The sequence below is a fragment of the Myodes glareolus genome, chromosome 11 (assembly GCF_982192425.1).
Source record: "Myodes glareolus chromosome 11, mMyoGla1.1, whole genome shotgun sequence".
Taxonomy (NCBI): domain Eukaryota; kingdom Metazoa; phylum Chordata; class Mammalia; order Rodentia; family Cricetidae; genus Myodes; species Myodes glareolus.
This window is the reverse complement of record NC_142036.1, coordinates 15,634,373-15,706,200: the sequence shown is the minus strand read 5'-3', so window position 1 is coordinate 15,706,200 and position 71,828 is coordinate 15,634,373. Positions and strand designations below refer to the sequence as shown.

The window sequence follows — 71,828 nt, the reverse complement described above, 5'->3', positions numbered from 1 at the left end:
GCGCGGGGAGGACGGGAGGGCGGGGCGCGAGGCCGAGGGCGCGCGCACGTCCCCGTGGCGCCCTAGAGGAGAGACCCACCCGCCGTCCCGCCGCCGCCGAGGGTCACGGGTCTCGGTCCCGCGTGTTTCTTCGCCTCAGCCCCAGCTTCGCGGCTTCGCTCTCCACCACCGCACGCTGTCCCGGCTGCAGCCTGTCCCACCAGCCCCTCTTCCGGGCCTCTTTCCTCCCGTGGGTCCCCCGGAGCTTCCCAGCTCTGCTCGGCACCCCTCCCACTCCCCGACCGAAGACCGGCTGGGGCCCCTCAGTCAGTCCTAGGCTGACTATCCCGACGGGGAGCCCCTCCGTTGACAGACCAGAAGGTAACCTGATCCCTTCCTGGCCAACCCAAGAAAGACGCGGATTTCCGCAGCATTCCAGATGCAGACGTGCCCACTCAAGGTCACGCTGCTCCCCACCGCTGCCGCCCCCCTCCGCCCCAGCCTGGGAGGACCCCGTGCTCAAGGGCAGATGAAGGAGAAGCCTGTCAGAGAGGTTCTCAATTCCCTCTTGGGCGTTGTGATCGCTCACCCTGGTCTCTTCTGCCTGAACTCTGCACACTGTAAACCACACAGCCTCGCCCACTGAGCCCCTGGTGACGACTCCTCGCCTAGGCCTTAGACTGGAGGGACCCAGTAACTTGACATCCATACAAGTGTGTCACTCTGGGGAAATGAGAATTCGCCCAACAGCAAGCAGAACCTGGATAGCCCCAGGCAAAGCCCATCTCCACCTTCTGAGACCCGTGGCTACTCACTGGCTACTGAGGAACAAGGCTGGGTCAGCTCTGGCATTGCTTCCCTGAGTGAACTCCCTTCTGCCTCCCGCAACACAGCTGCCTTGGCTGTCTTGCATTCTGGGGAAATTGAAGTGGTCAGCCAGAGGAATGTGCTTTTCTATACACTGAGCGGGAACATCCTCCACATACAGTGATTTCCAAAAAAAAGAGAGGTCTTACAAGGCATTCTGGGACAGCAAACTAGGAAAAGTAGAAACTAACACAAAAAATAAGTAACTAAACATTCCCTGAGACATTCATGCTCCATCCAGGTTCGACAGCTTCCTGTAGATAACGTCTGAAGGAACGCAGAGCAATTTACAGTCTCAAATGTCACAAAGCAAGCAAAGAAACGCCAGACGGCACAGTCACCCCAAATCTGTGATGTTGGCATTATCCGTCACAAAATAATGACAGTTTTTGTCTTAAGAAATAAAAAAGAAAATGTAACAAGAATTTACAGGAGGCTAATTTGAGGAATAGTCTACCAGGAACACTGGAGAGTGAAAGCCAAGTTCTTGTTTTAGTGTGTGAACTGACAGGAATAATATGGTGATAGAAGAAAACCTAGCTGGGGCTCTTTGCCTCGGAGGGGTCTGGAAGCCACGGAACCGACGTTTGTGGGCTCACCACCATGATGAAAGGAGCACCCAGAAGGGCTCCCAGACTGATTCTCCAGTTTTCACCCTTGAGCGTCAGAGCCATCATCTCCAGCTGCCCCAGGGACCACTGACAAAGGTGCCTGCTGGTTCCAGCCACCCTCTCCTGCACCACTCAGCCCAATGTGTATAACCGCTCATGACCTTGTGGGCTTAGGAGGTGCTTGAGTCTATAGTGTGAAGGTTAACAGAAAATAGGGGGACCCCCATATACGCATCGATGGGGAAACTGCCATCCATGCTGGGGTGGCTTTAGGGTCATCCACACTCTAAGTAGCTCCTCACCTAGGTTCTGTAAGGAACCGAAGGAACCCGTATTGGTTCCCCAAGCTGAACTTTGAATTCTTTAGTTTGTTAGTGCCCTGTAAGGAAGGGGTAGACGGCAGCGTTCCTGAAACCCAACTGTAACTGAAGTGCATAAATAGACAAGTGGAAAGAACTTACAGTTGAGCTTCACCTGGTTCCCAAGAGGGGCCGAGCCCTTGAAGCTGCTAAGTGCAGGGCCCAGAGGGCTGTGTTGGAAGCAGCACTCCCCTTCATCCACATTTGGGCTTGCCTTCCAGCCTTGCCTGACTGGAGAAGGGCTGGTTGCTCAAGGACAATCTATGAACAGAAGGTTGGGTGTCCCCACCCCATGCTGAAGCTCAGGGTGGTCAGAGGGCTGGGGGCTGAGCCATGACAGCAGCCACTGACTTATTAATCAAGGCTGTGTAATAGGACATCCATAAACATCTTATCCAAAGGGGTTTGGAGAGCTTTGGGGCTGATGTAGGAAGGTAGATGGGACTGAATCCCCTGCACTAAGGACCCTCCCAGGTGTAACCCTGTGCACCTCCCCATTTGTTCATCTGTCTCCTCTGTGATAAGCAGGTAACTGCATGGGAAGTGCAGCCCCGAGTCACATGAGCCTTGAGAGTGTATTTATGGATGTGTGGGAGCTCGGGTTGACCACTCGTTCTGAACTGGAGGCAATGCTGTGGGACTGGGTTCCGTTTGTGAGGTCAGCAATCTCAGCATCCAGTGTCAGAATTAAATAACAGCTCTTGCCTCATCAGTGTATGGGGAGTTGGTGTGGAAACACCCAAACTTGGTGTCGGAAATGGTGTGAGCAGCATTTTTTTTAACGGGTTTTGCAGTCGCTTGAGCGAACTGAAGAGATAACACATCACTTGAAGTTATGGGTGATACTGGGGCTGGTTTCCGTCAGTAGCTGCCGCACACTGTGTGGAAGGAAGGGGAGACCCTTCCTGCAGCAGGAAGGCTTTCATGTGGCCATAGAATGTCTTGATTTGGCAGGTGTCTGGCTTAAGGGTTTGTTGTTTGTGGGTCTTTGAAAACCACTGATAAAAGCCAACCAGCCTCGGTCACTCTTATTACTATTGCTGTGGTGGTCATTTATTACTTATTACTGATGAAACTGGGACCCCCACGGTAAAGACACAGGCTTCACCCTGCAAACCATCTTAATCCACCTGGCACGCCAACTACACCTGTATAGAAGACCAAGGCTCACCCTCAGAGCCTTCCCTCAACACCAACAAAGTAGCCTTCACAGTGCAGCAGAGGCACGTGACAGGCTGTTCCTGGAACCCTGCCCTGCCCTTCTGCTCTCTAGAGGGCCTGGCCCTTCTAATCTGGGTTTCCTGAATCCACAGCATGGAGCCTGTGCTGGGTGCAAGTCATTGGTATTTAGAAGCAGGCTTGGGGACCAGGAATGGGGCTCTGAACAAGCCCGGGGGATGACACAGAGAGTCTAGTGCATGCTTGCATGCTGAGTTGGGCACTAGAGTAAAATGTACCTTAAAATTGTCCACTGTACACTCAGAAAAGGAGCACACTCACCTACAGCGTCCACGCACAGTCTACACTCGTGAAAGGAGCTGCAGAATGTCTGGACGGTGGCTGTAGAGAAACTGGGCTGGAGCACCCAGCCACACCTGCACAGGTGGCTGCTCCTAAAGGGCCCAAGAGTGTGCACAGCACATAAGTGGATAAAATGGCAGAGTCGCTGTTTGTGGTTTGAAAATACCCCATCGTTGGGGGCATGCGGAAACCTGTAGACAGTGATGCGTGCTGTGATGCCAGTTTGTTGAGACTTAGAAGCTCCTGGGAGCCGGGCAGTGGTGGTGCACACCTTTAATCCCAGCACTCACGAGGCAGAGGCAGGTGGATCTCTGTGAGTTTGAGGTCAGCCTGGTCTACAGAGCTTGTTCCAGGACAGGCTCCAAAACTACAGAGAACCCTATCTCATAAAAACAAGGGAAAAACAAAAGGGAAGAAAAGGAGGAGGAAGAGGGGGAGAAAAAGAAGCAGCAGCTCCTGGCACTCCTGGGCCTCTAGGCATGGTTACCATGGACTGGACTCCTGGACTGTATAGGAGGAGACAGCGACACCTCTCTATGCTTCCTGACTAAGAATGTGATGTGACCAGCTGCCCTAGGCTCCTGCTGCTGTGACTTCCCCAACACGACTGACTACTACAACACTCAGATACTATGAGTCAATAAGCCTCTTGTCCCCTGTGGTGTATTGTCAGGGCACTTGACAGTAACTATAGTGATATTTTATTTATGTTTTAATACATAAAGCTTGCCTGAAGTTCAGAGTGTGGAGCTAAACCACTAGAGGCCAGGGAGTGGTGGCGCGCCTTTACTCCCAGGACTCAAGGCCACCCTGGGCTGCAGATTGAATCTGTCTAAAAGGAAAAGTAGAACTCACACAAAGGTGATCCCAGCACTGGGGAGTCACGGGCCTTTAATTCCAGGACTAGGAAGGTGGTGACAGGAGTGATGTGGCTGGGTGGAGAGAGATCTGTAAAGCAGGAGACGGGAACTTAGGGCAGTCTGAGGTTTGATGGAGACAGACACCGTTGGGAGGTACAGTCTGAGGACAGAACTGCCCCTTCGGTCTGAGCATTGGTAGAGGTAAGAACTCTCTAGTGTCTGGCCTTCTGCTTCTCTGATCTTCAGCATTGACCCCTATAGGTGTGTGATGCCATGCCTGGTGCATATTTGTGTATTCTCAACCGTTTTAAGTTTTTTCTTGCCTGTAATGTGCAAAAAACTGTCTCACAGAGCCCTTCTGTGTGGAGAGGTTGGCCGTCTGGATGGGAGCCCACGTGAGGCCAGTTCGTGGCAGGCAAGTGAAGTCCCAAGTGAAGGGAACATGCCACAGGAATGCCAGCTTCTGTTCTGGGCCGGGCCTGCAAGCCATCAACATAGGCAGCCGCTACCAATGAGACATGCATTCTGTACCCACAGATGCAAAAAGAGTGAGACCCTGAACTCAAATCCCCAGTATCTGTAAGGACTGAGCGTGACTGTGTGTGTCTGGGACCCCAGTGCTGAGGGCAGAGGCAGCTGAATGCTGGGAACGGCCAGTCACCCAGCCTGACTAAATGAAGAGTTTCAGGGAGAGCCCGTATTTCAAGGCAGCAGGGTAGAGAACGATAAAGCAGGACCCTGGTGTATCGGAGACCAGCTTCGACAAAAACACCACTTACCAGGGTAGGAGTATGGGATTAGAAAAGTGAGTAGATAGCACGAAGGCGCGAGTGAAAACAAGGAAACAATAAACAGAGGTAGTACCAGGAGGGAGTTCCAGTGAGTACTGAAATTGCCCGCATTTAATTTCCAACTGCTTAAAATATCCCCGATCCCAAAAGGTAGGTGTTAATTTGGGAGCGTCACCCCAGACCCTGACATCCATCCCAGCCCACCCTGGCCTGGGAGTTGCAGTGGTCTGGACTCCCTCTGGCCTGGGAATTGCACTGGTCTGAACTCTAAATCCCAGCATGACCCCTCCCCGGGGGAGGGTCAGGACCACTTCCACAGGGTATTTAAGTGGGGGCCCAGAGAAGGAACACGTGGTCCCAGTTTTTGCATGTGCTCCCCTGTTTTCTGTCTTCCCTGCCATGCTCTCGGCCACCTGAGAGTGCTGCATTTAATAAAACATGGGCATTTTAATTCGGTTTGATTAGACCTAATTGGATTTCTTTGTGCCAGCGGAGCGGCCCATCTTAGGATTTTTTCCTAACAGTAGGAGTAAAATTAAAAAAAAAAACCCTGCATTAACATGATGCAAAGAAATGAACAGATCAGTCGAACATTGCAGGCTACCAGGCTACGTTCTTAGTTAAACGTTGTTACTAGAATAAGACAAGTCACACTCACATCCTAGACCAAAACATTCTGTAGGCAAACCACTCCCTGGGTGGGAGCTATTGTTATCTCCTTCTCCTTGAAGAACTTAGTTGGATCCTTAGACTTTTGTTTGGGGTAGAAATATATCTACTTCTTTATTCCTGAAGTATAAGGTCTAGATGTTAGCCACACCTGTAGACAATAACTTGAGAGAGCGGAATTCTCTAGTATAAATCTAGGTGGGACCTTTGAGGTCGGACCAGACAATAACCTTAAAGGAACAGAAGTAAGTTCCAACTCTCTAACCTTTGGTCAAGGTGGAGCTAGGCTCACATTTTTGGGCTCCACACTGACATCTTCATGTATCCGACAGATGCAGCAATGGACACAGCATAAGTACTGCCTTTGTCACAGATGACATTGGTGGCTGGAGTGGACTGGGCCAGGAGCCTTCCTCTTTCTAAGTCCCATATTTTGACTTTCTGCCCAGTGTAATGCAGTCTCCTCCTTGACACTCAGGGAAGTCTGTGTGCTTTATGCATATACCAGTGACAAACATCCCACCATATTCCAGGGGTGCCTTTCCCTGACTCCCTGGCTCATTAGATGTGGCTGTGCTAGGAGGCCTGGACTCCCCCTGGAAACTTTGGCCTAATGCCAGGGAACCTCTCTTCCTGCAGCGGGAACCTGGGAAAGAAGCAGCCACCTCCACGGTATCTGGTATCTGAGGCCAGCCATGTGCGCTGCTGGGATGCACACACAGGCCACACTACTGAACATGGGAAATATCGCGGCACCATGCAGGATTCTGACAACAGGCGTGCCAGGGTGGACAGCTGTGGGCATCACCTGCAGAACAAGTGAACACTGCCCTCCAGTCAATAGCGTAGCCTAGCTCACTTGAACGCTATCCTGAACCAGGAGAAGGAACAGGAGAGTGTGTGACAGGGTGTGGGGACAAGGCAGAGTGCTAAGCAGGTCCATGGAAGTGACTCCTGGTGTCCCTGCCCTCTACAGCAAAGAGAGTAATTTAAAAGAAAATACCTTAATCTGGGCAACAAGATGCCTCAGTGAGTAAAGACACTCGCCACCAAGCCTGACAGAGTTCAGTCTGGAAATCCACTGGCAGAAAGTGAGAACCAACTGCTACAAATTATCCTTTTACCCAAATGTGAGTACAATGGCACATGCACACTCGTGTGTGTGTGTACACACGTGTGCACACACACACACACGGTTTTTCAAAATAGAATATCTTATTAACCCAATATAACTGACACAGTCTAGGAGCACAGAATCCAAAGAAGGAATTTTAACAACTTTTGCAGTCAGGGTAACGGTGCCTGTCAATCAGCATAGTCTGGGAATGCGTTAAGAGACCCAGAGGGGATGTGGTGGTGCACCCCTTCAGTCCCTGAAGATGGACTGAAACAGATGGATCTCTGTGAGTTCAAGGACAGCCTGGACAGCCTGGTCTACATAGTAAGCTCCAGGTCACTTCAGTTGTGTAGTGAAACCCAGTCTCAGGGGAGCGGAGGTAAGCAGGCTGGGAGAATCAGAATTCTTCCATTCTTCCAATGGAGACAGCATCTCCTGCTTACCGAGAAGCCTAGGCAGTCCCTGTCTGCCGTATCAAAGCAAGGGAGCTTCAGTGGAACGTACACCCCAGAAAGTCTAGCCGTCATCCGGACATTAGGCCAGATGCCAGGCTTGTTTCCCAAAGGCTAAAGAAGCCTTGGGCATCTTGAGGCCTCGCATAAGTAGACTGGTGTTTACATTTCCCGTGGGAGGATGAAACTGCCCTCGCCAGGCTTGCTAGAAGGAATCCTGTAGCAGCAATTTCTTTAGGGATGTCTACTCTCCCCCAAGCAAACAACCAACCACCAGGCGTAAGTGCCTCTCTAGCTGGACACTGCCCCTCAGCCCTGGGAGGACCACCCTGTATTGTTTGGACACCAGGCTGCAGCAGTATGTCAAAGGTCCAGGGACAAGTCATCTATCCTTGACGATCCTGGAGTCCCACAGGGACTAGGCAGAGGAGAGGCATCCTCCTGGGACACGGCCCGCCTTAGCGACATTCCAAACCCATGCACAGCACCTCTGAGCCTACATCAAGTGGCCTCCCTCCTTTTTCCAGTCTATTCCCATTATTTTTCCTAACAATGGGTTTATCATGGTTCTATGCAGAGGCCATGACAAAGTCCCAGCATCTGATCTTCAGGGTTGGGAGAAGCAGTTACTCAGAATCCTAGGGATAAGAGGGAGGCATGGGGTCTGCAGGGGCCTGGTTTTGTTTTTGGTTTTGTGGTGTGTGTGTGTGTTTGTGTGTGTGTGTGTGTGTGTGTGTGTGTTAACACTTTGATTTTATTTTGCATGAGTTTTAAATTGGGTGCTTTCTAATTTTTTCTTAAAAGATGTGTGCCAGTTGGTGGTGGCACACAGCCAGGTGGTGGTGGCGCACGCCTTTAATCCCAGCACTCAGGAGGTAGAGGCAGGTGGATCTCTGTGAGTTCGAGGCCAGCCTGGTCTACAAGAGCTAGCTCCAGGACAGGCTCCAAAGTTACAGAGAAACTCTGTCTCAAAAAACCAAAAAAAAAAAAAAAAGAAAGAAAAGAAAAAGATGTGGGTATGACCTAGGCAGTAGTGGCACATGCCTTCATTCCCAGCACTCAAGAGGCAGAGACAGGTGGATCTCTGTGAGTCTGAGGCCAGTCTGGTCTACAGAGCTAGTTCCAGGGCAGCTAAGGCTGTTACACAGAAAATCCCTGCCTTAAAAAAAAAAGGAAAAAGAAGATGGGGGCATGAGTATTTATATACATGTGTGTATATACATGAGTATATACATGCGTGCATACATACATGTATATCTGTGTGTGTGAATATGTGTGTGTGTGTATGTACATGTGTGTAGGATGGTGCACATCTGTGGAGGTCAAAGGTGTCCTATTCTACCACACTTATTTCCTTGACAGGGGGTCTCAAGAAATCTAGAGCTAGCATGGTGCCCAGAAAAATCCTAACAATTCTGTGTGTGTGCGCGTCCATAAGTGCATGAAGCATGATTAATAAAAACTCAGAGATAGATATTGGGGTTCAACCTGATGAACAGAAAAGCAAAGCAGCCAACTCTTACCTCAACCTCAGTCTGAAGATGGTGATCCTGCATCGAGGAAACCTTAGAATGAGACTGAGAGCTGTCTCCTCTCATTTTATAATCCTCTCCAGTTCTGGGATTAAGGGTGTGGTGTATACCACTACCACCTGGGTTCTATGGCAAACTAGTGTGGCTACTGGGATTAAAGGTATATGTCATTGTGACTACTGGGATTAAAGGTGTGTGTCATTGCCTAGTTTGTAAGGCTGGCCAGTGTGGCTGTTTTACTTTTCTGATCTTCAGGCAAGTTTTATTTATTAAAATACAAAAGAAATGCCACTGTATTTCCCCCTTTTGTCTAAAATTTAAAAAGGTTATAATATAAGAAAACTATATGCAATAAGTTCAATGACGATATACAATATATACAGGCAACAAATACATCAACAATGTCTAGTCCATTTGCATTTAACAAATTTAGAAAAAAAATACTCCATCATCTACCTTATCTTGGTGAGTCCAAAGTCTTGTACCTAATTTACTTTCTATCATAACTTCCTTCTGTGTCAGGTAAACAAGGAAAACTATAACTATTTAGTCTTCAACTCCCTCAGAGACCTAAGAAGGAAATAATATTAACTGAGTAATCAGGAAGTACAGCAAGAGATTTCCCAAAGATGTAATGACAGTCACCCAAAGTTTCTCTGCACCGTTGGGGCATCCATCTTCAACCTACAAGCTTAGCATATCCAACAGACTTTTCTGTGAAGCATGATATTCTGAAGGGCTGTCCCTTCTTGTCTTGACAATGCTTGGTTGGTGCGGGAGAATAATCTGTATTCTGTCAATCATGCATTTTAGTAAAACGCTGATTGGCCAGGCAGGAAGTATAGGTGGGTCAACCAGACAGGAAGTAGAGGCAGGGCGATGAGAACAGGAATATTCTGGGAAGCAGGAAGCTCCTCCTCCATTCCTGCCCAGACCACCGAAGAAACAACATGTGAGCTGCCAAACTGAGAAAGGTACTGAGCTGTGCGGCTAACATAGATAATAATAATGAGTTAATATAAGTTACAAGTGTTAACAAGAAGCCTGAGCTAATGGGCCAATCAGTTTATAACCTAATGTAGACTCTGTGTTATTTTCTTTGGGAATTGCTGGTTGTGGGGTACCAGGCGGGACAGAAACCCCAACAAGCCAGCCCTCATGTTACACTTGGCAGTCACTTTCTTTTGTGCCCTCCTTGTCCAATTAGGACAGCACACTCTCAGCAGTCAAAACGGACATTTTCTTGCCCAGTGATTTACTTTTGCCACAAAGAAAATAAACTCCATGTAGAGTTTCTTCGATGCTCATTATCTTCTCTGAAGTAGATTGGTTCTGCCTGGATCAGACATGTCTCATTGTCATAAAGAACCTATGTTATTAAAACATCTTAAATGCCATTTTCTGTAGATATCTGAAGTATTTGAAGATGACCTGTCTAAACCAAAATATATCTTTGTTTGACCTTGAAAATAGACCTAATGTGACTACAAATTTGATTATAATTGGTGATTAATTACTAACCTGCATTTCCTTATTATCCTAAACAGTTTGTAACATTTTTCAAGGATTAGATATTTGCATTACATTGTTAAATGAACTGTATAGGTAAAGTACCTTGAAAAAGATTAGAAATGTATGTACAGTATGTTTAACAAAATTAATCTCAAATTTGTATCAATATACAAAATTTGTATATAATATACAAAAGTCCAATCCAATGTAAAGCATTTAAAACTAGTAGTTGTTCTTTAAAAGTAGATTCAATAATCTACTTTTTTATTTTATCATATCTATAGCCTCCCTTTTTCTTTTCAGTGTAGATTCAATAATCTACCCTTTTATCCTATCATATCTATAATATCCATACATTGAATGATCAAAAACTATCCACCCCACCTCTTGGAATGTGGGCATTGTATTCTTAAATTTATTTCATGCTATCTGGGGGCGATGGTATCTTTAGGTGATCCTGAAAGGAAAATTTGGGTTAATTGTCAAGTCCTGGGAGAGGCAGGTGTATATTTTGTTGTCCACTCTGTGCTTCATGGAAAAGTACAAGACTTGTCTCAAGTCCTGGCTAGAGCAGTCTGTGAGGCTGGATCATCTCAGCTAGCCACCTCATGTTCTGAGCAGTTCATAGTCCAAAGCCGATCTTTAAGTGATTCTATCAGCTGAATGGCATCATATGAACCAGGTGGAATCATTGTTGTGGGGCTCTATCTTCTTCCTAGAGACTTCAAAGATTACTAGGAAATTTAGGAAAATGTATCATTCACTGTGGAAAACTTAATTATTTATATCAAAATAGAAAGTTTAAATTTCAATAGACATATATTCAAAGAAAGGTACTATAAAGATGAAAAAAGGTATGGGGGAAAGTAGAATTTTTGAACACAGAGGTTTTTTTAATAACCTTAATCCCAAAATGTTTATTTTTCTTCTGTCCCACACCAGGTGGCTCTCCTGCTATGAGACAGAAACTCTGAGCTTTTAACAACATGCTTGGATTTAGAGAAGGATAGAGCCACAGTCCAACTCCAAAGCCAGCTTTGATTTTTAAGTCAGTTAGGAATGCCATTATATTGAGAAATATTGAGATTTTACCCTGCAAAGAATATTTATATCATAAATCAGATTTTTCTTTACTTGGTGATTCTTTATGGATAGTTATCTTTTTTCTTTAGGCATCGAGATGCCCAAGGTCTATTGACTTCTTAAAGATGGGTATTTTCTATTTTACTACAAAGACAAGAACAGAACCTTGCCCCAACCTTTGTGAGGTTTCTTTATAGCTTGTAGGATTGTCACCTCAGTGGATGAGTTGTCATTTCTTTCTCAAGAGGTTTCTTCTTTTCAAACCAAATCTTGATTAATTTTGATGGCATCCATAGCTTCTCTTCTCCTGTGGAAACAAGAGCGAAACCCCTTTCCCCATCATAGCACATCATCTCCTGGTTTCCATTCTGAGGTCAACATGTCCTGAATTACAATGGCTGATTTAATTTATAAGATTTTTCTATTATCTAATGTCTCTCTGTAGCTGTTGTTCCTTTCTCATTAGCATTTAGAAAATCCAAAGTTAATAAAACACTATGCAATCTATTTATGGGGGTCTTTTATCATCCCTTTCTGTTTGTTTAACATATTCTTCATAGTTTAATTTTATCTAGCTATAACTGTCTGACCTGTAGGATTGTGTGGTATACCTGTAATATGCTTTATATTGTAATAAGCAAAAAAATTGTTTCATTTTTTTCAGAGACATATGCTGGACCATTGTCTGCCTTTATTTGTGCAGATATACCCATGATGGCCATAACTTCTAGCAAATGTGCAATTACTGAATCAGCCTTTTTCAAACTCAAAGCAATTACCATTGAAAACCTGAATAGGTATCAATGGTGTGGTATACTGTTGGAGGAGAGCCTGCTTGTTCATCCCAGTTGCCCAGCTAGCTTAGACCCAATATAATCACATAGAAAGTCTATTATTTAAAACATTGCTTGGCCCATTAGCTCCAGCTTCTTATTCGCTAACTCTTACATCTTAACTTAACCCATCGTCATTAATCTGTGCATCACCATGAGGTCATGGCCTACCAGCAAAGTTTCAGCATATCTATCTCTGGCAGTGACTCCATGGTGTCTCTCTAACTCCACCTTCCTCCTCCCGTGTTATAGGTCAAGTCAGTTCTTTATTTATTAACCAATAAAAGCAACATCTAGACAGAAGGACCTCCCACACCAGTATACATATTTTAGTTTTTCAAATTCTACAAAATGGAATACATACATCAGCCAGATTTCATTCCTTTAGTGCCCTTTGTGTTACTTCCTACAGGTAGTGGTGTTTGGTTGTATAAAGAACAAGTAGGACATCTCTTTATAATCTCTTGTCTTGTTGCCATGTAATAGAAAAATCATTTTTTAAAACCTTTGCTATTGATATTTTTATGAAATGCTAAGACCTTTATCATTTTTCAAATTAATAATCAATTGATTTTTGCATTGCCCTGTGCTAGAGGACCTGGCAGGCCCATATGGGATCAGATGTGTGTGGTGTATATAGGATGATGCCTATTTCTGATTATATCTTGTGACTGAACAAGTAATAAAGTCAGTTCTGTATCATCTCATATAAATTCATTGGTTTCAATATGCAAAACAACTCTTTCTGCATGTTGTGAACTGGTAACTATGTACTAAGATTTTTTTTTTTAAAATCCCTTAGTACGATGAGAATAACATATAACTCTGTATTTTGGACAGAATCTTAAGGGCTTTGTTTCACTTTACTTAAATGTTCTGATTTGTAACTTGCCTTTCCTGATTTATTTGCCTCAGTATAGACTGTAGGGGATCCAGTTACTGGTGTGACCTATACAATGCAAGAGAGGATCCAATTAGTTCTCTATATAAGTTAAATTCTCTCACTTTTGGAGTAGTTGTTGTTAATCTCTCCCAAAGAAATTATTATAAGATCCTTGTCGGGGTTCACTTTCTTCCCATAATTTGTTAATTTCATCACTAGTAAAAGGTACTATAATTTCTGCTGGATCTATTCCTGCTAATTGGTGAAGTCTCAATTTTCCTTTTATAATTAATTGAGAGACATTTTACACATAAGATTTTTAATTTTTACTCAGTTTATGTGGTAAAAAGATCCACTCTAAGATAATATCTTCCTTCTGCATTAAAATTCCTATAGGGGAATGTTTAAAGGGTAATATGACCAGAATGCAGTTAAAATTTGGATCCACACAATCCACATTTGTCTTCTGTAATTTCTCTTCAATCAAAGTCAATTCTCTCTCAGTTTCAGCAAATAATCCTATGGGACTATCTAAGTCCTTATTACCATCTAAGGTTCTCTTTAAATTAATCAGTTGATAAGGCTTTATCACAATAGTGGACTGTAGATTGGAAATGACTCCTAGCAATCTTTGAAAGTCATTAAGAGTCTGCAATTGATCTCTCCTAATTTGTACCTTTTGTGGTCTAATTTTTTGTAAACCTATTTTATGGCCTAAATAATTAATAAAATCTCTTCTTGGTATTTTTTTTCAGGAGCAATTTGCAATCCCTAACAAGGCAAAATTTTCTTTACTTCTTCAAACAGTCTTTGAAGCCGCAGGGCGACTGGTAATGAAAAGTCCCCAGACTATCTTGATACAAAATATACAGCTTTAATAAACAGAAGTAAGACTTACAACAGCTTACACCAGAATCCAAACAATCCATCTGGATGCAGGAGCCAGGCGAAAAAGGGGCGAGCGGAGTGCACTTGCTAGGTTTATAGGCAGGCTTTAGCCTGAGGGCGGCACGCCCCAAAACCAGAATGTGATTTGCTGAACTCCCCTATCATCTCCCCTTTTTTTCTAAAATAAGACAGAACCAAACCAAATACAACTATATACAATAGAAGCAAATAATAAACATAAAGTTACAAACAACAAACAATGTTAAGCAAGAAACATATAACAAAAGTTCTGCTAAATAATGTAGATGGTAACTACAACTATCTAATCTTCAACTCCATCCAAGATCTGAGAAGGAAAATAATTTTACTCAAGCAGCCCGGAAGTACAAGCGGAAAACTTCTGAAATGTGCAATGAATGGAAGAGATAACTGAATACCTGGGCAATCACCCAAAGTCTCGTATGCAATGTTGAGTCAACCAACTTTGGTTAAGGCCTGATGTAACTGACATGCCATTTTTCAAAGGCAAGAAACCTTTTAGGACTCTCTCACCCTGTCTTTGCAAGATAAGACAATCCTGCTTTTATCCATTTATGGATATTCTGTAATTCTGTCAGTGGTTGAGGTATGGGCTTTTTCTTTGCCCAAAGGCCAGTTCTGCCAGGAAGAAGACAAGCTCCAGGTGGAGTGTCTTTGGTGCTCAACGTTCTCTCGGGAGTAGAGTGGTGATGCCAGGAGTGATTGTGTCTCACTACTATAGAACTATGAATTAGATTAAAGACCATTTTCCACAGCTCTTCGAAGAGGTTGAAGATTATACTATCTATACTAAGTATGATCTCAATGCACCTAAATAACCTGATTAGCCTAAATATAAATATAATAAACATATATGACTATTGGTTTCTATCTATCTAACTTGAAGACTAAGAGAATGAACAACTGTGCAATGAGTGAGGACAATGACCTCCAAATGTAAACAATGTACATAAATATCTTTATCAGAGGTAGGCATGTAAATATATGTATATATATATATTAATACAAATAAAGGTAGAATCATACTCACATACAATATTCAATATATCAATGTACAAAAATCAACACCAATACAATTTTCTAAAACCAATGATCACCAATCAATCCCCCCCTTTTTTATATAAACACCCCTGAGTTTAAAAAATACCTCCCCCATTCCCTCATCCCTATATCAATTATAACCAACCCCTAAATGATGTCCCTAAACCTGAGGGCAAATTCTACTGGAAGAGGGGACATCGTCCTCTAAAATTGCTTCCAGCTGTCACGAGGGCAACGTTTCTCTTAGGGGCGTCCTGTGAAAATAATTGATGGTAAAATTCCCATATAAACATTTGGTGTGAGAGAATTGTAAATAGTCTCTGAATAAGTTGAGGAGGTCTGGCCAGAGTGTTGTCAAATATTGTGCATCATCCAGAACTGTTTTGTGTAGCTGGTACCAAAAAACAGGTCTAAAAAATAGCATTATCAACATTATGATGTCATAGTAACCAGGTGGAGTTGGTGTTGTGGGGCCCCATCTTCATCCTAGAAGCTTTAAAGATTACTGCAGGAAAATTTATTGTTTGTTATGGGAAAGTTAAACATTATCTACAAAGACATATACAGACATATATATATATTAAAAAGATAGAAACAGATGTGGGGAAAGGCAAAGAAAATTTATCAATTATAGTTATTCTGTCCCGTATCTTGGCTCTTGACATGAGACAGAAACTCTGGGATATCTCTTATCAACAGGCTTGGAAATGAAGAGGGACTGAGCCATTGTCCAACTCCAAAACCAGCTCTACATATTTTTAAATAAATGCACATTAGTACATATTAAAAAAATTAGTAATACTTACCTAAACTATTTGGATTCATTGTTGATCCTCTTTTGGTCGTTGGTGGTATCTGTATTCAATTATCCAGGGTCCCTTGGATCCTTTGAAAATGAGTCTTCTCCTGTGGAAACAAGAAGAGAACCCTGCCCCCAATCTTTATATTTCTCTTACCTTTGGTGTGATTATTATCCTTGTAAGTGGATAATCCTTATCCTTGTAAGGCTTCTCCTCTTCAAACCGAACCTTTATTAATTTTGATGGTATCCACAATTTTTCCTCTCCTGTGGAAACAAGAGCAAAACCCCTTCCCCAACGCAGCACATCTCCTGGCTTCCACTGTGAGGTCAGCACATCCTTGAAATAAATTGGTTGATTTAGTTCAGCAGACTTTTCCAATATCCAATGTCTTTCTGCAGCGGTTGTCTCCTTCTCATTAGCGTTGAGAAAATTCAAGGTTAATAAAGCATTATGTAACCTATTCCTGGGGGTATTTTCCACCCCTTTCTGTTTGTTCAACATATCTTTTATAGTTCGATTTGATCTTTCTATAACTGCTTGACCTGTAGGATTGTATGGTATACCTGTAACATGCTTAATATTATAATAAGCAAAAAATCGTTTCATTTTCCTAGAAACATAAGCTGGACCATTATCTGTCTTTATCTGTGTAGGTATACCCACGATGGCCATTACTTCTAATAAATGAGTGATTACTGAATCAGCTTTTTCTGAGCTTAAAGCAGTTGCCCATTGGAAACCTGAGTATGTGTCAATGGTGTGATGTACATATTTTAATTTGTCAAATTCTGGAAAGTGAAACACATCCATCTGCCAAATTTCATTCCTTTTAATACCCTTTGGATTAGTCCCTGCAGGCAATGGTGTTTGGTTATAAAAGGAGCAAGTAGGGCATTTCTTTACAATCTCCTTAGCTTGTTGCCATGTAATAAAAAACTCTTATTTCAAGCCTTTGCTATTGACATGAAGTTTTTATGAAATTCAGATGCCTGCAGCACACTACCAATCAATAAGTGATCAATATCTGCATTACCTTGTGCTAGAGGACCTGGCAGACCCATATGGGATCGGATGTGTGTTATATACATAGGGCAAACTATATATATAGTAACTGATCATGTCTTGTACCTGGATAAACAATGAGGTCAGTTCTGTATCATCAGGTATAAATTCAGCAGTTTCAATATGCAAGATAACTCTTTCTGCATATTGTGAGTCAGTAATTCTATTAAAAGGTTCTTTAAAAATCCCTAAGCACCATAAAAATGACATATAATTCTGCCTTCTGGACAGAATCATAAGGACTTTGTTCCACTTTACTCAATTCTTCTGATTTGTAACCTGCTTTCCCTGATTTATTAGCATCAATATAAAATGTACGGGCTCCGGTTATTGGAGTGTCCCGCACTACCGTCTCACCAGCAAGAACGACGCAGCACACTTAGGCTCCTTCTGCAGAAAAGCTTTAATGCGTCTTGAGAGAGAGAGAGCATAAGCTTACAAAGCAGAGACCTAGAATGAGGGGAACCCATCCCTTATATAGGAAACAGTCCTCGCTTCGGACGTGTCACTCTTGGATTGGTCCGCTGCCCATCAACCCAGATGACGCCTTGGGAGTAGGCAGGGACGCAGCAGTGGAAAGTTACCAAGCACATGCGCATTATCTTGTTCACCAGGCGGTGAGGCCGGATGCCAGCGCCATCTTGTAATGGAGAATGTGGTTGTGACCCTCCACATCTCCCCCTTTTTTACTTCTTTGCAGAAAGGCAACTCCCTCAGAAGGCAAAGATAGAGGTCGCACTTCCCAGAGTAGAAACATTATAATGGGCTTGCACGGAATCTGCCCCTAGGTTCATGACACCTGGAACTTATCCGGCCTGCCCTCTGCCATTTTTCTGGGAAAGGGAAAATACGGCAGGAAACCCTTATGCAGGGCGACATATCTCTCAGAGAGGGCCATTCTCTGTGCGATGCTCTTCAGCTCAACAACCTTCAGGGCTAGCTAAGCCAAGCACTCCACCCTGTGCCATGGACCACTGTCCTAGGGGTGCAGGAGCTGGTTGGCATAAACCTTACTGCTTCAGCATAGATAACCACACATCAGTAGAGGCCCCCTCTTCCAGGGCAGCCAGCGCTTGTGCAATAACCACTTTGTCCCTACGGCTTTGGGATTTGAGTCGGCAGACCATCCAGAGGAGAAACATTCACAGCATAGGGCTGCTCCAAACATTCCCACCCCCACCCATTCTTTGAAGTAGGAGATGAAGGACACAATCCAGGACTGGAATCCTTCAGCCAAGCTTATGTCCACTCACGTGGAGTTGATTGTCACGATGGACCGTCTCAAGGAGGACAGCAAATCATCAAAATTCTCGGTCCAATTTCCTGCAAGATACAAAGACAATTCTCGGGACAGGTTAGCCGCTTTTGTGAAGTTCTCATATGGTACACTGGTCACACATAAGGCTAGAGTTTTTCATTCACAGCCCAATTGGGCAAGCTGCCATAAGATATCCACCTGTTCTTGCACTAGGTCAATTTTTTGATTAAGAACCATTATTCCACCTCTAATAGATGGATCTATGGTAGCCTGATGATCCAGGGCCGTAGCCACTGTGGTAGATAATTGATTGAGGGTCTCTGTTTTCCATGGTATGGGCCATGCTGCCCCAGTGGCGCCTAGGAAAAACCCAGGCTCTGTTTGTTGATATTAGGTTTAGGATTTATTGGTTCCTGTATTCCTTGCTTGGAGTGACCCAAGCCCTTTCCTGGCCTATGGCCCATTCTTATCATTATATCTTGGGCCTGAGATGAATATTCATTAGATAAGGTCAATCCCATACCCTGCATCACGTCTCTTCCACATAAGTTAACTGGCAGGGGGAGGACATATGGTGTAAAATATCCTGACTGCCCTTCGTCTGTTTTCCAGGTTAATCTGGTGGAGCTAATGGTGGGGCTTGCACTGTAGCCCAAGCCCTGTAGGGCATGAGACGACTCGGTAATGGGCCAGGACTGTGGCCACCAGCGCGATGATATAATACTTTTGTCTGCGCCGGTGTCCAAAATGCCTTCAAAGCATTTACCATTGACCCAAAGGGGCAGTTTGGGTCGATCTTGAAGGCTAACAACCAAGTAGGCCGAATCCTGTCCTGTTGACCCCATTAATTTATTCTCCGGCCTCTGGTGGATGTCTGCTGGGAGAAGCAGTAACTGAGCTATCCTGTCTCCTTTACTGATGGAAAAAACTCCATTAGGGCAAGAGCATAGGGCTCGTATTTCAGCAGTGTGCTGACTATCAACAAGGCCTGGGTGGACAATCAGTCCCTGTAGGGTAAGCGAGCCATGCCCTAAAAGCAGGCCCATGCTTCCAGGGGGTAGGGGCTCAGGCAGCTGCACAGGGATGGGCTGTACCCCCATTTGGGGCATCAATAGGAAGTCGGTGGAGGCACGCAAGTCCATTCTTGTTCTGCCTCTGAGGGTCCCTCGGTCGTTGCCCTGACGAACTTGTTCCCATATTTTTGGGGGCCCTGGGACCGAGGGCCCATCATCCTGTTTTTTGGACCATCAGTCTGTGGGTTTCCTAATGGTGGGAGGATCTTGCCATGGACATCCCTAACGGAGCGGCAGAGCTCAGCCCTATGATAACCTTTACCACAGCGCGAGCAAAGGGTAGGAGGCGCTCTCTCCTTTTCTGATGACCTACAATCCTTTTTTAAATGTCCTGGCTTCCCACATTTAAAGCAAACTCTTTTGTCTGGCCCTTTAAAAGGGCGTTTTTGTGACTGCATGATGGCTGCAGCCAAACCTGCATTCGTCAGGGGTCCTCCTAGTTCTCTACAGACCCTGAGCTAGTCCTGTAACCCTTTATTTTTCCTAGGGGCTATGGCAGCACGGCACTCCTGTGTGGCTTGCTCAAAAATGAGCTGCTCAATGAGTGGCGTGGCCATATCAGTATCGCCAAAAATGCATCCTGCTGCCTCAGTCATTCTTGCCACGAAATCTGAAAAAGGCTCCTGAGTCCCTCGTATAATCTTGGTGAGCGGAGTGCTCCCTTCTCCCTTTTTTGACAAGGCTTTCCGTGCTCTTATAGCTGTATCGGCTACCTGATGGTAAGCACCATAAGGATAGTTTGTCTGGGCAGCGGCGAAGCGCCCTTGCCCGGTCAGGAGGTCAAAAGTCCATTGTTGTTGTTCTGGAGTTAAGGCCTGAGCTTTAGCTCTGGCCTGTTCCTGGGCCGCCTCATGCCACAGGGCTTTCCACTCCAAATATTGACCCATGCTGACGAGCGACGCTTTTATAACTGTCTCCCAGTCAGCTGGAGTCATGGCAGTCAAGGCCAATCTGTCCAATTGGGCTAAGGTAAAATTAGCAGTCACTCCATACTTCCTGACAGACTCTGCTAACTCTTTTATTTGGTTGTACTCCACAGGTGCATGCACCCGCCTGTTCTCCCCTTCGTAAACGGGGAAGGCCAGGCGCAACTTTCTCTTGACCTTGTCAGGGATAAATGAAAAAGTCTTTGGCCCAAGGCGTTCCTTATAAGGAGGCTCCGGAGGGGCGGTTGGGGGAGGGCGCAGCTCATAAGGAGGCGGATGGGCTGTTTGGGATAACCTTCTCATGGCCCTACCGCTGGAAGACTGTGCCCCATTATGGGGATATCTTTCCCTCTCATATCTAGCTGCTGCTTCTTCTAATTCTGCCTCCTCCTCTGTATCTAGTTCTTCTACCTCTTCTCCCGAGCCAGAACTTTCGTGCTCACTTTCATGGTCACTTTCAATTTGCAGAGCTTCGAGTTCCGGCAGAGGATATAAACTGCTGTTCTTTCCTTTTTTCTTGTTGTTGGTATCAGAAAGCTTTTGACCTTGTAGGTCAGTCTTCTCCCCCGTTTTTATTTTCTTAGAACCACCGGGGAGTCCTTTTTTCTTATCTGGGATTGTCCTTTTCTTGCGCGCGCCCAACCTCTCACTGCGCTCAGTTTCTGACATGCTATCCTGGACTTCCTCCAATACACTTCATCCTTCTGCAACAACCGCCTGGCAGGATTCATCTTCTAAGCAATTCCAAAGTGATCCCAAAAGAAAAAATAAGAGAACTGCTAAAAGAAGTACCAAGGCCTCTACAAAACCTTCCCAAGGCTGAGACAAGTCAAGCCCAAAATCAAAAAGTCCAGGAATAATCATACCTCTCTGAGCATACAGACCTGCAGTTCTGAATCCTCCTTGTGTCCAAGGGGTCTCCGGTGGTGCGAGCAGTGGTCAGGGTCCCCCGGCATCTCGGGTTTTCGGCACCAGATATCCCGTACTACCGTCTAGCCAGCAAGAACGACGCAGCACACTTAGGATCCTTCTGCAGAAAAACTTTAATGCGTCTTGAGAGAGAGAACATAAGCTTACAAAGCAGAGACCTAGAATGAGGGGAACCCATCCCTTATATAGGAAACAGTCCTCGCTTCGAACGTGTCACTCTTGGATTGGTCCGCTGCCCATCAACCCAGATGATGCCTTGGGAGTAGGGAGGGACACAGCAGTGGAAAGTTACCAAGCACATGCGCATTATCTTGTTCACCTGGCAGTGAGGCCAGATGCCAGCGCCATCTTGTAATGGAGAATGTGGTTGTGGCCCTCCACATTGGAGCATCACGGACAATTCGAGGAAGGATCCAAGAAGTTCTCTTTATAAAATTAAGTCTCTTGCTTTTTGGGTAATTGTTATTGATTTCTCCAAAAAAAATTAGCACAAGCTCTTTGCCATGGTTCATTGTCTTCCCACAACTTTTTTCATCTCATCAGCAGTGAAAGGCACTATAATTTCTGCTGGGTCTATACCTGCTAATTGACGAAGTCTCAATTTTCCTTTTATACTCAATTCAGAGACTTTTTCCACATAAGTTTTTAATTTTTTACTTGGTTTGTGTGGCCAAAAGATCCATTTCAAGATAATATCGTCTCTTTGCATCAAAATTCCTGTAGGAGAAATTCTGGAAGGCAATATAACAAGAATACAACTAAGCTTTGGATTTACCCTGTCCACATGAGCCTCCTGTAATTTTTCTTCAACCATTGTCAGTTCTTCTTCTGCTTCAGCTGTTAATTCTCTGGGACTGTTTAAGTCTTTATCACCATCAAAGGTTTTGTTTAAATGAATTATTAGATCAGGTGTTATCCCAACAGCCGGTCGTAGGCTGGAGATGTCTCCTAATAATCTTTGAAAGTCATTAAGAGTTCGTAACCGGTCTCTCCTGATTTGTGCCTTTTGTGTCTTAATTCTTTGTAAACGTATTTTATAACCTAAATAATTAACAGAATCTCCTCTCTGAATTTTTTCAGGAGCAATTTGCAATCCCCATTTAGGTAACACTATTTTTACTTCTTCAAACAGCCTTTCTAAGGTATCTTTGTTTTGATCAGAGATCAGGATATCATCCATATAGTGGAATATTATGGACTTAGGAAATTGTTTGCGTATAATTTTTAATGGTTGGCTTACAAAATATTGGCACAGGGTGGGAGAGTTTAACATTCCCTGTGGGAGGACGGTCCACTGGTACCTCCTTGCAGGCTGAGAGTTATTATAAGTAGGCACTGTGAAGACAAACTTTTCTCTATCTTTTTCTTGTAAAGGTATAGTGAAGAAACAATCTTTCAGATCAATAACTATAAGAGGCCATCCCTTTGGTAACAGGGAGGGAAGAGGAATTCCAGATTGCAGAGGGCCCATTGGTTGAATAACCTTGTTGATAGCTCTAAGATCTGTCACCATTCTCCATCTACCAGATTTTTTTCTTAACAACAAATACAGGAGAATTCCAAGGGCTGGTAGATTCTTCTATATGTCCAGCATCTAATTGCTCTTGTACCAGCTGTTCTAAAGCCTGTAACTTTTCCTCAGCTAAAGGCCATTGTTTAGTCCATATTGGTTTCTCAGTCAACCATTTTAGAGGCATGGCTGTTGGTACCTCTGAAGGGCCATCAATTGTGTTGTGTTCTTGTATAGTTCTAATGGCTGGTTTACGCCATCTGTAATATCTTGTAATATTTTCCTCAGGAATATAGGATCTAGAAGCAGCAGGAATGTTAATTTGGGTATTCCATTGCTGCAATAGGTCACGGCCCCATAAATTCACTGTGATATTGGCTACATATGGCCTTAGTTTTCCTATTTGTCCATCTGGACCTATACAATTGACTCATCTCGTGCTTTGTCTTACTCGAGATAGAGTCCCAATTCCTAGGAACTGAATATCTACCTCCTGAAGAGGCCAATGCAGATGCCAAGATTCTGGAGTAATGATACTTACATCCGCACCTGTGTCCAGTAAGCCAGTAATAAATTTGCCATTTACACATACTCTTAGCTTTGGTCTTTGTTCATTTATAGAAGTCTGCCAGAATATTCATTTACTTTGTCCTCTTAGATTTCTTGATTCATTCACCACATTTATCTCATCCTTCAGAGCCGTTATTGCTTTTAACAGCAGGCATGGGGCATTCTAATTTCCCTGAAGAGGCATGTTCTCTGCAGTGATCGGAAATGACTGGACCACATTTGCCATGGGAGCCTTCGAGAGGCCCCCTATTGAGTTTCCCGATGGCAACAGGTTGCCCTGTTTATCTCTTGTTGACCTACACTCATTCATCCAATGCCTGCCCTTTCCACATCTCCTACATAAACCTGAAGGCTGAGTCCTCCTATTCCTGTTATTCCTAGAAGAGGCATTATTCCTGGAATTCTATTGTCTGCAGTCCCTTTTCATGTGTCCCATTTTGCCACAATGAAAGCATTTTGTAATCTGATGTCTCCTTTTACCTTTGGAAATTGCTTCTTGCACCCATGTTTCATTGCCATAATCAAATGTATCAACATTCATTGTATGTAATACCCATTCATCCAAAGGTGCTGATCTGATCTTTAAAGGCCCCAGGATCCTTTTGCATTCTACGTTGGCATTCTCATAAGCCAAAGACTCAATTACTATATTTCTTGCTTCTGGATCAGGTATCCCTATTTGTACAGCCTTAGTTAGTCTTTGTAAAAAGTCACTAAAGGGTTCTCTCTGACCCTGTTTTACCCTGATAAATGATTTTACTCTCTGACCTGAGTCTTGAACCCTGTCCCAGGCCCTTAGAGCTGCTGTGGCACATATGGATAAAATGTTTTCATCATAAAGAGCTTGTTCCTGAGGATCAGAGTAAAGTCCTTCACCTAGAATTTGATCTAGAGAAACCTCAATTCCTTTCGCTTATTCTTGTTGTTGTAAAAGTCTGGCCTCTTGCTTGAATAGGCATTTGAAATGCCATAAAGGTCCGTTCTCTAGGGCAGCTGAGGTCAGCTGATTCCAATCTTGAGGGGTTACCCTGTTGCTGAGAGCCCAGGATTTTAACATCTCTCTAACAAAGGATGAATGTAGTCCATAATTCACAATTGCTTGTTTAAATTCTTTCAGATCGTTCATACGTATAGGCTCCCATGTATGTTCTTTAATGACCTTAGGGTTTTTAGAGCCAGTTATCTTTTCTGATGTTATTACTGGAAAGGCAGGTATAACTCTGTGTAGACTCAGAGTTTTCGGAGGTAAATGTTGCCTTTCTACCTTTTGCTCCTGTTCATCAGAGTCTGTGATTTCCTCAATCTTATTAAATCTGCTCACCATTGCCTTCTGTAAATCCTGAATCTCCTGTCCAGTATTATGCTCTAAAGCCTTCATTAACGATTCTAAGGCATGGAGCTTGTCCGTCAGAGACACCATTTCCTCCCTGGACACTATCACCTTCATTGATAATTCTAAGGCGTGGAGCTTGTCCATTAGAGATACCATTTCCTCCTTGGACATAATCCTCATGGCATGTACTGTGCCTTCTTGTATGGAAATCCTGTCAATTAATCTATCATACCCTTTTGATAACGTCCAATTTTCACATTCAATAGTTTTAATCCTCTCAGCTAATGTTTCAGCACTTACAGTCATGGACTGGAGGTTATGAGTCATTTTGGTTGTCCCCTCCTCCAGAGCAGTGAAGTTCCCTTCTAAAGAAGCAATATCAGACTGTACCTTCTTTATATTTTGGTCAGTCGACCGAGTCGTATCAGACAAAGATCTAGTCTCCTCTTTGAAATCTCCAAACTCTTTTTTGAGGATGTTGGTGTCAGTCTGAATTGTCCTTAAGGTTTTAATCTCTGCCCTCAGCATTGTATAATCAATCTGTAAGGACTGAATCATCCTTATAAAATATCCAAACACCAGAAAAGCAACAAGTCCCAGAAATAACCAAGTAAGAGGAATATCAGAAACCTCAAGGAGGATATCCTCCATGGCTCAATTAAAAAGGCCATTGAATTTTTGGATAGTAATATTTTCTGACATGTTCAATCAAAAGAAATTGTATTTATTTATTTGTTTTCAACTGAAAAGAAAAATCTTACCTGTAATGACGCTTGCCTGCCAGTAAGTGGCGGGGGCGCACCTGAATCCACATGGCAATGGCGCCGACCCGGAAAGATTCTGAAATATATATAAACTCAAATCCAGAGGTTACTTTCAGGCTAGCAGCGCAAGCCAAACTCAGCCGGGGCTGCAGGGAATACACCGCCCGAGTGGGGGTAGAGCTGCCGCTTGCCCGAGTTCCGCAGCTTTTGCAGAAGCCAGAAAGTCCCCGGCCCGATTCTATTGAACGGAGCTGGGATCCAGTGCAGGCTTTACTGTAAAGGCCGCCAGGTGCTGTGTGCGCTCAGGCTACTAGGCCCGCGCCACGAGGTGGGAAAAAGGGCCCACGTTCGGGCGCCAAATGAAGCCACAGGGCGACTGGTAATGAAAAGTCCCCAGACTATCTTGATACAAAATATACAGCTTTAATAAACAGAAGTAAGACTTACAACAGCTTACACCAGAATCCAAACGATCCGTCCGGACGCAGAAGCCAGGCAAAAAAGGGGCTAGCGGAGCGCGCTTGCTAGGTTAATAGGCAGGCTTTAGCCTGAGGGTGGCACACCCCAAAACCAGAATGTGATTGGCTGAACTCCCCTATCAAGTCTTTCTAAAATATCTACATTTGAATCATATAGTAAAATGTCATTCATGTAATGGTAAACTATAGATTTGGAAAATTGCTTATGTATCATTTCCAATGGCTGACTTACAAATTATTGACATAGGATGGGGCTAGTTAACATTTCCTGTGGGAGAATCTTCCATTGATATCTTTTTAGCAGACTGGGAATTATTTTAAGTAGGTACTGTGAAGGCAAATTTTTCTCTGTCTTTTTCTTATAAAGGTATAGTGAAGAAATGTTCTTTTAAATCAATAACTGTAAGAGGCCATCCTTTAGGCAATAGAGAAGGCAAAGGAATGCCAGACTGTAGAGAGCCCATTGGCTGAATCACCTTATTAACAGCTCTTAGATCTATTACCATTCTCCATTTTCTGGATTTCTTTTTCTTTTTCTTTTTTTAGAAAAACTATCAAATATAGGAGAATTCCAAGAGCTGGTTGATTCTTCAATATGTTGAGCATCTAGTTGTTTCTGTACCAGCTGTTCTAAAGCCTGCAGTTTCTCTTTTGATAAAGACCATTGCTTAACCCATATAGGTTTCTTTGTTAACCATTTTAAAGATAGGCTCGTTAGTACGTCTGAGTGTTTGTCAGTTGTTGTCCTGTGTTTTTGTACAACCAGAATGGTCAGTGTCTGCTTTTATAACATTCTTTCCAGAAAGATGAGTTGGCTTATAGTCTGTTTTTGAGACTGTAGGAATGTTTATCTGGGTATTCTATTGTTTTAACAGATTACAACCCTATAGATTCACTGCCATGTTAGCCACATGTAGTCTTAGCCTCCCTCTCTGTCCTTCTGGCCCTATGCATTCAACCCATCTCATGCTTTGTTTTACCTGAAATAAGGTTTCAGTTCCTAAGAATTGAACATCTGCCTCCTGAGGAAGCCAATTTTGATACCATGATTCTGCAGTAATAGTCACATCTGCCCCTGTGACTAATAATCCTTCCATTATTATGTTATTTATGCTTACTCTCTGCTTTGGTGTTTTGATCATTTACAGAAGTTTGCCATTTTCTGTTGGAATTTTTGATTCATCCTTTGTGGTTATTCTATCATTTAGAGTACTACAGATTTTTATAACAGACATGGGATTTTTTAAATTTTCTTGGGAAGGCATGTCCTCCACAGTTACTGGAAATGACTGGGCCATATTTGACCTAGGGGCCTGTGAGAGGCCTCAAGGAATTCTCGATGATATCAAGTTACCTTGTCTTTTTGCTCTGTACTCATTGGTCCAGTGCTGGCTTTTGCCACACCTTCTGTATAACCCGGAAGGTTGGGAATCTTCTATTTGGGTGATTCCCAGAAGAAACATTATTTCTAGGGATGCCCTGTCTACAGTCCCTTCTCAGATGACCTATTCTACCACAATTAAAGCATTTGATATTTTTATGTTTCTTCATACCTTTAGAAATCACATCTCCTACCCAAGCCTCAGTGTTATAGCCAAAGGACTCAGTATTGGCTGTGTATAGAATCCATTTGTCCATTGTTGCTGATCTTACCTTTAAGGGCCCAAGTATCTTTTTGCATTCTAAATTAGCATTTTCAAAAGCAAGAGACTCAATGAGTACTTGTCTAGCACTGGGTTTGCAACCCCTATTTGTACAGCTCTAGTTAATCTTTGCAAAAACTCATTAAAGGATTCTCTTGGGCCTTGTATAATGTTAGTATATGATTCAATTTTTTTTCCTAGTCTTGAATCTTGTCCCAAGAACTCAAGACTGCTATACAGTATAGGGACAATATGTGTTCATTGTATATAGCTTGACTATCCAGATCAACATAATGGCCCTCACCAAGAATTTGATCTTGGGAGACCTCAAAACCTCTGACTCTACCTTGATGTTCAAGGGCCTTAGCTTCCTCTCTACACTAACTCTTCCACTGAAGGTATGGACCATGGTATAGTACAGCTGAGACTAGTTGAAGCCAATCATGTGGAATGACCAAATTTCTTGAAGCCCATGTCTTTCATAACCACCTCACATGTGGTGAATACATGCCATAAGATACTACTGCCTCCTTGATATCTTTTAGATTTTTTATACATATAGGCTCCCATTTACATTCTGTATATCCTTTGGGTATGTAATATTTACTGGCTTTTCCAAAGTAGTAATAGGATAAATAGTTAAAACTCAGATTTCTAAGTTATCTGTGACTCTGAGGGGTACTGGCGATGCTAAGTCTTTACTGTTATCTTTTGTCTGTACCTCATCTCCTTGCTTACCAGTTCTGACAAATTATTCAATAGTTTCACATCTTTTTATCACTGTCTTTTGTGGAGTCTGAATTTCTTGACCTGTGAATATTTCTAATGATTTCATCAAATCAATTGCTCTCTGGTTCTCATCAGGTACATATGATTCCAAGTTTTTAATTTTCTCCATTAATGATATCTCTCACCCTTAGAGATTATTTGGATAGCATGTAGATAGCCTTCCAGGATTGATGTTTTACCTGCTAGCTTTCCATAACTTTTTAAGAGATTTTGATTGTCAGTTTCAACAGTGTGAATCCTTTCAGGTAATATCTCAGTACCATTCTATAATGTTTCATAACCCATTGACATGGAGTGACTTTTGCCTATCAAATTATGGTTATTATTTTCAATGGTATGAATCCTATCAAACCATTTCTTTAAAAATATAATAATTATCAAACTCATAGCAGCTATGGCTAAGAACTGTGCACTGTAAGACTTCTGTCTCTGCATATATTCACCTGGAAATGGAAAAAGCAGCAGCAGGAGATTGAAACTGACAGGGGTTCTACTGATTTTGCAACTTCCTTTGTTGATGCTCATAAAAACAATGGATCAGTGTGGCTGGAGAGATGGCTCACTGGTTAAGAGCATTTGCTGCTCTTTCAGAGGACCTGGGTTCAGTTACCAGGACCCATATGGCAGCTCACAACCATCTATAATTGCAGTTCCAGAAGTTTCATTTCCTTAGGCATCAAGCAGGCATATGATGCACGTGCGCACGTGTGTGCAAGCGCGCGCGCACACACACGTACGTGTAATGGCATTTCATTTGTATTTTAATAAAAAGCTTGCCTGAAGATCAGAAAAGTAAAACAGTCACATTGTCCAGCCTTACAGACCGGGCAGCAAAGACACACACCTATAATCCCAGTAGCCACACTAGTTTGTCATAGAAACCAGATGGTAGTGGTGCACGGCCTTAATCCCAGAACTAGAGAGGATTATAAAACAGGAGGAGACATCTCTGTAACATGAAGGGCCTGCTTGTTGGTGTATCTGTCTGCCTGACACCCCACAACCGGCATACCCCAAAGAAAATCAATCACACAGAGGTCTCTATAAGTTATAAAGCTAATTGACCCAATAGGTCAGGCTATTTATTAGTTCTTATGACTTATCTTAACCCATTATTCTGATCTATGTTAGTCACATGGCTTGATACCTTTTTCAGCTGCCATCTCACATGTTGCCTCTTCGGTGGTCTGGGCAGGAATGGCAGAGGAAGCTTCCTGCTTCCCAGAATTCTCCTGTTCTCATTGCATCACCTTTACTTCCTGTCTGGTATTCCCGCCTATACTTCCTGCCTAGTCTAATCAGCGCTTTATTAAAATACATGATTGACAGAATACAGATAATTCTCCCACACCATTTCCCTCTTTTTTTTTAACAAAGGAAAATACCCATAGTCCATTTGTTGGGAATGTGGGCGTAGTATTTCAGGCTACTTCCTGCTCATTGGGGGCGCTGATAATCTTATGGGGAACTAAAGAAAATTATCATCAAGTCCTGACTGGAATATCCTGTGAGTCTTGATCACTGCAGGCAGCAATCCTGAATCTGTTTTGGATGTAGAACTCTGTATCCAGGCCATCTGTTCCTACCAGAGATTTCTCAGGTGGTCTTCCTTGACTGAATCTGATTTTTCTTAATTCAGAATGAATCCACAGCCTCTCATTTCCTGTGGAAACAAAAGCACAATCTCTTCTCCAAAGTAGCATACCTTTTGACTTCAATTTTGAAGCCAAGGTATTTTCAAAATATCTTGGATTAATTCAGCAGCATTTATAAGCAAATATCTTTTAGCAGCTGTTGCTCCTTCCTCAGCATTCAAACAATTCAAAGAGAGCATAATAGCATACAGTATCAAGATTCTCTGTGTATTTCCATCTTTATGCAACTTTATTTTAACCTCTATTTCTTTTATTTTTACTTTTACTTTTTGAGACAGGTTCTCTGTATATCTTTGACCTGGAATAACTCTGTAGACCAGGCTGTCCTTGAACTCACAGAGATTCCTCTGTCTCTGCCTCCTCAGTGCTGGGATTAAAGGCATGTGCTACAGTACCTTGAACTCACAGAGACCAGTCTGTCTCTGCCTCCCAGGCATTGGGTTTAAAGGTGTGTGCTACCACACCTTAAAGTCACAGAGGTCAATCTACCTCTGCCTCCCAAGTGTTGGGATTAAAGGTGTGTACCACCACACCCAACTACTTTCTTTCTTCCTTTTTTACTTTTAAGAACTTTAACCTTTAGCCTGCATATATTTTTAACACCCTGTAAACCATTTAGAGGTTTTCTTCATCTTTGAATCTCTCTTTACTGTATATTTTTCTTTATCTAATCACATGAGTCTTTAAGGAGAGGATTAAAGCCGTGGCTTTGACGGCTAGATCCAGTCCATTCCTTAGCTTTCCAGCCTCATGGCAGAGGTACCACCAGAGCCATTTTTATCGTCACAACTCTACAGTGTTTCAAGGTCCCTGCCAGCAAGCAAGTTGCAGCATTCTGCTCACAGACAACACTCAATCAGACTGCCTGCCTGAAAGAGTCAGAGTTAACCCTGACAGGATGGCCCAGAAAGCCGGCATTTTAAAATGGCACAGCTTTTTCCTGCTACGGCTGACAACCGAAAAGCATGCATTCAGCTTTTCGTCAACACCATTTAAGTGTTTCATGGCAGGACCTCTTAAAAGAGCTGCAAGGTTTTGCCGCTAAAGCTGAGTCAGGAAGCCTCTCTTAGATGAGAGAGCTTGCTTGCCTCTAGCAAGCAGAGTAGACCCAAGAAATTGCTGCTACCAACAAAACATGCTTTACTCTATTCTTTCCCAAGCTTTCTCAGGCTTTGTGTGGATGCAGTTATCCACGTGGGTGCCATCTGTAGCATGAGGGCCAGCTGTGGCATAAGTCATAAGAACTAATAAATAGCCTGACCTATTGGGTCAATCAGCTTTATAACTTATAGAGATCTCTGTGTGATTGATTTTCTCTGGGACTTACTGGCTGTGGGGTACCGAGCAAGACAGAAACCCCAACAAGCTGGCCCTCGTATTACACATCTCTCAGTCTCATTCTGAGGTTTCCTGGAGGCAGAATCACCGTTTTCAGACTGAGGTTGAGGTAAGAGCCAGTGGCTGGCTGCTTTGCTTTTCTGGTCTTCAGGTTGAACCCCAATATCTGTCATGCTTAATTTGGCACCCCATGTTTCAAATTCACAGAAAAGTTGTTTGCTTGAGGCTTTTTAGCCACCAGCTCAGGCCAGATATGGAGGGGCATGCCTTCATCCTGCACTCAGGAGGAAAAGGCAGGGGAATGTCTAAATTCAAGGCTAGCCTGATCTGCAGACAGAGTTCCTGAACAGTCTGTGTCAAAAAAACAAACAAAACCTGCCTTGGCTTCTTAAATGCTGGGATTATTAATGGGCTCCACCAAATCTGGCTGGGCTCTGTTTTCTATTTGTCTGTCTATTGAGATAATGATCCCTTTCTATATATGGCCCTGGCTGGTCTGAAACTCCTTGTGTAGACCAGGCTGGCCTTGAACTTGTGGCAGTTCTCCTGCCTCACCTTCCCACATACTGGAGTACAGACATGTACTATTTTGCTCAACTTCTTTCTACACTAGGTTTCAACAGGTAATGAGATTTGGCCATAGAAACAGAACACCATGAGGCAGACAGTTGAGTCTGGATGGTTCTTCTGGGACTGTGGGGCTAGAACTGGTAATCAGACCCACTGGAAGCATTTGCAATGCTGTTAAATGGTTTTAAATTGCTTATTCAAACAGCTGGATCTATGGCCTGAGTTAAAAGGACAACTCCGTAAAGACACCCTAGCAGTTATTTCTTTTTAATCACTGTTACCAAAAGGCATGATAGGAAAGAATGTTTATTTTAGATCACAGATTGAAGAATTTCAGTCCACCACTGTGGGGGAGGCATGGTGGAGCTCACGGTACCGAAGGCTGGCAGAGGCTCTGAGCATTTCATCAGAGCAGGAAGTATTGGGCCAGAGGCTTCAAAGCTCAGCTCTCGGTGACCCAATTCTGCCAGCCAGGCTTGCAAACATCAAGAGGAAACTGTTCTAATAAGTCACAGCATCCATGACGGTTCCCCTACAGCCACTCCACGCAATGGAGTGTGTCCCCAACAGCTAAGGTGACCTGTAGAAGTCTGTGGGCTGAGTGATCCACTCCAAGCAAGTTACAGTGATGACCTGTGACGCATTATGGTCTACAGTGACCCCTTTTAGAAATACTCATAAGAAAGTGAATAGAAGCTTTGGGGAAAAGACAAGAAGGAAGGCTCAACTTTTCATTCTATACTTCTCTCAACTTTTGAACTCTGCCATGTGAATTACTTTCCGTTCAGTGCCAATATGTTGCACTATGAAAGACTAGATCATTTAGGTTTCTTTGTACTTCATTTGTTTGGTTTAAGAAAGGAAAGAAGGAAGAAAGGAAAAGAAAGAAATAAACCTAGGTGTGGTGGCACATCACAATCCCAGCACTCAGGAGGTAGAGGCAGGAGGTCAGGAGTTCAAGGTCATCCTCAGCTATACAGAAAATTTGAAGCTAGCCTGGACTATATGAGACCCTATTTAAAAGAAAAACGGGCTAGAGAGATGGCTCAGTGGTTAAGAGCACTGACTGCTCTTCCAGAGGTTCTGAGTTCAGTTCCCAGCAACTACATGCTGACTCCCAGCCATCTATAATGGGATCTGATGCCCTCTTCTGGCATATAGGTGTACATGAAGACAGAACACTCATACACAAAATAAATAAATAAAATTTAAAAAAATCAAAAACCTGAATGATCATTTGCATGGCTTATTTAAGCACACTGAGTTCTGCTTGGTCTTTCTCTACACTCAGTCCTTTTGCGAAGGATGCTCTTGTAGGGATAGTTTGTTTATGTTTTAACAAATAAAGCTTGTCTGAATATCAGAGTGCAGAGCTATAAGCCACTAGAGGCCAGGGAATGCTGGCTCACACCTTTAATCCCAGTGCTCAGGAGACAGAGGCAGAGGGATCTCTGTTTAAGGCCATCCTGTGATACACAAGCTTGAATCTGTCTAAAAGAGATTTATGAAACAGCTCATCCAAAGGTGATCCCCCCACTTGGGATCACCACACCATTAATCTCAGCACTAGGGAGGTGGAGACAGGAGTGATATGGCTGGGCAGAGAGAGGGATAAAAAGCAGAAGGAAACAGGAGCTCAGGGCAGTCTGAGGTTTGGAGACAGACATAATTGGGAGATGAAGTCTGAGGACAGAATCACCCCTTTGGGCTGAGCACTGGTAGAGGTAAAAGAGCTCTCTAGTGTCTGACCTTCTGCTTCTCTGATCTTCAACAGTAACCCCTATATCTGACTCTGGGTTTTTATTATTATTAACAATTACAATTTGTGCTGCACACTCTCCCCATGAGCCCTCAGACCCAGGAACTTCTCCTTGCCTGACTTTCACAAAGTGCCACCAGAGCTGCTTTGCCGGGCCTCAACGGACACCCTCCTTTCTCTACAGAACATCCTTGCTTCCCCACATGGGATGAAGGGAAACCTTCTCCTCTGTGCTCACACTCTGGAACAGTGAGAGGCTTCTGTGTGCTCAGACTTGGTAGGAGTTCTCAGAGGCAGGTAACAGAAGCAGCTTTTCGGAAGATGCTTTGTTGGTAGGAGGAAGAGTTAACAGAGTCTCCACTTTGTGGGGCTACTTCCTGTCTCCATTACCACCCATAATTCACATGGCAATCACCGTGGCCACCAGACAGTCCTCCAGGACCCGTGCTTCCCAACGAAGTTCAGTGTAGTCATCTCAAGGACAGGGGTGAGGCAGACCTGTGATTCCCAACCTGGTTACCCGGACAGTCACAACAAGGCCTGGTACCCTGCTGTACTTAGTAATAGTGGCATAGGGGGATGGAGAGATGGCTCAATAGTTAAGAGCACTGGCTGTTCTTCCAGAGGTCCTGAGTTCAATTCCCAGCAACCACATGGTGGCTCACAGTCATCTGTAATGAGATCTGGTGCCCTCTTCTGGCCTGCAGGCACACATACAGACAGAACACTGTATACATAATAAATAAATTTTTTTTAAAAAAAGAAAAGAAAGTAGTGTCCTTTCCCTGTAGTCCCCATTTGGGCCACAAATCATGGGTCACTCCAAGTCGGATCACAATAGCACACTCTAGTTGCAGTGGGTGTAGTGAGGAGAGCACCCAGAATGTTCAGTTCTTTTTGCAAAGGCCTCCCCCGTAAGCCTCACCACGGGTTGCATCGCTGGGGGTCAAAATCAACCAAAGCTCCTGAAACCCATTCCATCAAGCAACTATCCAAACTAACACGTGGTGGGCCCCAGTGCCAGCGTCCCCCAGTTTGCACCCCATGTCACAAGAATGCAACATCAAATTCACCGGAGGAACTACCCTGGTGGAATTCATGCCCCGTCCCCACACTCCAGCCCAGAAGGGCTTCTTTACTGCTACCCACAGAATAGGGATGATAAGGGACATGCCTCTTTTGAAAGAGAATCGCAGGGAAGCGCCCTCTCCCGGCAGCTGCCCTTCAGCAAGCAGGGTTAGCTACAATTCAAACACTCCAGAGATCGCAGCCAGGTCTCGCCACCTAGTGGTCATAGATTGAGGTGTCTGTGTTTGACTCACCACTGTCTTACCTGGTTAGGACTTTGCTCAGAGAAACTCAGAAAACAGAGCTTGGAAGGGAGGAAGAGAAACGGGACAATTTCTAAAAATAGGACAGTGACTACTAAAAGGCTCATAATTCTTTCCAGAAAGACTTTGTGGAAAGGAACAAAGACGGGAGTAGCAATTCTTGGCATTCCCGGGCACTGTGACCTGTCAGGTACATGATGCCGTGGTCTCACAGGTACCCTCAACCAACTAGGACAGTGGTTTCTGACTGTTTACTCCAACACTTAGCAAAATACACATTTATCCTGTGATTCAATACACACTCACAAATGTGAGACTCCTACACCAGTGGACCCTCTGCAGGTTTTTAAGTGTGTATTCTGCCCAACGGCTATAGTTTTACTCCATTAAAAAATACCTCCTGAGCAGGGCTTTGGTGATGCATGCCCTTAATCCCAGCACTGGGGAGACAGAGACAGGCAGAGCTCTGTGAGTTCGAGGCCAGCCTGGTCTACAAAGAGTTCCAGGACAGCCTGGGCTACACAGAGACACTCTGTCTCAAACAAACAAACAAGAACTTGCTGCTCACACCCCTGTAAACCCAACATCACAGCCCTAGTCCAAGAACACCATCTTAGATGACTGTACTGTGAGCATGCCCCTCCCTGGGGAATCAGAACAGTAAGACTACCCAGATCCACCCCGGACCCACACTCGTCCCTGCTTAGCCCCTCTCTCCACCACTCCACACCAACAGCACGGCCAAGCTGTGGTGGGACATTCGGGAGTGACTTTTGTGCACATAAGTGTCTACTTAGTTTTTAAATGTATATACGTGACACATTAAAGTTTTGGTTTTCTTGAGACAAGGTTTCTCTTTGTAGACCTGGCTATTCTACCACCTCACTCTGTAGAAAAGGCTGGACCTCTAACTCACAGAGTCGCCTGCCTCTACTTCCCAAGTGCTGGGATTAAAGGCGTGGACCACCACTGCCCGGCTGACACAGTCAAGTTTTACAGGTAGTATTTCCTCAAGCATTTGAAGTTCCACTTTAAAAACTCATGAAGGGCCATGAGTGGTGAGTCCCAGCACTGGGAGGCAGAAACAGAAAGACCTCTGAGGTGGAGGCCAGCCTGGTCTAGTGAGTTCCAGGACAGCCAGAGCTGTGTAAGGAGAACCTGTCTCAAAAACACAATTTATAAAGAGGCTCCGAGAGGCAAATCAATATTTAGGAGTGCTTGCTGAACAATCATGAAGACAAGAATTCAGATCCCATCACCCACATGATAAGTTAGGTGTCCCCCTTCATGCCAGTGACCCCAGCTATGATGAGTGGAGGTAGGAGGATTGGTGGATCTTGATGACATCCAGTCTACCAAAGAAAACCCAGGGGCTGGAGAGATGACTCAGTGGTTAAGAGCACTGGTTGCTCTTCCAGAGGTCCTGAGCTCAATTCCCAGCAACCACATGGTGGTTCACAACCATCTGTAATGAGATCTGGTGCCCTCTTCTGGTGTGCGGCCATACATGGAGGCAGAATGTTATATACATAATAAAAAAATAAATAAATCTTTAAAAAAAAAGAAAGAAAAAAACCCAAACCCCAAGTTCAGGGAGAGACTTTGCACAAGAATAAGTTAAGATGCTAAAGGAGGACATCAAACCTCCATTGTAGACACTGTGAGAATACACACAGCCTCCCACACGTGTGAATACGCCATACACACATACACACAACTAATTTATGCAGATGGGGTAGTACAAACACAAGTGCTCAGAAGCTGAAGCAGGAGGATTTCATGTTTTGACCTCCTGTCTTTAAAAAAACCACACTTTTTATTCTGTTTATAAGTTCAATTGATTTTAATAATAGTTTAAAGGGGCCCAGTCTCATTCACCAGCTGATCTAAATAAAACTCTTAAATCTTTCTGTTCGTGCATTTGCTTTAAACACAATTGAACAGCTGACAAAACATTCCCTAACATATAGGGTAGGTCTCTTTGTAAGATTTATTTTTAACCAGGTGGGAGGCAGAGGCAGGGAGGTCTCTGAGTTTGAGGCCAGCCTGGTCTGCAGAGTAAGTACCAGAACAGTCAGGCTACAAGGAAAAACCCTATCTCAAAAAAAAAATATTGTTATGGCTGGACAGTTGGCTCAGAGGTTAAGATCACTCACTAACTGCTCTTCTATAGGACTTGGGTTCGATTCCCATCACCCACACGGTAGTTCACACCATCTGCAGCTCCAGTCCGAGGGAGCTCCTACCCTCTTCTGGCCTCTGTGGGCACTTGCCTGCACATGGCATACAAACACACATGCAGTAAAAACACTCATACACATAAAAATGAGAGAAAAATAAATTTTTAAGGTTTATTTCTGCTATTTTAATGTGTGTATGTTGGAGAGGGTATGTGCACATGAATGCAGGTACCCACAGAGACCAAAGGTGTCAGATCCTCCTGGAGCTGGAGTTATGGATGGTTGCATACCAGATCGGTTCTGAATATCAAACTCAGGTCTTCTGCAAGAACAGTAGACACTCTAAGCTTCTGAGACACCCCTCTAGGCCTAGAGATAGGCCTTACATCCTAAAACACTGGGCAAATTCTCCTGTCTCCCTCAAATCGCAAACCATGAGACCCAATTAAAACCTGCATTTTACTTCTACCTTCTGGGCGTGGGGCTAACCTTGGCTAACCAGGAGGCCAAGGTTTCATTCCAGTGGTGTTGGTCTCTTGTCAATCACAGCCCCAGCTGACCAGAAACCGCAGATTCTTAATTCAAATACATCACAAGAACAGCTCAATAAGGTATTCAGACTTCCCTCTGAAACTCCACGAGCCGGAATCTGCACTGTTCTCAGCATGCTTAGCTTCCAGGCCTCCACAGAACTGCAGAGGCAGGCCCGTCACAGCCATACCCCAGCTAATATGGAGGGGTGGGGGGGCGCGGGTACCAGTTCTGTTCTAGTTTCCTTCTGTGATAAACAACCAGAAGCAACTTTGGGGAGGGGAAGGGCTTGTTTCATCTTACATCTTACTGACCATCACAAAGGGAATCAGGGCAGAAACTTGAAATAGTCACACAGAAACTGTATTAATTACAATACTGTCTGGCCAATAGCTTAAACGTATTTCTAGCTAGCTTTTATATCTTAAATTAACACATTTCTATTAATCTGTGCATCACTACAAGGTTGTGGCCTACAGGCAAAGTTTCAGCAGGCTCCGGTGGAAGCATCTGTCTCCTGCAGGTGGCTACGTGGCTTCTACCTGACTCTGCCTACTTTCTCCCAGCATTCAGTTTAATTTTCCCACCTAGTTCTATTCTGTTAAGCCTACTCTCTATATAACCTCTTTATCCTGGCTTTACTTTGTTAAGTCATTGGCCAAAAGCAATTTCTTTATTAACCAATGGCAATAAAACAAATTCACAGCATACAGAGAGGAATCCCTCATCACCTCTCCTTTTCTGCCTAAATAAAAGAAAGGTTTTAATTTTAACAAAGTAAACTTACATACAACAAAATAGGTATCAAACAAGAATTTCAGTTACAATTTTATATCTACTTTATCTTTTATATAACTAAGGAAAACTGTAACTGTAACTGTTCTTCAACTGCATCAAAGACTCCAGACGGATATATTACCTAAATAAACAGAAAGTGCATTGTAAGCAACTTCCAAAACTCTAGAATTGACAGAGACATCTCCCTGCCTGGACAGTCACCCAAAGTTCTTCTGTAACATCGGAGCACCTGTCTTTACCCTACAGGCCCATAGTATCCAGAAGACTTTTCCATGAAGCTGGAAATTTCAAAGACAGTTCCACCTATATTGGCAGTTTGTCAGTCACTTTTTTCTGTGTCCTGCACAGAAGAGTCTGGCAGACTCTTTCATGAAGCAGGAACCCTGAAGGACCGTCTCACCTTCAGGCAGCTTCGGCAGTCATTTTTCTGTGGGTCCTGCATGACCATTTTATACAACATAACATCAAGCAGTCCAGGCAAGAGCAGTTTCTTGCCCAAATGGCTAACCAGCTCCATAAGGAGCCTCTTCGATGCCCATCATCCTGAAGTAGATTGGTGCTGACAGGAGCAGATGTGTCTCATTGTCAAGAAAAGTCCTAAGTTCTTAAAACATTTTAAATGTCATATTTTGTAAGTCTTTGAAAGTGTTGATGATTATCTATCTAACTGAAATATATCTCTATATATCTAGAAAACCTAACTAACATGACTACAAGTTTGACTATTATAGGTGATTATATATTAACCTATATTTCTTAATTATACATTTTTAAATATTTATTTACTTATTACATATACAGTGTTCTGCCTGCATGTATGTCTGCATGCCAGAAGAGGGCACCAGATCTTATTACAGATGGTTGTGAGCCACCATGTGGGTGCCGGGAATTGAACTCAGGACCTCTGGAAGAGCAGCCAGTGCTCTTAACCTCTAAGCCACCTCTCCAGCCCTAATTATACATTTTTAAATGAGATGCACAAACACAATACCTTAATCAAGAGCAGAAATATATTATATAGCAAAATATGATTTTAAATTTGTATCCAAGCTCCATACCAATGCAAAGTATTTATCTCTATATCACATTCCCCTTTAAATGTAAACAAACATTTATAAACAATAATTTAGGGAATTTGGACCTAGTTATCTCCAAACTTCTTCCTGCTTTTTGTTGGGCGAAGTAATTTTTAGGGGTATTAACAGAGACCTTTCAGTGGGTCTTGGTCCATCAAACCACATTAGTCTGGAAGAAATCCATAGGTTCTTATCCTCTGTGGAAACAAAAAAGAATCTTTTTTCCAAAGCAGCACATCCTTAGACCCAAATTTTGAGGTCATGATACCTTTAAAATGTATGTGTTACTAATTTTCAACTGCTTAAATATATATTTATTTAATATTATATATATAGTTAATAAATATGTTTATTGTTAAGCCATATTGTTAAGAGCCCATACAATGAAATGTTTCTCTCTACTTAGCTCATTCACGTCAAAAAAATTCAAAGAAAACAATAATAATATACATTATCCAGACTCTCTGTGTATATTCCATCTTTATGGGGCTTATTTTTCTTTACTCCTTTAATCTATGACTGTCTTTACTCTGTCTCTTTAAAGACTTTATTTTTTTAAACTATTTCCATTTATAACTCTCTATACTCTTTTTCTTCTCTCTCCCAAACATACATACATTTATCCAACACTGTGACCCATTTAGTGGTCTTTTTTATCTGAATCTGTCTTTATTGTGTATCTGTAATCCTTTTCTGACCAAGATCACTTCTTAAAATACTAAGCAGCATGGCTAGAATTAAGACTGCATTTCCTTTTGGCTCCACCCAGTCCAACATGGCAGAGGTCCATTCAGTGCCTGCTTTGTGAGTCATGGTCACAGCTCCATTTCCAGGCGCACAGCAGGTCTATGATGCCATTAAGCTGCTTGTAGCACTCTGCCCACAAACTCCATTTAAATATTCTGTAGCCAGATCTCCCAAAAGAGCCAGAGCCATTTGTGCTGGTGAACCACGAAGCCGTGTCTTTTAAAGAAGTCATGCAGTTTTTACTGGACCTCCCTTGCAAACCGGGCCTATCTGAACTGTTAACAAGAAGCTTCACTTGGCACCCATTTTTGTGGGTCTAGAAGCCAAAAAAAAAGAGCTTCCTTAGACTTTACGTGGAAATTCTTGCCCCATGCTGGTGCACCAATCTGTTATCAGAGGCTGTTTGTTCATTCCCTCCCGGTTACCCTGACCCAAAATATTCACACAGAAATTGTATTAATTGCTTAAGCGTATTTCTAGCTAATGCTTATATCTTAAATTAATACATTTCTATTAATCTGTAGATCACCACGAGGTCATGGCCTGCCAGCAAAGTTGTGGCAGGTTCCAGCAAACGCATCTATCTCCTGTAGCTTCTCCCTGCTTCTCCCTGACTCTGCCTACTTCCCCCAGCATTCAGTTTAGTTTTCCTGCCTAGATCTATTCTGTTAAGCAATTGGCCAAAAGCAGCTTCTTTATTAGCCAATGGTAATAAAACAAATTCACAGCATTCAGAGGGGAATCCCACATCATAGAGGTCCTCCAAAGCTCGATGACAAGCCAGGCCAAGTGAAGGTGACTACTGCAACTAAAGGACTCACTCAGTGAGTCTGCTTTGCTCTTGTGAATGGCCAACAATTTCATAATAAAGTTTTCTTTGAAAAATACATAGGAGTTTGGGGAGACAGCTGTGCAAGCATGAAGACCTGAGTTTGGATTCCCAGCACCCACATAAAGAGCCACACATGGCAACGGACACGTGTCCTCCCAGAGCTGCTAGGTGGAGACTGAGGATCCGGGGGACTTGCTGGCTGGAGAATCTCACCAAAGCAGAAAGCTCCTGGTTTAATGAAAGAAAAACATGGTGAGAGCAATGGAACCCAATATCAACCTCCAACGCACAAAGCAAACAAGAGACTGCACCAGCACTGACAAGTTACAGCACACACCTAGGAATGTGAAGTGAACAACATGTGGGGGTCCCTCCACCCCACCCTGCACAGAGTGAGTTTACATCCTCTTATCAGCCCTGGTCCCTCCCGACAGCCTTTACTGCCTCCCTCCAGGAGAAAGTACCCAGTGATGCACCAGAGGGGCTAAGCTTTTCCCGCTGGGAGTCCTTCCTTGACTTCAGCCTCAGGAGTGGAGAGCATATTCCAGGGTCCTGAAATCAAAACTAGAGCCTAAGGCAGCAGTGCAGCCAGGAGCTGGCATTGCTTCTGTCTTTAGGTGAACTTGAGGCTAACTCTGGAGCAGTGTGCTGAGATCTGCCTTGAGGCTCAATAAATCCTCTACCTCTGGACCTCATGGGACCAGATTTTGGGGTCCCTTCTGGAATGACTACCTAGCTCTGGGTCCAGCTAGGATTAATGTGTCCAATAAGCAAGGAGCAATGAACCCAAGTGATTCTTTTCACTTGAGAAGTTATCTGTCTGAAGACAAATATGGCTGTGTCCACACATCTCACCGTAGTACACAAGATGGCGCCCAAGGCTCTAAAGCGTTCTCAAACTCTCGACTGTGACCCACTGCAAGCTGCTGTAGAATATTATTTTAAGGTGTGTTACTTTTGTTTAACTCTGTGAAGCTGTGAGTCTTTGCCTGTCTAAAACATCTGATGGTCTAATAAAGAGCTGGATGGCAAATAACAAGGCAGGAGAGAGGATAGGCAGGGCTGGCCGGCGGAGGACATAAATAGAAAGAGAGATCTGGGAATGAGAGAGGAAGGAGGACAACTTCAGAAGCCAGCCACCCAGCTACACAGCCAGACATGGAGTAAGAAGGAAAGAATGTATACAGGAACAGAGAAAGAGAAAAGTCCCAAGGCCAAAGACAGATGGGATAATTTAAGAAAAGCTGGCAAGAAACAAAGCAAGCTAAGGATGGGCACTCATAACTAAGAATAAGCCTCTGTGTGTGATTTATTTGGGAGCTGGGTGGTAGGGCCCCAAAAAGTCAAAAAAGTAATAGAGCAAAAACTTCACACAGGAGACGTGCATTTTACAGTGTTGCTCAATAATCGCAATACACACTCTCAGGTCTGAAAACACTGAGAGCCTGAGAACAGCAGCAAAAGACAAGGATCTCAGGTCACATAACTGGACCTCTCATCAGAGGCCAACACCACAATAACATCCTGTCTATGAATAGGGATCAATTTCTGGAAGGAAGACATTGGTGCCCAAGCAACCTCCCCCTTTGATGAGGAGCCCCCTCTCCCTGGTCAGTTGGAAATGTGGAAGTCCAGAACCCATGCTCAGCCTCTATGCCTTCTCCAGGAAACATCAGACTGAAGAACCTTCTGCAGGGGGATGGAGGCCTTGGCTCATGAGTGAGTTTAAGTGGGTGCAGGAAGAGCACAGAGCTGTGCATGCTGGCCAGATAACCTGTGCTACATGTAACTATCACAGGAGAAGCCCTCCCACATGCCACACCTTTCTGACTTTTCTTTCTGTGCCTATGTCAGTGGCAAAGCTTAGAACATGCCATTCTAAGAGTTCAGATAACATGACAGAAAACAAACATCAAGCCTCATGTGGTGGTGCACAGCTAAGAACCCAACGCTTGGGACATGAGGTTCAAGAGTTCAAGGCCTACCTGGGTGGCCTTTAATCCCAGCACTTGGATGCAGAGGCAGGCAGATCACTGTGAGTTTGAGGCCAGTCTGGTCTACAGAATGAGTACCAGGACTGTTAGAGAAACCCTGTCTCAGGAAGAAGAAGGAGGAGGAAGAAGAAAGAAAGAAAGAAAGAAAGAAAGAAAGAAAGAGAGAGAGAGAGAGAGAGAGGGAGGGAGGGAGGGAGGGAGGGAGGGAGGGAGGGAGGGAGGGAGGGAGGAAGGAAGGAAGGAAGGAAGGAAGAAAGAAAGAAAGAAAGAAAGAAAGAAAGAAAGAAAGAAAGAAAGAAAAAGAGTTCAAGGCTAGCCTGGGCAATATAGTGTAGCAACCACGTGTCAGAAAGCCAAGAGTTGAGGTTGAAATTCAGTGGTTAGGGTGATTGCCTTTCATTGTTCAAAGCTCTGTGTTCTACCTTTGGCATTTCTGGGTAAAATGCTGTTTGCTATAATCTCAGCACTCAGGAGCAAAGGCAACAGAATCACCATGAGTTCAAGGCCAACCTGGGCTACATAGAAAGACCCTGTCTTAGGCCCCCCCACCAAGAAAAAATGGGCTGAGAATCTAGCTTAGTTGATAGTGTTAGCCTAGCCTGTACAAGTCCTGAGTTTATCTCTAGTTTCATATAAACTGGGCATGGCTGCACCATGTGTAATCCCAACACCTGAGAGAGAAGTAGGAAGATCAGAGGTTCAAAGTCATTCTCAGCTAATAGTGAGTTGGAGGCCAGTCTGGGCTACATGAGACTCTATCTCAAAAACAAAAACTTAAATAAACAATATAACTCAACAAAAAACAAAACCCTTCTCCAGGCCCACCTCTCCCCGGCAACAACCACTGCCCCCCTACAACCCTGCTCAGATATCACCTGCTGCCTGTGCCTGCCTGTCTGTGAATGCCTTTAAGGAAACAGCAAAGTTATGAACAGCTGACCCAGATTCCCAAAGTGACCGAGGACGTCTCCTGGCAGTTGAGGAAGTGCTGGGATGAATTTAAATGTTACTCTCTGAAGCAGAAAAATGGCAAGGTCAGGCAGCTTTGACCCAAGGTGGGGGCTGGGTGAGGGTGTTGGTGCCAGCATTCTCCGAAGGCCACAGCCCCAGGCAGGCAGGATGCAGCCAGTTCTTGGCTTCTCCTTCAAGCTTCAGGCCATTCCCTACAATGTCTGCAGAAGCATGTATGCTTTAAACCTTTAATTACCCTGTATTTTATCCCGACCTCATGACCTGATTTTTTCTATCCTTGGAGACCTACAAAGTAGCAATAGAATTGTCTGTTTCAATCCTAACACTCAAATGAGGGCATGATCCTCAAGGAAAAAACAGGAACATCTGGAAGCAGGAAGGAAGCTGCGACAGACATATCATCAGCCAGGGCCAGTGTTCCCCTTGTCCCTTCATCTGCCACGGTAGAAATGGGGAAAGGGGACAGGCCAGTCACACACAAGAGTGTGTATTGGCATGAGACTCACCTCCCTCCTCCCAAACTCCAGGGGATATAAATGATTCAGGAAATTCCCATTTCCCACAGGCTGCTCCAAACCAGTGACCTCGTATGGGAAGATTACTAAGGCTGGCAGCTGTGAGGCGTCTGGTCGGTCAACTATGGCTTCATAATTCACTGATGACTATGCCGAGGGTGCTTGACCCCTGAGGACACTGCCAACTTTTCCTGCTTGCCTTGGAGCCTGACCTAGTCTCCCTAGCGAAATCTGACCTTGACTTGCAGAGATACTCTGTGTCTGCAGGGATAGGTGTCCCAGCCCAGCGCACACGGCCTAACAGAGTAGCCGAGTCCAGCCCACACAGGGCAGGACTACAGGGACGGACTGCATTACGCGTTCTACAGGCCTAGAGCACCAGAGACGACGGATGAAGGAAGATGTTAACAGCACACAAAGAACAACAGGAAAGAAGCGCAGTACAGAACAAGCAGAAAGCCCAGCCGTGGAAGGCGTGGCCGGAAGTTCAGGTTACGATAAATAGAGTAAGGGCAGCCTGGACACAGCCGAGGCGCAAACCAGTAGACGGAAGATCTCACAGAAGAAGCTTCCGAGAAGGAAGTGGAGTAAGACAGAAATAGAAAATGAAAATGCCAAGTGATGGGGAGAAAAGGGAAGGGCCAACCAGGCGTGGTGACTCAGGAGTCACGGTCATCCTCCTTTACACAATGTGATAGTTGAGCTGGATGTCAGCTTGGCCTACGTAAGACACAGTCTCAAAACAACAGCGAAAAGGAAGGAATGCCAAGAAAGGGTAGAGAAGAAACAAGTTCCAGGCAGGGGTGATGTGTGCATCTGTAATCCCAGCATTTGAGGAGGAAGCAGGATGACCAGATGTTCCAAGCCAACTTAGCTACATCAGGACATTGTTTTGAATAGAATTTTTCTCCCAATTCTTTTTCAGATTCATTTATCTCTCTCTCTCTCTCTCTCTCTCTCTCTCTGTGTGTGTGTGTGTGTGTGTGTGTGTGTGTGTGTGTGTGTAAGAGAGAGAGAGAGAGAGAGAGAATGCTACGCATGTGCAGGTTCCACTGAAGCCAGAAGAGGGCATTGGATCCCTTGGAGCTGGAGTTATAGGCTGTTGAAAGCCATCTACAGTGGTTACTGGGATGAAGTCAGTCCTCTAGAAGAACAACTGCTTAACCACTGAGCGATCGCTCCAACCCCTCTCCCAATCTTTAGTGTAAAGATTTTTATGCTGTAATATTTTTTTGAGACAGGGTCTCCCAGTGTAACCCAGGTTGTCCTGAAATTCACCGAGATTCACCTGTCCCTGCCTCCGGAGCACTAGGATGAAGGGTGTGTGCCACCACATCAAGCTATGCAAAAGCTTTTAAAGCCACACGATTGAATGTTAAACTGAGGCCAGCCTGGGCTAGACAAGACCTATTCTCAAAATAAACAAATAATGGACTTACTAGATTGACTGAAGAGACCAGTGACTGCCTGAGCTATGGAGAGGCAGAGAACTGAGATGCTTCTCAGCCTCAAAGCTGGAAGCCTCAGCACTCCCACTGAGGTGCTGAAAAGTCTAGAAGCTCCCTGGTGGGAATGAACAGTCTGGAATCAGCAAGCAGCAAGTGCTAACCAAAGGAAGCAATGCCAGCTCAAAGACCTTGACAGAGAGACAAAGGAACAGAGCCATGTCACTGAATAACCAAAGGCTCACTTCACCAAGATGATAAAGTAATTTAAAATCAGTATGTAACCAATGATATAGCCTCAAAAATACAGGAATATTTAGAGGAACAGAAGGATACAACCATCAGCTTAATGGGAGACTGCTGTTTTGCTTGGCTGGTTGTTTTCTGATGCTGGTCTTGCTACAGAGTTCTGGCTGGCTTGGAAGTCATTATGTGGCCACAGACTGGCCCTCAAAATGTTAGAATTATAGGTGTGAGCCACCGTAGCCAGCTTTAGGAGATTTCAACACTTCATACTGCACGGGTTTCATTATTTTGATTGTACAAAACTCACTGGTTTGTATGTGCTAAGTAAATACTCTACCACTAAGCTATAACCTCTATATATCAGTCATCCAAATACTACCAAAATGAAAGCGACAATCAAGGGATGACAGACTGAGCGTGATGGCAACACCTTTAATCCCAGCTCTCGGGAAGCAGAGAAAGAGGAGCTCGCTGAGTTCCAGGCCAGCCTAGCTGATTTACATAGTAAGACCCTGTCTCAAAAAAATGTTTTTTAATAAATTCATAGCTTATTAACCAACATATTTTAAAATTTATTTATTATATATAGTATTATACCTGCATATATGCCTACTCATCAGAAAAAGGCACCAGACCTCATTACAGATGGTTGTGAGTCACCATGTGGTTGCTAGGAATTGAACTCGGGATCTCTGGAAGCACAGCTACAAGCAGTGCTCTTAACCTCGGAGTCATCTCTCCAGCCCCCCCAAAAAAACCCAAAAAATATTTCTAATCAAGAAATCTTATCTGGTCAGATGGGACATGCCTTTAGTCCCGTCGCGCCCCGCCCTCCCCCCCCCACACCCCACTCCGCCATCCCCCACCCCCCACCCCCGCCAAGGAGAAGTAGGTGGATTGCTGTAAATTCAAGGCCAGCCTGGTCTACAGTGAGTTCTAGGATAGGCTCCAATGCTACACAGAGAAACCCCGTCTCTAAAACAAAACAACAAAGGAAGGAATGGAGGGAGGGAGGGAAGAGAGGGAAGGGAAGGGAAGAGAAGAAAAGATGAAAAGAAAAGAAAAAATGAAAGGGAATATATCTGAAAAGCACAGGCCAGCCACAGTGTCTACCTCTAAGGAGTTTTATAACCCACAAAGAACACACAAAATAGGTGCTTACAAAATTCTACCCCAAGCTTCCTGCACCTTAACATGTTGCAAAGAATAGGTTTCATACTTCAAAGAGCAAACCTTACAGTGAAAATGAGCCCCGACTATGTGCCACTGTATAAACTATTCCCAACATAAAGGTTGAACCTAAAAGCCTCTCCATGGTGTGTGGTGGAGCATGCTTTAATCCTGCACTAGGAGGTAGAGGGAGAAAAAGATGCTAACATTTAGACAAGGAAAGCCACCCGAGCCCTCTGAGATCTGGGACAGATACTCAGCTCCAGGCTACTAAGCAGAACTGGAAATGCCATCAACGAAGTGAGCATGTTACATGCTACATTCATCAGAGGAGGCTGCATGGAAGCTGGCAGGCTGACAGATGGACAAAATGTCTATTCATACACACTCAGCACCAAAAGACCTCCCCTCTCCTGCCTATGCCTTCTCCGGCATGTGTGGCTTTGATATGAGTGTTTTCTGGGCTGCTGAGAGTATCAGATGTGTTTGTCATGAGAAGATAAGTGCTCCCCACTAGAGGCTCTCTCGCGGTACACAGAACTCAGCCCAGACTCAAGCCTCAGGACAAAACCACCAGCGCTTTAAAGGCTCAGCTCAGCCCATCGCCAGAAGCAGCTCACACAAACCCACTGGCCTCTAAGTACCACAATTCAAATGAGTAGTTGTCACAATTATTTTTCATATGCAAAATGGAGAGTCTTCTGGCTGGAGGTCCTGGACGCTACCGACAAGGGAAACTGATCTAGCAACTCCTCCTCTTCCGGGCAGAGCAACCATTAGAAGGTGAGTGCGGTGTGAAAATGAGAGACATGGAGGGCGATGCCATTTATAGCATCGAGTGACCCTGTCCTAACACAAGAGCTGGCATACCATTGCCTGTAAATTCAAACCTGATGGAGGTATGTGGGCTCACACCCGCCTTTCCCATGTACTACAACCACTGGCTCTGACTCTCAGCCTTGTCACCTGCCTGCTGTCCCAAGCTTAGCTCATATCATCCAGTGCAGGACACTCAGGCCTCTACAAGTGACCATGGAGACTGCTCTCTGCCCAGGTGAGTTCCTGGGCAATCATATACCACACCAAGGTGTCTGGGCCAGAAAACTTTAAAGAACCCTGTTTGGTTTGCATCCAGACAAAATGTGGTGATGCCTCACACACACTGTCTAACTCCCTTCGGGTTCAAAAGTATCTTCAAAGCCCTAGTCTTGCTGAGGAGTGCTTCCTGGATCCACACCACCAAACCCGGTCCAGAAAACTTCACATTGCAGGCCTCAGCGCAGCACCTGCTGTCCTCCGGCACCCAGACTCCAGACCCTGGACAGCTTCTTTTAAAAATTATAGCTGGACAGTGGTGGAGCACGTCTTGATCCTAGCAATCTGGAGGCAGAGGTAGGCAGGTCTCTGTGAGTTTGAGGCCAGCCTGGTCCTCAGAGAAGGACAGCCAGGGCTACACAGACAAACCCTAATTTGAAGAAAAAAAAGAAAAGGAAAGGAAGAAAATGGAAATAAATACAATTCTAAAGAGCTAGCAGGCACACACAGTATGTGTATCAAAGTTTCTGCCAAACACAAGCTCGCAGTTTAGTTGAGAAGTGGCAGCTGTTATTAAAATAGAAATGTATCCGATTCATGATAGACAGTACAATGAAATAAAATAATGTTTTAAAAAGATTGAAATTCGAACTTGGGAGGCTTTTTTTTTTTTTAATCTAGGGAGGGATATTTCTAGCCGGCAGTGAGGCAGAGTCTCCTTGGATTATCCAAATTGAGATTCTCCACCAGTCCCGGCTCAACAGGCTGCCTCTTACTCATGTTTCACTTCTGAAAAGTAGGAGTTGGGACTAAAGGCCCCTGTGCCCCTTCCAGACACTCATTTCCCATCTCACAGCAGAAACTGCAGGCTGGTACTCACCAGTAGACACTACCTGTCTTGTTTTGTCTGTGTGCATTTTTCATCTGCGGGTTTATCTTCATTAATTGAATATAATGTCATGTACAGTTAGATGCTTTTAGACAGTCTTCCTGTGCAGCCCAGCTAGCCGTGGACCCACTGTCCTCCTCCATCAGTCTCCCAAGTGTTGGGATTACCAGAGAATGCTACGGTGCCCTGGCAAGTGTAATGCTTTTAAGTTCGTCCTCCAATATTCCAGAGTCCCTGGCACCTGTCCTGCTGCCCCAGTCTGTCTCACGCTGATAGCTCCTGTGCAGACCTTGACGGACTTGACTCATGACACCCGCTCTCCAAGGAGCTGGGACTGCTCGCCATGATGGAAGCCAAGTAGCAGCAGCAAGGTTCTGACGGAGACAGAACTCTATCTTGCAATAAACTGACTGATGATGACAGCAGGGATTCTCACCCCTAAAGAGCCATCTTGCCAGCCAGGTAGTGATGGCACAGGCCTTTAACCTCGAGAAAGTTCCAGGGTTGCACAGAGAAACCATTTCAGAAGGGCGGGGGGAGAGCCATCTTGCTAAGAAGTTGGTCTAGAGATGTTTTCTGAGTGAACACAGAGTGATGGGTGCCTTCTCACAGTTGGCTGTAGCCAATCAAGCACATCTGATCGTGACTGCCAAGGCACAAGATGTTTCTCAGCTTTGCAGTTCTCAATAATGAAGACCATTATGTCTTCGGACTGTTCTCATTACGAATCAGTTTGCCCACACGCAGTTCCTGATATGATGCAATGGACAGGCTCGGGGGCACTACCCAAGGCCAAACTTAGACTAAGGAAAGAACACAAGCTTCACCTGGCATAGAAAAAAGCAGGTGAGTTTGAGTGAGGTAAACACAGAATACAGCAAGATATGGTCTCAGTGTTCAGCTGCATCCACCTTCACGGAAACCTTGCTGAAGACTGATGTCTCAGCTCCTAGCCACCTTCCGTTGCTGTAATCAATTTCCATGACCAAAGGCTATTAAGAGTTTATTTTTACTTATAGTTCCAGAAGGCCAGACATCCATAATGGCAGGGAAGGCACAGCAGTAGGAGTAGAAAGCAGAGAGATCACATCTCAGGAAGCGGTGTTCCAACTGGAAGTGGGGCCAGGCTACAAACACCAAAAGCCCACCCCCAGAGAGCAAGGCTCCACCACCTAAAGGTTCCACAGCCTCCACAAACAACAGTGCCAATGTGGGGGGTGACACCAAGAGTTGACGTTCATAAGCATGGCAGACATTCCTCATTTAAACCACTAGAGCTGATCTCAATGTGTGAATTGAGAAAATTTGAAAATTTTTTAAATTTTAGTTTTACTTTATGTGTATGAATGCTTTGCCTGTTTGTATATATGTGCACCACATGCATGCTTGATCCTCTTGAACTAGGATCACAGATGGTTATAAGCCACCATGGGTGGGTACTGGAAATTGAACCCTCCCTGGTCTTCTACAAGAGTAACAAATACTTTCAACCACTGAGCCATCTCTTCAGACCAAATTTTGTGGCTTTAAAACAATTTTTTGTTTTGTTTTGCTTTGTTTTTGTTTTTTGTTTAGGTTTTCAAGACAGGGTTCCTTTGTGTAGCTTTGGAGCCTGTTCTGGAACTCTCCCTGTAGACCAGGCAGGCCTCAAACTCATAGAGATCCGCCTGCCTCTGTCTCCCAAGTGATGGGATTAAAGGAGTGTGCCACCATCGCCCGGCTAAAACAATTTTTATTACTGTAGAGTATTACCATCCCCCCATGGACTGGATGACAATAGCTCCAAGTGCTAACAAGGAATCTTCACAATCTTAGAGCTTAGAGTTAAATGTGCTGCTGTTTGCCAAGGAACACAAACACAAAAAACAGAAAGCAAATTCCATACAAATAATATTTACACTGTACATAGGACCTGCAGGAAGATGAGCTTATTTTAGATTTACTTGTTTATTTATTATGTATACAGTGTTGACATCCGATCTCATTATAGATGGCCATGAGCCACCATGTAGTTACTGGGAATTGAACTCAGGACCTCTGGGAGAACAGTCAGTGCTTTTAACCTCTGAGCCATCTCTCCAGCCCAGAAGATGAGCTTTATGTAGCTACCATCATTTGTACAGATGTGGATGCAGTCATGAGCCATTGCTGTAAAGCTTTTGATTGTGATATACAGAGATGCAGAGACACATAACACACACCTGCACAGATCATCACATTTGCCTTGTTAACTGTTACACAGCAATCACCACCTCCATTTCCAGAACCTCTCTTCATTTTGTAAACCAATGCTCTGAAACATTAAAGGACAGTTCCATGTCCATTCCCTGGCCCTGATCACCACTGTGTCTACTCTGCAAGTTTGCTGTTTTAGAAATTTCAGCTGAACGAGTCCTACAGAGTTTGTCGTTATTTCTTAGCATGACAGTGTGCTTTGGCGATAACCCGCTAAGGACATGCAGCCTGTCATGACTTTACAATCAACTGGGATTTTAAGGCAGGAAAAGCATGTGCTGAAATCTGCTGTAATGGGGCTGGAGAGATATCTCAGAGAGGAAAGGCACCTACCACCAGGTCTGTTGACCTAAGTTCCATCCCCAGGTCCCACAAGGTGGAAGAGGAAAATGAACTTTCAGAAGTTGCCCTCTGGCTTCCACACACGCACGGTGGCACACCTACACAGTCTTACGAACTAACCCAAGCAGGAGCTTGGAGCAGGGGCTTCTGGTATATAAAGCTCAGAATATCTGGGCTCCACTTCCCAAGTTCAATAGCACAGAATGTCACATTGGGAGAGCTGGATGTGGGAGCTCACCTAATTTAAGAAAACTCAAAATGAATCCACTCTTTCCTTAAGAATTCCACAGTCCATCTGGTACTTGCTATATTTACTCAGATCTGTACCAAAAAATAAAGGCTATTTAGAGCATGTTGTTATGGTTTCTGAAAGGTTCTTCCATCTACTAGAGAATATCACAGACACACAGAAATCAACTCAAAGAGGAAGTTTTAAAAACAGCAGCCCTGGCCAGGCAGGGCAGCAAACCTTCAGTATGACCCTGGGAGAATGCATAATCCAGAAGAGGATTGTTCAACCTCACAAGGGCACTTGGAAATGAGATCCAGACTCCAGCTCCTGAGCCCCACATCAGAGGGTACCTCCCTGCTGCCATTACCAGAAGCAGGAGGTGTGATGGGAAATAGAACGCAGTTTGCCAAGCTTCATCTTTAGACTCAGCTACCTGCTTTATTCAGACCGAGTTTGCCTCCACCAGTGACCCTGGTCAAGCTTCATTACATCTCTGTGCTTCAGTTTCCTAGTCTGTTCAGAGTTACAGAATGATGCCTAAGAGGACCGGGCGCGGGGAGAGGGGGTGTTTGTGAAGCGTTGAGCCTACCAGACTTGGCATGAAAGCTTGACAAATGTGAGCAGCCCCTGAGGCAATGGCCACTATAGCTCCCCAGGGGCTGATGAATAAAGGCCTTGTAAATTTTAGGCTGATTGTGTTTTTAACTTTATACAAACAAGAAATATAGTACATCCTTCAAGGGATGAGTCTTTAACCCATTCTCTAAGGGATGAGTGCAGACTGGCTCACGTGGAGAGAATACCACGTGAGGACACACACGAGGACACACCAACTGTGACAACAAAAGTGGAGATGGCAGACAGCTTGTCAATAATTTAATCTTTTTTAAACGGTCTTGCTTTGTGGCCCAGGCTGGCCTTACAGTCTCAATCCTTCCTCTTCCTGCTTTGTGCTAGGACTTTAGGTATATAGCATCATTGGGGTGTGCTGGTGCATGCCATTAACCCTAGCACTTGGGAGGTAGAGGAAGGTGGCTCTCTGTAAGTTCCAAGCCAGCCAGGGTCACATAGTGAGACTGTCTTAAAGAAGAAGAAAAGGAGAAGAAGAAGAGGAGGAGGAGGAGGAGGAGGAAGAGGAGGAGGAAGAATAATAGCTTTTGTAGGTCAGCACAATGGCTCATCGGATAAAGGGACTTGCCACCAAACCTAATGACCCAAGTTTGATCCCAGGGTCCACATAGTGAAAGGAGAGAAATAACACCCTCAAATTGTCCTCTAACCTCCACTTAAAGCTCTGTGTGTGTGTGTGTGTGTGTGTGTGTGTGTGTGTGTGTGTGATGTTTTACTCTTTTGGATTTTTGGGGGGCCCACCACTAGCTCCCAAATAAATTACACATGGAGGCTTATAGTTATGAATTCCTGGCCTTGGCTTGCTAAGCGTTTCTTAACTTATCCTGACTACCTTCCGCCTCTGGGCTTTTTCCTTTCCTTACTTCTGCATATCTTTCACTCTTACTCCATGGCTGACCAGGTGGCTGGGTGGCCCCTAGTGTCCGCCTTTCCTTCTCTCGTTGCTCCTCCTCTTTCTCATTTCTTCTCCTCTTTATTCTCTCTGCCTGCCAGCCCAGCCTACCCTTGCTCCTGCCTTGCTATTGGCCATTCAGCACTTTATTAGACCATCAGGTGTTTCATACAGGCAAAGAATCACAGTTTCCCTGAGGTAAACAAACGCAGCAGAAACAAAAGCAACACATCTTTCCATCACTAAACAAATGTTCCAGAGCATAAACAAAAATAACACACCTTAAAATATTCTACAATGTGAATGTATGTGTGTGATAAGCAAATAAACAAAACACAGTTTTATAAAGATTAGAGCTTTGCAAATACAAGCAAGGAACACCACCGAAGCTGTTGGCGTACACTGCAAGCAGGACAGACAGTTTGCCCTTGAGATCCAAGACCCAAAAAAGCAGCAAGCACTTAGCACTGATCTGTGGCAGCTCCGGCCTGAGAAAATAAATTTCTGATGTCTTAATTCTAGCACTATGTGGTGCTTTGTTACCTGTGATGCTCAGTCCTAACTGTCAACATGATGAGATATAAACTCACCTGGAAACAAGCCTCTGGGCATGCTTGTTGGAAAGTTATCTTCCTTGGATTAATAAAATGAGACACACTAGGCAGTGGTGGTACACATCTTTGATCCCAGCACTCAGGAGGCAGAGGCAGGTGGATCTTTGTGAGTTTAAGGCCAGCCTGGTCTACAAAGTGAGTTCCAGGACAACCCGAGCTGTTACACAGAGAAACCCTGTCTCAAAACATACCCCTCCAAAACAACACAACCACAACAAAAAGGATGAGACCCACCCACTGGGAGTAGCACTATTTCCTGGGTTGGACTTCTGGACTGTGTACAACTAGGAAAGTGTGCTGAGCTAACAAGCATTCATTGCTCTCTTCTTCCAGACTGTAGACTAAATGTACTAAGCTCCTGTGGTCATGTCTGCCCTACCAGGATGGCCTGTGTCCTGCAACTGTGAGTCAAAACAAGCCCTTCGTTCTTCAAGGTGCTTTTGTTGCTTTTTATCACAGCGTTAGAAAAGGACACGAATACAGTGCCCAGGCTCCTTAGTCTCCTGCTCAGAGACGCAATCTGTCAATCGCAACATGTGTGTGCTCTCTTACACGCTGCCTCCATAATGCTGGGATGCATGCCTGAGTTTGGACTTTCACTTCCCAACACTGCAAGATAAATAGATCCCTAAAAAAAGGTTAGCCTGCCTCCGTGACTTCATTATAGGAAGACAAAGACAACACAGTATGCTGAACGTTCAAATTCTCTACAGCTAGACCTAGGAGGACGTGTAAATGTGTGGCTGAGATGAATAAGATGAACAGAGGTAAATTAAGCCAGAGTGAATGATGGGACAGGTGTGGTACAAATGTACACTTGGATAAGGACAGTGCGCAAACATGCCTGGTCAGCACTCATGCTCGCCTGGATGGAGGGACAATGGTGCTCATGCATGAAAGTCAGGCCCTAAGCTAGGCTTTGATCATCTGGCTGAGACAAGACTCTACACAAGTTGTCTTATGAGAATTCCAGTGTGCCAAAACTTCCTGCTTTTCAAGTGCCAGAAACCCAGATATGTAAGTAACATTTTCCTAATTTTTTAAGACTTTTTAATCTTATATGTTTTGGTGTTTTGCCAGCATGTAATGCACCAAATGCCTTCATTGCTCTTTATTAGAGTCTGGAAAAGGCATTGGACTCCCTAGAAATAGAGTTAAGGATGGTGGTGAGCCACCATCTGGATGCTGGGAACCAAATCCAGGTCCTCTGCAAGAGCAACATGTACTCTTAACTGCCGAATCATCTCTCCAACCCAATCTCATAATCTCTAAAATGTTGGCTCCCAATGGCTCCTACTGAATCTCTAGTGTCCAGTGCATATCCCTGGACAGGATGCACAGTGGCTGATGAGTGACAATCAGTAGTAGTCTGGAGGAAAACGCACCTTCACAGATCTATACCGTGAGGCACAGGCTTCCAAGGCTTCCCTCCCAGCACTGCACTCAGACTCTGCCGCCCCCCTGACCCGTCTGAAACAGAATATCAGAACAATCAAATCAAGAGTAAGGGGAGAGAATCAAACTGCAAGAACCTGGATGCACCAAGCAGGTTTACTGGTTCCTATACAGTAAGAAGAACCAGAAGCTGGGTGTCAGGATACCTGAGTCTCACACAGTGTATGCTAAGTCGTCTCCATGAGCAATAGTCTCTGTGAGGTGAAGGGGGAATGTGCACAAGTCCCTCGCTGGGTATGGTGACCAATGAGCACCTCAGGTCACTCTGATTCTAACCAACAGGTGTGATCAGCATAAACCATTCCCACTCTGTACTGCTGGACCTGGGGACGGCTTCCACAACATACTCATTTGGTCACAGAAATCTTCATCGATTTCCTTTGCAGACTGACTGCCCAGAAATACCTAGAAAGAAAGCTCTGGGGAAAGCTCTGTTTGGGGGGATCCAAAGCAAATGAACACTGAGCTTTTATGCAGAGTGCAGTCCTTGGATGTATGGCACCTGAAACATCTGGGAAACCACCAGAAATATGTTCTGACTAAGAAAAAAATCCTCTCCTCTGCAAGGCCCAAAACACTGACTTAAAACACGCACACATGCATGCACACACACATACAGACATTAATTTTTTGAGACAGTATTTTTCTGTGTAGCCCTGGCACATTCTATCACTCTGTAAACCAAGCTGACCTGGAACTCAGAAAGATTCTCCTGCCTCTGCCTCTCTAGTGCTGGGATTAAAGGTGTGCTCCACCACAACCCAGCCGACTTAAAAATCTTTTAAAATTACATTTGTCTAGTAGTATGTATGGGCATGCGCACATTACAGTGTGCCTGTGAAGGTCGGAGGACAACTTGAGAGATTCTGCTTCCTGCTTCAAATATGCAGGCACTAGACCTGAACTCAGTTGCAGCAAGCCTAAGATGCTTCTGCCACTGAGCTGTCTTGCTAGCCCCCAACCTGTGTTTTAATAAGCTTTTGCCCCCCAAAAAACAGGTCCCACAAAGATAAACAGAGGAGCTTTATTTCAAGAAATGAATGAATCCTAGAGGCTGGAGAGGCTCAGTGGTTAAGTGAGTGCTTGCTATGCAAGCATCAGGACTGGAGTGTGATCTCAGGCTGTATGTGCCTGTAACCCCAGCATTAGAAGGCAAAGATAGGCAGATACTGAGAGCTGGTGACTGGTCAGTAGCAGAAACAGTAAGATTCCAGTTCAATAAGAGACTCCCTCTCAGGGCTGGAGAGATGGCTCAGTGGTTAAGAGCTCTGACTGCTCTTCCAAAGGATTCAGGTTCAATTCCCAGCACCCACATGGCAGCTCATAACTGACCTTCAACAGACATATATACAGCCAAACACACTCTGTATACTAAATAAATAATTCTTAAAAAAAGAAAGAGAGACTTCCTCTCAATTCAAGTAATGAAGTCACCCATCTGCTTCTGACCTCCCCATGTATCTGCACACTCACATGCAAACAGAACACACACACAAATCCTAGCCACACATATTGGTACTTAGTATCCATACAGATGACTCCTAAACCCCAGGTAGCCCTAACTCAGCACAAAGAATCTAATGAAACATACTCCTAGGGGTGTGTCCTGGTAATCCACTGCCCACAGATCATTGGGGATCTGGGTGGGCAAATCACCACATTCACAACTGACTAGAAATGAGGAAGAAAAGAGGAGGGCGGACAGTGGTGGTACTCCCTCACAGAGGCTTGCGGGTAACTGCCAGCCCAGAAGAAAATAGCAATCCCAGGGACTCAGGCAGAACAAGCTTTGTGCAGCACCTCCACAGAGCATCCTGTGTCCACACAGCATGTGGGGGTGGGGATTCAGTCCAGGAACCATGTACCTGAGGTTGTACCAGGCCCAGTGTGCGGCAGCTATCATGCCAGGAACCTGAGACAACAATGCAACGTTCTCACTCCTGAAGCCCCAGCATCCGTGTGGGAGAGAAGCCGAGCTGACTCACACCATTCTCCACTTCTTCTCTTTCCAGGAATTGCAGACAGAATGCAGTCAGAACTCTGCTTTGCAGGAGGAGGGTACCACATTACCTGCATGCTCCTCTTTCCCCAGACACTCCTGTGTCTGCTCTAGGACTTCCCAAACCAGACTATTCACCAAACCAGACTATTTTGTTCTTAAAAACAAGATCCCTTGACCAGGCAGTGGTGCACGTCTTTAATCAGCACTCAGACACAGAGGCTACTGGTTGGATCTCTGTGAGTTTGAGGTCAGCCTGGTCTACAAAGCGAGTTCCAGGACAGCCAGAGCTGTTACATGAAGTAACCCTGCCTTGAAGAAAACAAAAACAAGGTCCCTGACCTCAGACTGCTAGGACTAATAAGTAGCAGGGGCATGGAAAGCCCTAATGAAGCGATGTACTTCCAGCAGATGTGGAATGGGGAGGGTTGAGCAGGCATGTCAGAAAAGCAGGAGGCATCCTGCTAGAGCAGCAGTTCTCAACCTGTAGGTCAACCCTGGGGGTAGCTTATCAGATTCCCTACGTATCAAACACAATTCATAACAATGGCAAAATTACAGTTATGAAGTAGCAATGAAATAATGTTATGGTTGGGGAGGTTACTACAACATGAAGAATGGTATTAGAGGGTCTCAGCATTAGGAAGGCTGAGAGGATCAGAGGCTTGAAAGGGAAAAGCATCAGTGAGGTGTTCACTAAGCAGGCACACACACACACACACATCAAATACATAAAAGGTAAAGGTAAAGAAAAAAAGCAAGTTTGCATACTAATTAAGTGGATTGTTCATTTATTTATTTTTTTTAAAGATTTATTTATTATGTATACAATATTCTGCCTGCATCTATGCCCACACACCAGAAGAGGGCGCCAGATATCATTACAGATGGTTGTGAGTCACCATATGGCTGCTGGAACTGAACTCATGACCTCTGGAAGAGCAGACAGTGCTCTTAACCACTGAGCCATCTCTCTAGCCCTTGCTCATTTATTTTTGCATAAAGAACTAAATCTTAGCCAAATATTTGATGTCCTGAGACAGAGTATCATTGACTTTTTTTTTTTTTTTGATGATTGAAATTTCGACTTGATACCTAAGAGTGCTACTTTTTTGTTTGTTTGTTTGTTTTGAGACAGGGTTTCTCTGTAGCTTTGGAGCCTGTCCTGAAACTAGCACTCGTAGACTAGGCTGGCCTCGAACTCACAGAGATCCGCCTGCCTCTGCCTCCCAGGTGCTGAGATTAAAAGTGTGTGACACCAACGCCTGCTAAGAATGTTACTTTACATAAATTAAAATAGCATAAATATGTTTAGGGCAATTCAAAAACTGTTGGAAATTCTGTCCTATTCTCAAGCCACAATTCACTTCGAAGTTCTTTAGGAAATACAAGCAACCCAATTATATCATTATTATGTTTTTATTATTGTTTTTTTTTATTATTATTATTATAGATAAGGTTTCTTTGTGTAGCCCAGGGTGCCTGGGAACTCTGTAGACCAGGCTGTCCTTGAACTCACAGAGATCTGCCTCTACACACACCCAGTGCTGAGATTACCATATTCAGCCTTTTTTTTTAAAGACAGATTCCCTTGTAGTCAAATGGCAGTTTTTATTTTTTTTTAATTTTTTTTATGCTAAAGTCTTTATTCAAACGGCAGCTTTTAATTTTTAAGATTACATTTAGTTACTTTCCTGGGGGCCAGCATGTGCTACAGTGCACATTTTCATATGGAACTCAGTTATCTCCTGCTACCGTTGAGGCTGGGGTCAAACTCTGGCCATCTGTCTTTGCAGGAAGTACCTTTAGAGCCATCTAACTAACCCCAAATATTATTAAAAAATAAATAAAACATTCTAGACAGGTGTGATTGTATACACATTCAATCCCAGTACTCATAAGTCAAAGAGGCAGGTGGATCTCTATGAGTTCCAGGCCCAGCAGGGCTTCATAGTGAGATGCTGTCTCAAAATAAATAAGAAATAAAACATTGAACACATATACACTCACTTTGTCACATGATGAATGATGGTAGGAAAATACTAAAAGCCTTTGCCAGAATCAAACCATTGTTTCTATAAGAGCAGTAAGTTTGTATTTACAGTAAAAATACTGCCTCTCATAAGTCACGATGCTTTTAAATCTGGGCAGAGGTGACTCAGGAAGTTTTGTTGGCATTGCATGGTATGACAGTGTGTGAGAGAATGTGCATATGTCAAGTTCGGAACCAAGGCTGCAGTGAAGATGTGCACTGCACCAAGGGCAAGTGTTGTAGAAACACTTCCAAGTCACTACACATGGGATTTTGAATTCATTTTTGGTCATTTAGCGATCATGCCTTTTATTGTTGCCAAACTTTTCATGCTCTTCACGCTGTTATGCTTGACATAACATGGGGGCTTAAAAAGCTGTGGTTTAGGGAGCTGGTCCTTAAGGCAATCAAGGCTTCTGTACTTACCAGATACTACTCACTCCTTTCCGGCAGCTCTGGCCGCCTGTTCTCTGTGCACACTGAGGTGACAGGCTAGTATGCCAAAAGGAAAATGAGGCTTGTGCCCTCGAGCTCCTCCTCAAGCAAGAGATAGCAACTGAAGTAACTGTGCAGCCTTAAAAGCTGAGAGACAGATGTCATAAAGGGGGGTGGAGCAGCTCACCAACCAGATGGCCCCTCAAAGCTGGCTCTACCTTAGTCCCCTCAATGGCTTATTACTCAGAAACACAAAGTTCTAGTCCATAAAGAGTTGATTGTAGCTCAGGGAACTAATTCTGACTGACCAGACGCAGAGACACCAGTGTCTAAACAATCAGCCAGTCAGTTTGCTCATTTACTTCTTCGGCAACTATTCATGTCGGCTACCTGGTGCCAACATGCACAACCCATGGACAAGGATTTCATAAGCACCAAGTGTACATTATTTAACAAACTGTGAGTACCTGACTAAGGAAATAGCAGCCAAATGACGTGGGACGGAAATGGCAGGGGAAATTATGCAATAAGCTTGGCGTCAAACAAGCTGGAGTTCAAAAGCTGTTCACCGTGTATTAAAGAGCTGTCATCGCTTACAAAGTATGTGCATAACAACACCTCCTCACCAGGTCATTAGTTGATTAAGTGGAGTTACATATAGACTACCTAGTTATATCTTTGTATTTCATTGTGAGGGGTATGCCATAAGCTGACCTAGGGAGGCTCTGGGATCCTACAGAACCAGTACAAAAGCTAGTTCTGCAAACTACTGGGAATACACTCTTGGAAAAGCAGCTTCACTCCCCCGACACACACACTCCAATTTTCTCATTTGTAAAATGGTAATAAAAAGTCTTCAATGTTTTCAAAGTCTAATCAAAGTTATAGGACATGAAAAGTATTTGATAAATGGTGTCATCAAGAGTACTTTTTAGCTGGGTGTGCTAATTGCCTACCTGTAATTCCCTTACCAGGAAAGTTGAGGCAGTGAGTCTAGGGTCACTGAGTTATATGCTGAGAGGACATAAAACTTAAGAGTTGTCCATAATAACATAGTAGTGGAGTAGACGCTAAAAACTAAAGTTAAAACTACTGCAAGCTTTTTGTTTTTTGAGACAGGATTTCTCTGTGCAGCCGTGGTTGTCCTAGAACTCACTCTGTAGATCAGGCTAGCCTCCAACTCACAGAATTCCATTCGCCTCTGTCTTCCCAATGCTGGATTTAAAGGCATGTGTCACGACTTCCTGGTAGTAAAAACTTTTTTATTTTTATTTATTTATTTATTTGTTTATATGGCTGTCCTAGAACTCATAATGTAGACTAGACTAGCCTCTAACAGAGATCTATCTACTTCTGACTCAAGAGTGCTAGAATTAAAAGCATCAGCATGTCAGGCCAATAAAAGTTTTTTTTTTTTAAAAAAATTACAAATCAGGCCATCGAACATACGGAAAAAGACTACTTTGTATAGCGTTATCAAAAACACTTTTCTGAGGCAAGCCTCTTACCTCAGATTAGTTTCACATCCTTATTTTCGGAGAGTTTCTAAAATAATGCCATTTAGGTGCAGCCAAGTACAAACTCAAACTGTTTCAATACTGCTAAGTCATGATTCATAAAGCACTGTCTGGGATCTATCTTTCCACTTTAATGAGGGGGAGCCCAGGTAAGTATGTACAGTATGTATTCGGCTTAAAAACTGTAGTCAAAAAAAAAAAAAAAAGAACTGTACAGCCATGTACCGAGAAATAAAATCTCCTACAGAAAATGACACAAATCTTTCATTTCTGAATTGTGTCTTTATTCTGCCCCAATGACACGGTCAATTTCTAAAGGACTTTATAGGCCCTATAAGTCATAGGGAAATAACCTTGGTTTTGGGGAAAATAACCTTGGTTTTGGGAAAAACAAAATAGATCTTTCAATTTTAACCTTAGAGCAAAGGGCAGCCCCCTCTCCTATAACACTACTGTTTCTCCCCATTCAGGAAACCACGCAGCTGCTAAGCCAGGTTGCTGTTCTCAGAAGCTTCAAGAAGTTCGAACAAGGCTCTGGTCAAGCTCAGGTATTTCTATATGGTTTTAATTAAGACTCTAGTATGATTTTTAAGTCTCAATAGAAACTTTTACCAAAAACCGAAGTTTGTAAACACTGGGGTAGTTTCTACAGAACAAAAAAGTCAGGCCATATTTTTCCCAAACAGAAATTGTTAGTAAGTACAGCCTGTGGCCTCATCAGGTACACCTGCCCAGGGCCACGGCTTACCAGCCAGGAATCGACTTTCCAAGCTGGGTTGGGCTGGACAGAGTGGCCCTACGTGGCAACTGAGCACCGGGGAAGGGATGATCCAACTCCGAGGCACAGCCAGACTTTCCTGGGGTCGAGACCACAACACGACGCACTTTCGGGGGCCCAAGTTACACACAAAAGGTAGCGTTTCCATCGTGGGAAAGCCCAGAGTCACGAACACGGAGGCTCTGCCAGTCAAGCGGCCTTGCTTCCTGAGCTCGGAGGCACCAAATTGGATGACAGAGCCGGGCCAGGTAGTGGGGAGGAGACAGCCGGAGCTGGACTCTGTGGGGCGCTCGGCTAGATCAAGGCAAGCACTAAGGTCCCGCGTGGCCCGATGCCAAACACCGCCGCGGTATAGCACGGCCCCGCCCCGCGGGCGGACTAGGCAACCGCCATATTGCCTGGGCGCCCAAACTCACAGCGGAGCACAGGCTATCGCGAGACCGTGAAGGCATCTGGGAAGGACAGAGCGGGGGAAGGGAGGGAAAGGAAACAGGGGTAAGCAGGAGGCGGGCCGAGCCCACGAGAGAAGCCCCAGGAAGTGGAGGGCGGGGATAGGCGAGATTGACGCGCCTGGAAGCCAATGGCAAACGAACTCGGGTGGGCCTGCGGCCAATGAAAAATTGCGGCCCGCTACGGGGGAGGGACCCGGGGCCGAAGGTAGCTTGAGCGCGGCGGCGGCGTTGTTCAGTCAGAGCGAGAACATTCCAGAGGTGAGTCCGCGGGGGGCGGTGGCCCGTGCCCCTGCCCATCGCTCCCGCCCCTCCACCCCCGGGCCGCCGGCGGGGGCAGGCCGCCTGCGGCTCACAGCCGTGTCCCCGCCAGGTCGCCAGGCTCGGCGCTGCTGGTGTGGACGCGGACGTCGCTGGGACAGCCCCTCCCGCTGCTCGGCGGCGGCACCTGCCCAGCCGCCCCTCCGCTCGCCGCCCGCCCCGCCATTCCGGACCCGGTTTCCAGCGCCTCTTCCTCCCAGTCCCGGGCGAGCCGCGTTGGGTTTATGTCTTTATTTGACGAAAACGGTGAGTCGCGGGCGGCGGGCCATGGCGGCGGCAAGATGGCGGCGCGGCCGCGTGACCCGCCGCGCGTGTGGCGCAGTTTGGGGGGGGCTGGTTTGTGCGGGAGCGCGCACGAGCGCGCGTGCCGGCGCCGGGCTGAGTCAGGGCCGGGGCGCGTTTGTGAGTCACCGAGGCCGCGCCTTCGCCCCGCCGGCCGCCGGAAGACGGAGGCCGGGCGCTCGCTGTCGCGTAGCCATGGGGACGAGGGCGAAGGTCGGCCGTGCGCCGAGGGAGCGAGCGAAGGGCGCGGCTGCGGCCGCGGTCCGCGTGCTCCGACGGAGCCAATGGCTCCTGACCTGGCCGTGCCGCCCTGAAGTAGGCCGGCGTCGCCGAAGCCGCAGCTTAGCGGTTGGCAGGGCCGGCGCGACGGTTCCCCTTTTCCAACGATGGCAGCCGGGGGAGGCGCGATGGGAGAAGTTGTCTGCTCCCAGGCGTGAGCTGGGGGAGGAGAGGGCCCGGACCCCCTTCTCGACAGTTACAGCACGGTCGCTCGCTGCTGGTCTTTGGTGACAAACTCCCTGCAGCCGAGGGAGAGGGTTTGTGTTTGTGCTGTTTCCTTCCTTCGGGCATTTCCCTGCCCCGGTTCCAGCTCTTGTCAAGATGGTGACCTCCCAGGTTGAGCTCGGTTAGACGAGGGTGTCTGCTCTTCTCCCACATGAGCGCGACTCTATAGGCCAGGGGTGCTTAACTGGGCGTAGTACTCTGGGACAAGAAGTTCCCCCGACCGACGGCAGTGGTGCTGAACCTGTGGGATGTTTGTGTGTTCTCTGCTTTTCTCTTCCAGAGCTGTTGCGCAGCCATTGGTACCTGTATTGGGGAAACATAGCATACAAGCAAGAAGCTTACAGCCTCAGTGGCGAAAATTTTTTCATGTCAGAGACCGAGAACTCTTGCAGTCGTTTATGTCATCCCTTCTTCTCCAGACAGAAGATACCAAAAAGTTGCAATCAAAGATCTGTTCATCTTATTGATAAAGTCACTAATAAGCCAAAATGTCTGTCAACGTCAACCGCAGCGTGTCAGACCAGTTCTATCGCTACAAGATGCCCCGTCTGATTGCCAAGGTATACTGATCTTCATTTTAGTAGGAAGTTGGTCCACACGTTCGTTCTTCATAGGATTTAAAAGACTGCTTGTTACAGGGAAGACAGTGCAAAATTGAAATTCTTATTTCCTTTAGGTTGAGGGCAAAGGAAATGGAATCAAGACAGTTATAGTCAACATGGTTGACGTTGCAAAGGCGCTTAATCGGCCTCCAACGTGTAAGTAAAGCTTGGAGAAGCCTGGAAAGGTATATTATGGATATAGTCTTGACAGTGTTTGAGCTGTGTGCATTTTTTTTTCGGTCATGTGTTAGCAAATGTGGAACTTTTTGCACCTACTTGATTGGGTGTCATTAAACCACCCTGGCTGTATGTCAGTGGCCCTGTAATTTTTAGGAACGGTGAGTTCTGTGTAGATTTTTTGTGTGAAGCCAGTGCCTTTAGTTAGGTAACTATAATGAAACATCTTGTCTTCCTTTAGATCCCACCAAATATTTTGGTTGTGAGCTGGGAGCACAGACCCAGTTTGATGTTAAGAATGACCGCTACATTGTCAATGGATCTCATGAGGCGAATAAGCTGCAAGACATGTTGGATGGATTCATTAAAAAATTTGTTCTTTGTCCTGAGTGTGAGAATCCTGAAACAGATTTGGTGAGTGAGTGCCTTTAAGATCTTTGTTAGTTGTGTATGCACTCTTTTAGTGCTATGTGATTACCAGACTTGTTAAGAAATAACATTTTGTTAAAATTAGGCTACCATGAAGAAAACTTGTGTTAAACTGTAGTTTTAGATCTTTTATGTTATATAAACTTACATATAGTTTGTATCTTTTACTATACATGACACTTGTTTTTACTTTTCTTGGCAGCATGTCAATCCAAAGAAGCAAACAATAGGTAATTCTTGTAAAGCCTGTGGGTACCGAGGCATGCTTGACACACATCATAAACTCTGTACATTCATTCTCAAAAACCCACCTGGTAAGTCTTTTTAGCAAGTTGACAATTGGAATATAAGATGGAAGGTTTTTATTACAATATAAGTATATGCAGTATAGGAACTTAATCTTTGGACTTCGACTTTTTTGTTTTGTTTGTTTTTTGAGACAGGGTTCCTTTGTATGTCCCTTGCTATCCTCTAACCCACTTTGTAAACCAGACAGGCCTCAAACTCAAAGATCTTCCTGTTTCTGGCTCAGGACTTTTTTAGATTTTAACTGTCTATAAGATACTATTGAAAAATGTGTTTTATGTATCAGTAAAAGTGCAAAGAAGGCCGCCAAACTACTGTACCATCCTGTAGATTTATAAAAATGAATTATAGCGGAAATCCATCAAAAGATCTGTTCTGGAAACAAGGCTTGTCTCATTAGTGGCTTAGCGCATTGCAAGCAACACTCTGTGGCAGATGAACACAGCTATCTGACACAATTTGAGCTTGCTATAGCAAAATAGTCTAACCTATTCCGGTGTTCTCTTCACCATGAGACAAGCCGTTATATAGACTCAAACAAACTATTTTAAATTGTTGAATGGTCAGGTTATTTGTGTTGGTGTTTTGTGTGCATGTATGACCGTACCACATGAGTACAGTACCCTAGAGGCCAGAAGGAACTGGAGTTTTGGGTGGTTGTGAAACGCCATATGGGTGCTGGGAATCGAACTTAGGGCTCCAACAAGTGCTCTGCACCACTGTGCCATCTCTTCAGCCCTCCCTTCAGATTTCTAAGTTCCGTTGTGTTGTTGTGATAGTGACAGGGTAGGATGTAAATCTGGTAGTCAGTGGTATCTAAACTATAGGACTAAGTTGACTTTTGTTTCCCTGTAGAGAATAGTGACAGTGGTACAGGAAAGAAAGAAAAGGAAAAGAAAAATAGAAAGGGCAAGGACAAGGAAAATGGCTCCGTATCCAGCAGTGAGACACCACCACCTCCACCACCAAATGAAATTAGTCCTCCTCCACACGCCGTGGTGAGTGTAGGGCACTTAAAATTCTGTTAAAAACCTGCTGTTTGGTTGAAATAACCAAAAAGTTTGAATTTACTAATGTAGTACACTGTTAAAACTGTAATATTGGTACTTGGGTTAAGCTAAACTGAATATATTTTGAATCTGTTTTTCCCCTGCTTAGCATTTTTGTTGTTTACAGTAATGTGAAAGATAGAGACTCTAGACTGATAAAACATGGTCTGTGGGCAAAGGTGCTTGATCCTGTCAATGTGACTAATACCACTATTTAAAGGTCTTTGTTTTTGTTTAACCAGGAAGAGGAGGAGGATGATGATTGGGGGGAGGATACAACTGAGGAGGCTCAGAGGCGCAGAATGGATGAAATCAGTGATCATGCAAAAGTTCTGACACTCAGTGATGACTTGGAAAGAACTGTAGAAGAGCGTGTTAACATCCTGTTTGATTTTGTTAAGGTAAATTTGCTTGATCTACAAATATACACATACATAGCCTTTGGCCTTTCAAATGTTGTGTTTATAATTGGTTAACTTTTTCTCTGATATCTTTGGATTTTGATTTATTCTGTGTGTGTCTGAGTGTGTGTGGTTGGTTTTTCGAGACAGGGTTTCCTCTGTAGCTTTGGAGCCTATCCTGGAACTAGCTCTTATGGACCAGGTTGCCTGTGCTGGGATTAAAGGAATACACCACCGCCTCCCGGCTTTTGTTTTGAAGACTAATTCTCTTTAGCCCTAGCTGTCCTGGAATTCGTGGAGACCAGGCTAGCCTGGAGCTCAAAGATCTTCTAATCTTTGCTGGGATTAAATGTGTGTGTTCCCACACTCTTCCCTTTGTTTTTTGTTGTTGTTTTGGTTGTGGGTTGTTTTTTTTTAACTCATTTTTGTGTGTGGTTTTGATTGTTTGTTTCTTTTTTTAATGGGCAGTGGTTTGATCGTTACCACCTCTCCCATATATGGTTCCTCTGTGTGTAGCATTGGCTCTCCTGAAATTTGCTCTGTAGACCAGGCTGGCCTTGAACTCAGATCCACCTGCCTTTGCCTCCCAAGTGCTGGGATTAAAGGTGTGTGCCACTACCAGTTTCCCTTTGTGTGTGTGTGTGTGTGTTTGATGATTTTTTTATTTAATATGTCCTGGTGTTTTGCCTATATGTATATGTGTGTGTGTGTGTGTGTGTGTGTATGTATACACACACACTCAGTATGAGGGTGTTGGAGCCCCTGGAACTGGAGTAACAGATAGTTCTGAGCCATCATTTGGGTGCTTGGAATTGAACTCACGTCCTCAAGAGCAGACAGTGCTCTTAATCACTGAGCCATCATCCTCCCCACACCACCCCACGGCTTGTATTGTTTTTCTTTGCTTATTTAAGAAACATACTAAAGGAAGTACAGTGAGTGTACTTGCATAAATTGGGTAGAAATCCTGGAGGAGGAAGATTGTTCTCTCTAGTATAGCAAAAAATGCCTATACTTAATTGAATTGCTTTTTTTTATTTCCAGAAAAAGAAAGAAGAGGGCATTATTGATTCATCTGATAAAGAAATTGTTGCTGAGGCAGAAAGACTGGATGTAAAAGCCATGGGTCCTCTCGTTTTGACTGAAGTTCTCTTTAATGAGAAGATAAGAGAGCAGATCAAGAAATATAGGCGCCATTTCTTAAGAGTAAGAGACCTTTGGGGGGTTTTAAGTCAAGATTATGACCTTAGACTGTGTGACTTTAGATCGCTTCAGCCCACTATATGGTCATCCTAAAAGTAGGTTAATTGGCCCACTTTATTACCAGGTGTGGGAGCACCTGCAAATGGTAAGAGGATGTGTGCGTGACCTTTTCTAAGCCACTGTGACATGTGCAAAGCATTAAGAAAATGAATGTTTAATTACTGAATTACCTTAGAATGGGGATGATTGTTGATGTTGTCTACCTGCAGTTTTGTCATAACAACAAAAAGGCTCAGCGGTACCTTCTTCATGGTTTGGAATGTGTGGTAGCAATGCATCAAGCTCAGCTGATCTCCAAGATTCCACATATCTTGAAAGAGATGTATGATGCAGACCTTTTAGAAGAAGAAGTTATCATCAGCTGGTCGGAAAAGGTAGGGAGCCCTTGTGAAGTTTCAGAAGCATCAAAACAGCTTGTGGAGTGGGTTATGAAGAAGTAATCTTTAGTCTCTTGTCTATTGTTGAATTCCTATGTTAATCTCATGGAATTTTTTAGTCCTTTTATAGTTAAGGCAGCAGGAAATGTTTCGTATGTATATACTGTTGAAAATTAGGGTATGACCTAGTCCCTTTAAATAGCTTATTGTACAAGTAATTAAAAGTATTTTTTCAAGTCTTCGCTGAGAAAAATTTTGAACTTTTTTAGGCCTCTAAGAAATATGTCTCAAAAGAACTTGCCAAAGAGATTCGTGTCAAAGCAGAACCATTTATTAAATGGTTGAAGGAAGCAGAGGAAGAGTCTTCTGGTGGTGAGGAAGAAGATGAAGATGAAAATATTGAGGTAAAAGCAAGGGAACATTACTTGGTTGGCAATGAATGTTGTGGAGGTTGTTTGTTTGTTTCCCGCTATATAGCCCTCCCTGGTTAGCTTCAAACTGATCAAAGTGTAGTTCCAAATTTCAGATTAAAGATAAAGTCTAATCAGCTATAATCTATTAAGATAAACAAATACAGAAAGACATGGGCACATACCTTTAATCCTAGCACTCAGAAGGCAGAGGATCTTCTGAGTTCCAAGACAGCTAGAGGCAATGCTAAGAAACACTGTCTCAAAACTCCAAAATGGAAGAGGAAATGCCATGAATCTGAAGGAGGTTCTTGGGAAAGTAAGGAAAAGGGAAAATACTGTCGTGACCTCAAAAAAATTAAAAACCAATGATAGAACTAGGAGTGGGTTACTCTGTGCCTATGTTTAATTGATGAAATGATTTATCTTATCAGGTGGTATATTCGAAGACTGCCAGTGTACCAAAAGTTGAAACTGTGAAGTCTGACAACAAGGATGATGACATTGATATTGATGCCATTTAAAAGGATGGATACAACTTAGCTTAACAGTGTAATGCTGCAAATTTTTCTCCATTATCAGCCAGAAGTGCAACATGTATGTGCAAAAGCTAAAATGGCTTAACATCATGCTACACTTGATACTAAAATGCTATTACTGTGAGTGGTCTATAATTAAGCCCAATGAGACATCTAGGGAGTCCATACATAACAGTGAACAGTTGTAGTTTGCTTATTTATAGCATGTTTCTTTTGGAAAAACTAGTGGTGGACACATTTGGATCACATTTATACAGTTATAAAAAATAAAGATTTGATTTTGGTCATTCTTTAGACTTTGGGCTCTGAATGGCTTATACTGAAGTGATTGGCTACTTTTAGGATGTTATACCGTTTAACTTAAGGTCCTTGAGCCTGGTAGATTGAAGGTGCTGAAACTTGCAGAATGTAAAAAATTGATCTTACTCAGCCGTTAAGAAATGGAGTGTTTTAAAAGTTATATCTCCAGTCCCCATCTGTTCAGATTGGCAACTGACAATTTTCGTCATCCTGGGGGAGGCTGATGAATAAAATAACAGTATGACATCTTAATAAGAAGTAAAGACCTGCGTGTCCTATGGTTTTAAAAGCAAGTTTTGAAGTTTGAAGTTGTGGTTTTTCAGTTTGTGTATACTCACCCCAAATTGTAATCTTTGGAGTCATGTGCATTGCACGTTGGATGAGCCAGGGAAATAATTAAAAATAAGTATTTTGTGTGTTATTTAGTGGTTGCTTTGTACTGAGAGAAAAGCTTTGAGGTGTGATTATATCTTAAACTCTGATTCTATTTGGGAGAAACAGGAAAAGGTGCACTTAATCTCTAGCTAAAACAGCATAATTTTTCAGCTTTTACCCTTAAATTATAATTTCAAAATGTTTAGACATACTGTATCTTGTGTTTGATGTGTTCTACCCTTGCCCCCAATATTATGGCTTATTCGTCAATGCCTTTTAATTTGGATATAATAGCTTGTACTTTAGATTTTGGTTGCTGTCTTGCCAAAATAAGTGTTATTGTGTTTCAAGCTTGATTTCCCCCCTCCCCAATTGTCTTATTTAAAGAGAAAGTTAAAATCATACTTCTGAGTCAGAGCCTGTATTTTGGTGTAAGACTTGGGATATTTTTTACTTCATGTTGATATAGCTGGGCACCTGAAAGTGGGTACAGTTGCTAGGGCCTGGCCAGCCCATTCAGAGCCTTGAACTACAGACACACAAGTGAATTCCTTACCCACTATCTGGTGTAAATTCCATCTGGGTTCCTGATTGTGTTTGCATACTCGTCTTTAACATTAAAAACTAGTTAGCATATACGTCCACAAGTGCATTCTGGGAGCTAACCCATGTGGTTAATTTGTGTGGCATACTAGCTTATAACATTGTTTAGATTTTCCTTGTGTCATCCATCTCACAGATTATAAAACTTTAATAAATGTATGTAAAATTTTTGCATTGAAGTGATACAAATAATTTGGTAAAATTAAAACCTTGAGTCTGTTGAGCATGGAATGGGAGCCATATACCTGGAATGAATACTAACAAGGGAATGTGCAGTGTCACACCAAAGAAGAAGCATTTGCAAACTCGCTCCTCCTGGGTTTCAGATTCTTTGTTGCATGGCCTCCCATCCATTTGTTATTTTCTGAGATTGTCAAGTAGATCAGCACATTCAGCCTCAGGCTGTTACAGTCAGGTCTTATAATACTTGGAAGAATCTTGGACTTCAGTCACTGTTCTGTCAGGTGCCAAACCAGTTGGATTCAAATTTACATAATCTGGGTTCATTGCTCTATTGAGGTGTCTTAAAAAGTTTCCTGTTTCAAACAGCTACATTACTTGATTAAAACAATGTTAAAATTAAATTTTGTCTCTGTTTTAATACTAAAAAGTTAATCCATGTTTTCATTTTATGATTTCAAAAGCACTGAAAGCTATCCAGTATTATAGTGCATGCTTTGGATTTGAATCTTGTATTCTGTGGAGAGTGTCAGTCCTATGTTTTAAGACAGGTGTGTTAAGACATGCCCACCCTTAGACTCTGCATGGTCATGCCTGCCATATTACACAAATGGAGACCAGGGTATGAGTTATGGAAGTCGCTTCGTGTGAGTCCCAGAGGTCCAACTATGGTTGGACTTGACAACCGACTCTAAGATACCTCGTCAGCTTCCCGTATTAGTAACAATTCCATTGAGACAGAATAGCATAGGTAAATGATTAGTCAGAGTTCTCATTACCCCTTTGGCATCCGAATCTGCTTTGAAGTCTTTTAAACTTGGAGCTAATGCCCACCCGTGG

At 44.1% G+C, this 71,828-nt stretch overlaps 2 protein-coding genes, 1 long non-coding RNA gene and 1 other non-coding gene across 4 annotated transcripts in view; 3 read left to right on the top strand and 1 right to left on the bottom strand.

Moving 5' to 3' along the window:
- LOC125398596 (ras-related protein Rap-2a-like) overlaps positions 1 to 436 on the bottom strand; it is a 1,662-nt gene extending 1,226 nt beyond the window's left edge. The window contains exon 1 of the mRNA XM_048431499.3: positions 1 to 436. This exon is cut by the window's left edge and continues 1,226 nt beyond it. The gene's annotated coding sequence lies outside the window, so the exon portion shown is untranslated.
- Positions 437 to 47,803: 47,367 nt separating this feature from the next.
- Positions 47,804 to 52,756, top strand: LOC125398517 (uncharacterized). Its single transcript, XR_007231444.3, has 2 exons — positions 47,804 to 48,119; positions 49,490 to 52,756. It is a non-coding gene; the product is annotated as an uncharacterized LOC125398517 (long non-coding RNA).
- Positions 52,757 to 63,019: 10,263 nt separating this feature from the next.
- Positions 63,020 to 71,392, top strand: Eif5 (eukaryotic translation initiation factor 5). Its single transcript, XM_085697975.2, has 12 exons — positions 63,020 to 63,131; positions 63,244 to 63,437; positions 64,258 to 64,537; positions 64,654 to 64,735; positions 64,998 to 65,170; positions 65,388 to 65,499; positions 66,347 to 66,489; positions 66,783 to 66,941; positions 67,986 to 68,147; positions 68,414 to 68,578; positions 68,851 to 68,985; positions 69,426 to 71,392. Exons 3-12 carry the CDS (start codon positions 64,466 to 64,468, stop codon positions 69,513 to 69,515), a joined length of 1,293 nt encoding a protein of 430 aa, XP_085554101.1. The 5' UTR covers positions 63,020 to 63,131; positions 63,244 to 63,437; positions 64,258 to 64,465; the 3' UTR covers positions 69,516 to 71,392.
- On the top strand, positions 65,908 to 66,033 carry LOC125398641 (small nucleolar RNA SNORA28). The gene has a single exon (XR_007231503.1). It is a non-coding gene; the product is annotated as a small nucleolar RNA SNORA28 (small nucleolar RNA).
- Positions 71,393 to 71,828: the final 436 nt, after the last annotated feature.

Bases quoted from the DNA above. Each gene is read 5' to 3' on its own strand.
- Eif5 (XM_085697975.2), top strand. From the start codon at position 64,466: ATGTCTGTCAACGTCAACCGCAGCGTGTCAGACCAGTTCTATCGCTAC. The intron at 66,490-66,782 runs GTGAGTGTAGGG...TTGTTTAACCAG, and splicing joins GTCCTCCTCCACACGCCGTG to GAAGAGGAGGAGGATGATGA. The intron at 68,986-69,425 runs GTAAAAGCAAGG...TTATCTTATCAG, and splicing joins ATGAAGATGAAAATATTGAG to GTGGTATATTCGAAGACTGC.